Source organism: Crinia signifera, chromosome 12, assembly GCF_055691185.1.
Source record: "Crinia signifera chromosome 12, ASM5569118v1, whole genome shotgun sequence".
Lineage (NCBI taxonomy): Eukaryota > Metazoa > Chordata > Amphibia > Anura > Myobatrachidae > Crinia > Crinia signifera.
In genome coordinates this window covers 42,286,629-42,358,717 of record NC_139228.1, presented here as the reverse complement: position 1 = coordinate 42,358,717, position 72,089 = coordinate 42,286,629, and the positions used below count along the sequence as shown (strand labels likewise).

The following is a 72,089-nucleotide window of genomic DNA, read 5'->3' as shown; positions in this document are numbered from 1 at the left end:
GAGAATTTGAGAACCTGCATAGAAGCCATTTACCCCAACTGCAGACAGATGACAATACATACTTTAAAGAAATCTGCTGTTGATCTGGACAAACGACTTATGACAGAAATACAGACAAACGGCATGCAGAAACTGATAACAGCCGTTCCAGTAACAGCCGATAGTCACACTTTTAGTAAGGATCCAACCAAAAACATACCACACCCAAGGCAAGACACGGTAAGACAAAAACAAGCCGTATGTTTCAACTGTGGAAACAAAGGACACATAGCCAGACATTGCAGGGTAAGTAACCGTAGGAAACATAACACATATGTAAGTAACTGGGAGACACAATGGGAGGAGACAGGTAGGTCTCAACAAATAACCATAGCCCCACCTAGTAGCCAACGCCGCCCTAAGCATGACACATATATGCAAACAGGGAGTAGGACACACATACATCTCACAACCAGGTAACGTGAGACAATATCTGAGGGATGAGCCTCAGAAATGGGTAAGTGTAATGGTTTAAATGTAAAAGTTTTTTGTTTTTTTTATCAAACCCGTTAACAACATTCCCTCCTGATCTAGGTTGTGCTAAGCAAATAGCAGTTACAATTGGGGTAACAGGAAAAGTGCAGCATTACCCGTTGGTAAAACAAAATAGAGATCATAATTGGGCCCTTGCATATCAAATGCTCTGTCTTATTGACTGCAGCGGCTACGATTGACCTTCAAATTACAGAACTACCTTGAAAAATAAGTTATGTCTGCTGCTGGACTCCAGAGAATTCATAACTTAGGGCCTTATTTTGGTTCATTCTTTCTGACGGGGTCCTTCTTGGATGGGCAGGGCCATGTGCACTGCAGGTGGGGCAGATGTGGCATGTGCAGAGAGAATTAGATTTGGGTGGGGTTTTACTTCAAAGTGAGATCTATATTGCAGTGTAAAAATAAAGCAGCCAGTATTTTCCCTGCACAGAAACAAAATTACTCACCCAAATCTAATTCTCTCTGCACATGTTGCATCTGCCCCCCTGCAGTGCACATGGTTTTGCCCATCTGGGAAGGATTTTGTCGGAAAGAATGAACCAAAATAAGGCCTTTAGAGACAACAGGACCAGTATGCATGAACTAGATGCAAAATCGTTAAATATACCCCCATGACTAATGCTGCACTGTACTGTTATAGATTTTTTTTTTTTTAACCCATCTAAGGTAGCTAAAAAACTACAGCACAAATACCGAGTTCCCTTTGAACTAAAGATGGGCAGGACACAGGATTAATGGCAACGATAGCTTCAATAGAAACCCATTTAAAAACAAAGAGCATAGCGCCCCAAAGTACAGCTTCACCATTTGAAACCTGAGGTTGAGCTGGAAAAAGACCCAGTGAAATAACAAGGTTCCCAAAAGAGAACTTTTAGTTATATACCCCTAGACACAGCCCATAGTCACAACCCCACTGGGAAAGAGAAAGGAGGGAGGGCTTACAGATCAGAACAGGAGTTGAAAAGGGTAAGAACCAAATAGTTGAGAGCCAATTCCCCCATAGTGCCAAATCCTGGTGTCATCCAAATAAAAGAGAAATTTTCTGTTGGAATAAATGTACACATAACTGTCATTTATTTTTTTCTACCTTTTTGAGTTTTTTTCTCTTTTTTTTTCCATTTTTTTTCTTCCCCTACTCTTCTGTTCCAGAAACTTTAGAGAGCCACAAAGCCCCTCCCCCGGGTCTTGCAGGATCGCACACTGTCCTTACAGCCCACAAATGGTTTGATACCAATACAATGGGTCAATGATCTATTGTTATGTCCTTTTTCTCATCCACAACACCAGCAGATGGCGATAGACAACTTCTGGTGTATCCTCCTGAGGCAGGACATAAGGTATCTCAGGACAGATTGCGGTTGTGCCTGAACGGGGGGGGGGGGGGAGGGGGAAATCTGGGACACATTAGTAACCATAAACCCACAAATGATAGAAAAATAGTTCGAAAAATCTGTCGCACTCCCAGCAGAGAAATACCTATTGTGAATATGCGGTACCCCATAAAGCGAGTAGTCACAAAATATATTTTTCAGTAAATTTTGGACAAAGTCCCAGTAACCTTAAGCATTGCTCCTTATGTTACCCAGGGCAACCACAGCCACCATCTTGTGAAAAAGCAGTCCAAGTAGTGCACAAAGCATTCCCCTTCAACAGAGAATGAAAAGGGTCGTAAAATGCATTTACATATAAATAGGTGCAATCACAAAACCCATGTCTTCACAGACAAATGTGGATAGTAAAGAAGGAGAAACAGGCCTGATTACAGCCTTTGCCCTGGGTATGACTGACACAAGAGACCATGTGATTTGGAATACTAGACCTGCTGAGGGGGCGACAGATATAGTGACGTAAGAAACCTGGTGATGCCAGCCTGACCAATGTCGTACTGCAGTGTACAATTAAAACCCAGTTACTCGAGCACTTCCTACTTGTCTACACAGTGTAGTTGCCATAGCACTACCGGTAAACAAAACTGAGAATGTGGTGTTGGGGTGTGTTTTAACTGGTTATGCTCCTCATATAGTCTGGACACTCCTAAAATTCTACCTAAACATGAGAAAAATATTCATCAGCCAAGTTCACTAAACGGGAACTTGCATTGATGAATTCTATAAAGGTTACCAGTAAAATGGGTAATATTGTAAACCCAGCAACACTCTTACCAGATGTGCCCTCCAAGGCACAAAGGGTGGGATTGGTGCTGAGGTTGCTGGAATGGTGGAGTTTAGTGGGAGCCGAGACGAATATGATTGCATGACATGTTTGAATCAGACCTTTGCAGCATGCCCCCAAAGGGTGGTAACAACCCATTGGAAGAGGTAATTCATTTTTTTTTCTCTCCCTCGTTCTTTCCACAACACTGAGAAGGGAAAATTGTACACTGGCTATACCGTAATAGATGGAGAAGGCATAGTAGAGGCTGGACCCATTGGACGTCTCACTCAGCAACAGCAGCCTCATTAGTAGTGCTGCGGGCTGAGAGAAAAACAGCCAATATTCATGCCGACTCCAAGTACGTTTGTTGGGGTAATGCAGAAGATCTTGGGCCCTATGGCGCCTCAGAGATGTTTGTTTCAGTAGCTGGCACTCCAGTGGCGCAAGCGTTGTAAGTTTAAAAGATTCCTGACAGTCACACAGCTGCCGGACAGAATGGCTGTTATCAAGTGTAAAGCCCACACCTTCGATAAGGATTCAGTGTCACTTGATAATGAACATGCTGGCAAGGCAGCTGGGTGAGCCATGCGCTCTGCGGATAATGTTTGTGTTCCCCCTGTAAATATCAGTGTATTCACATAGAAATACAAGATTTGTGTCCCCTGCAGGTGAAGCAATCTGGAAGCCGAAGGGATGTGGACAGGAATAGAAAGATGGACAAGGAAAACCAGTGACTCTGAGAACATGCCAAACTGTCAGGGCAGAGATAGCCCATGGCCTGACTTGTCTTGACAGGGAAGGTATGTGGAAAATTAGTCCGAAATTACTGGTGTGCCCACAGACAGGTAAGACGACAGGGTCATGCCTTACTTGTCTGGGGAAAGAAACTGGAACGGCTGTTCCCACAGAGCCATCTCCACATCCCTCCTCCAGCAGGATCCTCTGCAGGTAATACAAATTGACTTTGTACAGTCCACTCTAGAGGCGTTTTAGTTATTTATTTACTTAAATTTTTTTATATATATGTGTTGATGTTTGTGCGTATAGATATGGCAGCCCAGAAGCACCCCTGAGTATGCAAGTATATAGGAAAGATTTTAAGTCATGTGTAAACCTCTAGGGACTGATGGTACACCCCACAATCTATTTTGTAGTAGTAGAATCACTCTCAGAACTCCACCTCATTTGTCCCCATCGAAACATTGCTTGGCGGGCAGCCACACGTTATGGTAATCCCACAAGGAGATCCTAGACCACACCACGAAAAAGTAATGCAAATGATGTATCCACACCTGGAAAACTGCAGCAAAAGGACTTTGTTGACACCTGTTGTGAACTGTCATAACCATGAACCAGGAGATGTTGTTGTTTCCCCTGCTTTGCCATATACAGGTTGCTTGATAGACCTTTGGAAAGAACCACCCCAAGTCTTGTTGACCAGCACTACCTCAATAACAAAATCGCAGAGAGAGAGATTCGGGTACGTTCGTCCTACTGCCAAAAGACCAGAAACCCAGAAGGTCCTTACATTCGAGGGCGAAAGAAAGAAATCGCTAGAGGCACCATTTCGGGAGGACTGGAGAGCAGCTAAGGTCAAGCAACCTGTACAAGCTACAAAAGGGACTGTGACACACCCCACTGGTAACAGGTTGGAAGGATCACTAACAAGTTTTTTTTCCTTTCTCAGTTTTCTCCATTATTTTGGGTCCTATTCTTGTCTTCCCCCCCACTATCCGTTCTTATCTTCAAAGTCAAGGATACTGCTTTCGCACTGCTGCCAGGTATTGGACAGACGATACAGAGTTCTGAGAGTGTGTTACCCGTCCCAGTTTAGGTCAAGGTAGAATCTATAAGCTTGACACGTTACCCAGGATCGGATGTTTGATAGTGATAATACCAACATACTTAAAAGCATACCAAAAAGAGAGACAACAAAGAGTTCAAGGGTCTGTTGTCACAAACAATGCCTACCAAAGGATGCCATATCTGAAAAACAATTGTATATAGTGTAACCTCCCCTGTTTTTATTTTTATCCCAAAATTGTACATTATCCTTCGTCACCCTGAGTAGATTGTTCGATAAATGTGGCCCCTCATTTATCCATGATCCTGGATTGGCCAAAGAGCAGATGGTTTACTCCCCTTATATGTTTAATTCACTGATCCCAATTTCTCTGTTAGGATTATGAATTTCTGTGTTATTAGGAAAAATGTTTGTACTGTGACAGTTTTATATTTACTGTCAAAGGGTGGACTGTCAATGTCGAGTTTTACACACGCCATTTTAGGATAGTATGGCCGCCATTTTGGTTCGCAGAGTTGCGCAAATAAAGTATACATACCCGAGTCTGTGTGACAAAGTGGACCAGAAGCGCAGCCATACTATTACACATAAATTCATAATACCATACTTACACTAAATAAAATATAGTTAATTAAAGGTTTAGAGCACTACACATAGTTTAATCAGCATTACATACTTCTGTCTGTATAATGTTTGGTACCGTTACGTTCCGTTTCCCATGCGCAGTATTCCGGTCATTGCGAATAATTCGCAATTCATACGGTCCGATAATTACGGACAAAATCCATATTCCAAGGACTATTTCTGTTAAAATGTGTGTGACAAAAGAATCCAGTTATAACCGGTTCTTGCTGCTATTTACGACCCCTGACGACGATGCCAACACACAAAGGACTCCAAAGTTCACTCACCCCTACACCTATGCAAACCAGTTGTATTACTTTGCCCCAATCACTGAGGACTGGACATTCGAACCCTGACCAATAGGAACGGCCCTTGACCTCCCCCTTCTGATAAGTTAGGTGACCCTGGGCGGCCTCGGTCACTTCGGCACTGCTTCTATCCCTTACCATTGACCGGGCTATAGTTCAATCTGAATATAGCGAGCTCCGACCGGACTGCGCTGCGCTATTTCCCTGACGGTAACATTTGTATTCCCGTTTTATGTAATGTGGCTGATTATGATTGTATCTGTTTCTGCATCTTTGTAAGTGTTTTAAAGTACTTATTATTGTTAGATAAGTGTATCACGTGTTACCCTGTATATTCTTATTTCTGTAATCCCCTTTTGTCCATTAGGGACTAAATACACTGTTTACGGAGAATCTATCTCCTCACCTTTATACCGTGGTCTCGTCTATTATTCGCATCTAGCGATAAGGTGTATTACGGACATTGTCCTTAAAAGTGTATTTGCAGATTAGAGACAAAGTACTGCGAAGGGATCTCCTATTAATGCATATGTTCTTCCGTGTATAATACACGATAAAGGTACGCTACGCTGCGCTACGTTTTGTTCGCATGTAGCTAGGAATAAAGGGTACGCAGGTTACGGACATAGTACGTAACCTACGCTTTTCACTTATTGTTCTTTGATCATATAAATATCGGCTTTGATAGACTATAAACATTGAACCACAGTTGAAAATTATCACATAAGACTATTCCAATAGATTTTTTTGTTTAATCCTTTGGTGTTTAGACGAAAGATCCACTCGGATTCTTTTATTAATAATTTCTTTGCTCTATTGCCACCTCTGAGTGACTCGGGAACCCCATCGATGATAAAATGTTTAAAATCAACGATGGAATGCCCCATGGTCTTAAAATGACGCGCCACCGGCTGGTCAATCTCCCTACCTCATAGAGAGAGGTTGATTGCCGACCGATGGAGCGCCATCCTTTCGCGAAAGGAACAAATTGTTTGACCTATATAGTATAGGCCACAAGGACAAACTATTGCATAAACTGGTTTTGCTGGACTGGCTTGGGGGTGCCCTGTGCCCCAGGCATGAACCCCATAGTGCTAGGGACCTGCTCTAATGAGGAGCCCTTAAAGTGGTGAGCAGGTAGATATATTTGGCCAAATGTATGCTAACATCCTCATAAATGACTTATAAAAGGAATACATGTTAGCAGTAATGATTGCATAGTGCACCTGCAACCCCCCTCTGTTTTGCATATAGCTAAAAATCTCAGCAAGGTAGCAACTCTCATTACAGGGTGTGCAGTCTAGGGCCCCCCTTTGTCCATAGTATATATATATATATATATATATATATATATATATATATATATATATATATATATATATATATATATATACAATTCCAATACTGCCGGCACTCGAAGGGTTAATAGTTCAACATGCTCCCGGTGCCAGAAAGATAATCATGTAACTGTCCAAAGGTCCCATAGGAATGGGAATAAATGGCACTCAGAAGACTGGGTAAAGCAAAAAAAGGGTGTGTTGAGGTTTTACAAAGGGGAGTCAGGTAAGTATAAATTGTAACTGTGTGGGTCATTCCTTCGCTGTAGGTTGGGGCTGAAGACGGGGTTGAACCCCCGAAACATTCCCCTTTGTAAAACCTCAATACACCCTTTTTTTGCTTTACCCAGGCTTCTGAGTGCCGTGTATTCCCATTCCTATGGGACCGTTGGACAGTTATATGATTATCTTTCTGGCACCGGGAGCATGTTGAACTATTAACCCTTCGAGTGCCGGCAGTATATATATATATATATATATATATACTATGGACAAAGGGGGGGCCCTAGACTGCACACCCTGTAATGAGAGGTGCTACCTTGCTGGCGTGCGTGTCACCCGCCGGTCTGCGTGTCACAGACCGGAAGTGACTGCCTGTGTCACAGACCGAAGTGACTGCCCGCATCACATCCGCCGGGCCATATGCTCCTTACCAACCGTGGAGCACACATTTACCATAATCTGTGTTCCACATAGTCTTACTGCTGCGCAGATATCAGTGGATACGTAGTTAACCATTTAATACCACATAGATAGTATCACATCATTATACATCAATGCTGTGTACAGTATGATTGCATAATCAATGCCAATCGCAGAAATTTAGCTTAATAAGTATAGCATACACCCCTTCTGGGAATATAAGGCTCACATTATAAGACAAACTAACATGTGACACTACAAACATACACAATACCCAAATAAAAACAGTTACATTTTTTTGTTATTTTTTAACTTTTATATCAAAATCTATAACCAGGCGTTTTTATACGCTTCCTACAAATACCTATTTTCAGAGGCAGCTCATCCTCCATGGAAAACAAATCCATAGAGAAGCTGTTCCCATAGATAATAATAATCTTCATAGAAAAACATTCAGTGAATTAAACTCATTCAGCCCCTTTGGGGCAATTGTATCCATCCTCTGGATCTATCTTGCCTCTTTCCTTAATAATATAAGGCCTCGGTCATCCCCTCTTCCCAATGGGGGGACCCAATCAATGATCATATAAGTCATAGAGGATACCTGATGCCTCATTTTCAAGGGAATGTGCTGCTACCGGCTTATCAGTAGCGGATTTAGCGTAAGGGAGCCTTATAGAGGACCGATGCTGATTCATCCTCTCGCGGAACGTGCGAATTGTCTTGCCCACATAGGCTAGTCCGCATGGGCATTTCAAAATATACACCACATGGTCCATGGTGCATACCAAATGATGCTGTATCTGGATTTTACGTCCCGAGTGTGGGTGGCAGAAGGATCCTCCCATCAGCATTGCCCTGCATGTTGTGCATTATGGACATTTAAAGCAGCCCATTTTCTTCTGCAGCCAACTGCCTTTCCCTGCAGAGGGCCTCATGTCTGGACGAAATAGTACATCCTTCAAATGTTTCCCTCTTTTTACCTCTATCAGGGGGGATTGCTTGCTATAGTTTTGAAGGCAGAGTTCATTTTTAATATTGGCCAATGTTTTTTAATGGCCTTCTTGACCTTTTTAAACCCACTGTCACATTGCATTACAAGTGTCATACGCTCAGGGGCCTCATTCTCTTCCCTTGCAGTTTTTAATTCTGAAAAGAGCTTTCTTGCTTTCTGCATACTCTGCTCTATATCAATGTTTTTATATCCCCAGGCCTTGAATCTCTCAGCATAGACTTTTAGTTGTAACTCCGCCTGCTGCATCCCAGAGTTATTTCGGAGTACCCTCAGGAATTGTGAGACCGGTAAGTTGGATTTTAAATTGTACGGATGGTGACTTGATGCCCACAGGAGGGCATTCCTATCCCTGGGTTTCCTGTATAAGGTATACTCTAAGTGTGAATACCTATTAGTCACAGACATGTCCAGAAAATCAATGGTAGTGCTGTTCACATTTGCTGTAAATTTAATGGGACTATCCAACTCATTTAATTCATACACCATCGACAGAAATGAATCCTTGGTCCCCCTCCATATTATAAACAAATCGTCTATAAATCTTTTATAGTGTATGATGTTGGCAGCATACCTACGCAAGATGTGAACCTCCTCGTATTCAGCCATAAACAAGTTAGCAAACCCCGGTGCCAGGTTTGAGCCCATGGCGGTCCCGGATATTTGCATGTAATGTTCGCCCCGATATTGGAAATGGTTTAATTACAATACCTTATTTATCAATTCACAGATGAACTCAATCGGAGGCATATTATACGGTCCCCGTACCAAGGTTTGCGTACTGCCTGTATACCACTAGCATGTGGGATCACCGTATACAAAGATGACACGTCCAGTGTCGCCAAAATGCACTCTTCAGATAAGGCCTCCACATTGTGTAAACCCCCCCACAAAGTCACCCGTATCTCTGATGTAACTAGACACAACCTGTACGCACAGCTGTAAAAATAAATCCCACATACTGTATAGTGCCAGAGGCTGCAATATGGATCCACACGCAGACATAATGGGCTTTCCTGGGGGGTCCACGAGGGTCTTGTGGACCTTTGGCAAAGTGTATAATAGGGGGCACTTGGAGCACTTTACTGACAAAAAAACATAGATCTGCTCATCAATCCACCCATTATTCAATTCTATTTTTAAAAACTGGTCCACCTCTCTTTTAATGCTGGGCATTGGACTAAAGTAAATTTTCTGTTATGTATCAGCATCACTTAATTGTCTCCTCACCTCCCTATCATAGTCTACAAAATCCTGAAGGACTATTGCTCCCCCCTTATCCGCGCGTCTTATCACGACAGATGTGTCGCTTTTCATATCCTGTAAAGCCTGTCTTTCTGCCACTGATAGATTATCGAACGAACAAGCCGGTCGTTCCATAATCTATCAGTGGCAGAAAGACAGGCTTTACAGGATCTGAAAAGCGACACATCTGTCGTGATAAGAAGCATGTATGTGTATGTGTATTGTATTGCAAGCAAGAAAAGAAGACCGGTGAGTGCGTCTATTTTTCAAATACTTATCAAATTGGTATTTCAGAAGTCAGAACAAAAGGCAGCACTCAAGCGGGATTTTGCAAACTCACGCCTGAGTGTCGCCTTTTGTTCTGACTCCAACTACCTGTACCTGGAGGGCACCAGGGTAATACCAAGTCGAGGTAGTGCCGGACGGCGCCCATCGCGGCCATTGAATGCACTAAAAAATCGGGTGCAACGCGTCCGACACGATGCCCGCGATTTCCCATAGGGAACAATGTTAAATTTCTCAATTGACCCGATTTTTCTGTTCAATGCCTCAATTGACCCGATTTTTCCATAGGAAACAATGTTAAATGGCCCACAGAGGCCAAATAGGCACCCTAAAGTGTGAAATGGCCCCCACAATTGTTAACGCCACCCCACGATCAATGTGAACCCGAAGCGTGGCGAGCGCAGCGAGCCCGCGAGGGGGTGCGGTACGCGTCCTACGACCTTTTCATACCCCCACTATCCACGTCGGCGTGGAGTTGAGAATAGAATAGTGTGGCGAGCGCAGCGAGCCACCGAGCCCGAAGCGTGGCAAGCGCAGCGAGCCCCGCGAGGGGACGCGGATACCTTCACAGGTAATTGCATCCCTTCGCGGGCTTCACAGGTATCCGCGTCCCCTCCCGGGGCTCGCTGCGCTCGCCACGCTTCGGGCTCGGTGGCTCGCTGCGCTCGCCACACTATTCTATTCTCAACTCCACGCCGACGTGGATAGTGGGGGTATGAAAAGGTCGTAGGACGCGTACCGACGCCCCTCGCGGGCTCGCTGCGCTCGCCACGCTTCGGGTTGACGTTGATCGTGGGGTGGCGTTAACAATTGTGGGGGCCATTTCACACTTCAGAGTGGCTATTTGGCCTCTGTGGGCCATTTAACATTGTTTCCTATGGAAAAATCGGGTCAATTGAGGCATTGAACAGTAAAATCGGGTCAATTGAGAAATTTAACATTGATCCCTATGGGAAATCGCGGGCATCGCGTCGGTCGCGTCGCACCCGATTTTTAGTGCATTCAATGGCCGCGATGCCCGCGATTTTTTTACCTGCAATGCCCACGATCAAAATCGTGGGCGCCGTGCTAAGTAAAGAGTACCATATATATATATATATATATATATATATAAGCGTCGTGTGGGCTCCGGCACTCCCGCTGCCCGCCCCCCCGTGGGGGTATCGTGCTCCCGTGCCCTCCTGTGGACCGCAGTCCTAACATACAACCCAGAACAAATGAGGCGGCACTTGGAGACTTCTTAGCGAGTGAAAGCAGTGTATTCAATTACAGCGTGCATCTACGTTTCGGGGAACACACTCCCCGTCATCAGGATAAATACATAACAATAAAGTGCAATTTATATAGTGTGTCTTACCACACGTGCAAGTCATCAGGTCCATAGCGTCGCCGCCCGCAGCCCCGTCGCGTCTGTGACCGGGGTTGGCCTTCCACTTCCGGTTCAGCTGACGTCGGCGCGCCCGGCGGCGTTGCCTAGGGAACCCTGTAATAACAATAACAACAACGTGAAAACAGAGGAAATAAAGTGCATCATGCATATGAACTTATCATTGCTATAGCAAGATAAACTAGGTACAGTGCTATTTTGGACATACAAAATACGTAAAAACATTGCGGATAAAAACTGGTAGACTAAAAACCAGGGCTGAATCCCCAGCAACAGACGGATATTTATCTAGGAAGGTCCCCCCTCACTATAATAAAGGGAAAGAAACAGCATATTTAATGGGACTAAACCCCTGCTGTGTTCTCAGTCACAACATGACAACTAAAGCATGGCTAGAACTTCATGCTATGTGTGAAATAAATTTACAAAAAAGATTTTTTACAAAAAAATTTTTACAAAAAATTGATAAGGCCCAGAGACTCGTTTAACCCTCTGGGTCGTAGAGTGTCCAGGCGAAATATCCACCTGGACTCGGCTTGCAGCAGTTTTTTTGCCCTATCCCCCCCTCGGATTGACTTGGGGATATGGTCAATTATTTTGTGCTTCAGGGTGGCCATGGAATGTTTGGCCTCGGCAAAATGCCTGGCCACGGGTTGATCACCTGTACCTGCATTTAAGGCTGTGCGGATCGCTAGGCGGTGTTGAGCCATCCTGATTTTAAAGGTGCACTCCGTTTTGCCTATGTAATACAATCCGCAGGGACAAATGATAACATAGATGATGAACTTCGAACTACATGTTAAGGGCCAATTGATGGTGTATTTTCTGCCAGAGTGGGGATGACTGATGTAATTTCCCACTGACATGTAATTACATGTGGTGCAACCCAGACAGGTTTAGTCCCATTAAATATGCTGTTTCTTTCCCTTTATTATAGTGAGGGGGGACCTTCCTAGATAAATATCCGTCTGTTGCTGGGGATTCAGCCCTGGTTTTTAGTCTACCAGTTTTTATCCGCAATGTTTTTACGTATTTTGTATGTCCAAAATAGCACTGTACCTAGTTTATCTTGCTATAGCAATGATAAGTTCATATGCATGATGCACTTTATTTCCTCTGTCTCTTTTTTTCACAGGGGATCGTCCGTTGTATTTTTTGCACTGTTTTCACGTTGTTGTTATTGTTATTACAGGGTTCCCTAGGCAACGCCGCCGGGCGCGCCGACGTCAGTTGAACCGGAAGTGGAAGGCCAACGCCGGTCACAGACGCGACGGGGCTGCGGGCGGCGACGCTATGGACCTGATGACTTGCACGTGTGGTAAGACACACTATATAAATTGCACTTTATTGTTATGTATTTATCCTGATGACGGGGAGTGTGTTCCCCGAAACGTAGATGCACGCTGTAATTGAATACACTGCTTTCACTCGCTAAGAAGTCTCCAAGTGCCGCCTCATTTGTTCTGGGTTGTATATATATATATATATATATATATATATATATATATATGTCACACCAGGGGTCTGAGTCGACGAGACTGAGACCTCTGGTGAAGACCTGGACCGGTACCTGAACCGGGGAGGTTAGAGAGAACCCTTACGCATATAATGCATGACAGTGCACCCAAAGCCAATGAACAGTCAATGGTAAAATACAACCGAGTTTTATTTAGCAGATGGTTGTAAACAGAAGCAGTAAAGTATGCAGATGAATTGTACAGTCAATGTAGATCGCAATACTTTACAGCTGGAAGATGAGATGGTATCGATGGTGGAACATCGGATCCGGAATATCGGATATGAGGTTGGAGACTGTGGGTCCGGAATGACGAACGGAAACTGGAGACTGTGAATCCGGAATATCGGACTTTAGTGATGGCGGAACATCGATGGTAGACGATGGCGGAACATCGAATGGACCAGAGTCCTGGAGCTAGGCTTGAGTGCTGGGCCGTGGAAGCAGGATCGCAGGAGATGGAGTGCCTGGAACTTCACAGGAGATGGAATGCCTGGAGTACACTGCAGAAACGGAGATAACAAGCACCAGCAGGAAAACACTTGTGGAGACAAGGACAGCTGAACACACACTGGAGACAACTGAAGCACTAGCAATGAATCTGTGAGCTCCCAGCATACTTATACCCACTGAGTGGCCAGGATTGGCCGGGCAGGTATGACTGGGAGATCAGATCATTCAGGATAGGCTAATGCAAACATGTGACTGGGAAAACATGGCAGCCCCCATGTCTGGCTATGGCGTGAAAGAGTGTTTGTATCCACCATGCTTGTGGCTGGGAGCAATGGCGGCGGACAGACGGATTGCCGTGCACTGGATACTGTCTCTGTGGGTGAGGAGAGCGGTGCGCCGCGCAGCCGCAGACTCAGCAGCGCTGAGAGGACTGGAGGATGACAGCGATGATGGCGCACGGCAGACAGGACGCCGGCTGGGATGACATCTGAACCGCAAGCTGAGCCTGCGGAGGCACTTAGCCGGTAAGATAGCCTGTCTTAATACCCGGATCGTGACAGCACCCCCCCCCCTTTAAGGGTGGCCCCAGGACACCTTTTTTGGCTTGCGGGGAAACTTGGAGTGGAACGCCCGGATGAGTCTGGGAGCATGGACATTGATGGCATTGGTCCATGATCGTTCTTCGGGGCCGTAGCCCTTCCAATCGATCAAATATTGCAGATGACCATAGCAGCGCTGAGAGGACTGGAGGATTACAGCGATGATGGCGCACGGCAGACAGGACGCCGGCTGGGATGACATCTGAACCGCAAGCTGAGCCTTGGGAGGCACTTAGCCGGTAAGATAGCCTGTCTTAATACCCGGATCGTGACAATATATATGCAATGAATATTGTGGTGATGGGATGTACCGTCACTGCTTGGTACATTCCACCACAAGTGTTGGGGAAAGAATGAGAAAAAGAGAGAGGAGTGAGAAGGGGTGGTCAAGGAGATATAAAAGGCAACATGTAAAAAGAGGGAAAGAGAGGACCGAGAGATAGGGTGTCAGAGAGAGAGAGAGAGAGCGAGAGGAGCAAGAAAGAGAGAGGGAGAAAGAGGTGCGAGCAGGAGTGAGAGAGAATGTCAAAGAGAGAGAGAGAAAGAAAGGAAGGGAGAGAAAGGGGGAGGGAACAGGGAGTCAGGGAAAGAGAGGGGTGTCAGGGAGAGAAAGGGGGAGTGACAGGAAGAGATGGGTGTCAGGGAAAGAGATATAGAGGTGCCAGGGTGAGAGAATGAAAGAAGGTGTCGGAGAGGGAGAAAAGAGACAGAGGGGAAGCATGTGGAAAAGAGAGATCGCCTGTGCCATGGTGCTGGTAGTGGCCGAGTCAGGGCCAGCGCCACCACTAGGCAGCTAAGGCACCGGCCACTGGAGGGCGGAAATTAGGAGCAGGAGTCCCCCCCTGAATGAAGATGAGCTGCTCTCCTCAATGTGGCCACATCACCCCCCCCCCCCCGGTGGAGTGGGTAAGCGCCGGGCCACCGCATCACCCCCCTGGAGCGACGTGGCGACCTGTGCCGCATCACCCTTGCACTGGCCCTGGGCCGAGTCCCCTGTGCACTCCCGCGCCGGCAGCAGCTAGGTCCCCTGTGCACTGCGGGCAGCAATATATATATATATATATATATATATATATATATATACTTTTTAAAAAGCTTGAACAAAAATCAAAAGGGTGCAGCCTCTGTAGTTACATCACTCTCTCTTGCTGTGCAGTTTGCCCGAGGTAATCAACAGGCAAATCAATTTGCTTCATCCACAAAAAATCTGCTTATGCATATGATATCATAAACTGCCATGTACACTTAAGGGCATGTGTTCTCTATTGACACATACTGTAGGAGTAATCTCTGCTGTGAGCAACTTGCTGCTGCATGTAAAACTGTCCTTCTAACCTTCTGTTCCTCGCCCTATCTACCCCTCCGGTGTCAGCCCTGTATGTCTGCCCCCCTCTTTAGAATGTAAGCTCTCATGTGCTTATCCTTTCTTACTTCAGTTTCAGTGTCAATCACCCCGCGAGCAGCTAGCGAAGGCTAGCCAGAATCTGGTTGTCTTGGTACGGACAGCACGCGCATGCCCACAGCATACTATGCGGGGTTGTCTGATAATCTGTGATACAAATTGAATTGGGCCCAATATCCTTAATGATATGTGCTCCTGTGCATCGTTAATGACCATTGATATAACTATATAGCCAAATGATCCACATGCTCAGCAGGTCCCGGTGAAGTCATGAATGATAGCGTATAATATTATTAACTATATTGTCCAGGGCCGCCTATTGTGTATGCAGCTTAAGCAATTTTATTTTGAAATCAAAAATTTCTGCCACACCACAAAGAATTTTACATGTGTCTGCCCACAATGAGGATGACATAGTCACGGGGAAAAATGTGGTCTGATTACTGAGAATGCTCACACACTGCAGGATATTTTATTACCCGCTGTTTATATACTGTAGCGAACACATGGGGGGGGGGGGTATTCAAATGTTTGCTTATGGGTGTCATTCAAATGTTTTGGTACTTATATGTTAGTTGGGCACCTACTATAGTTAGTACGCTCATACCCCCATTATCCATGTCAGCATGGAGTTGATTTCATATAGTGTGGCGAGCGCAGCGAGCCACCAAGCCCAAAGAATGGTGAGCATAGCGAGGTGTCAGGGGGAGTTGGTGGAGCACTGCAACAGCCTGGTGGAACGCACACCACTGGTTTTGCTGGGCGCTTCCGCTATGACACTGGTGGAAGGCTACCACTATGGTGGTATGCGTGCTCCCCGGAACTTCCAAGCATGGTGCATGATTTTGGGATTAAAAGGGGTATAAATATAGTGGTAAATTAGTGCTGGATTTTATGTGGATGTTTGGCAATTTGACTGTTGCACGTTATTGCCGTAGCCCTGATGACGGGGGATTCTCCCCGAAGAAGTTAGATTCCTTGATAGCTTTATAAATACATGTGTGTATATATATATATATATATATATATATATATAATATATATATATTATATATATATATATATATATATATATATTTTTTTTTTTTCATAATATGTTAATTGGATTTTCAAATTCAATAACACAATATCTGAGATGAAAATTTTCCAACATTTGTATGTGAGATACAGATACATAAATTTTGGTAATAAATAATGACAATAGAATAATTCTTCTTGATTAAGAGTAGAATATGAACAGTGAAAAGTGAAAAATCCAGTGTATAACTTGAGGTAGCACTGTAAATTCCGGGGTATGTTCAATGCGACACTAGTAAATACGTAACTGTTATCAAAAATCCTAACACCGTTCAACACTTATTTCGATTGTCTTAACATAACTATATAATTGTGCATCAACTTCGTTTCTATCTTCTACTTAACCTTCTTAATTTCACCAATATTGAATCAAATTTAGAAAAACCGAATTAAATTGGTTAGGAGGGAAGGGGAATAGCTGAGAGGGTTTTGTGGGGAAGGACGGGTGGTGGTGGGGGGGGGGGGGGGGGGGGGGTGTAACTTACAGAAAAAAGGGGGGGAGGGGAGGATGGGAATCATCTATGTATTGTTTTGGATCATTTTACAAATAAAGTTAATAGTAAATAATAAATAGTAATTGGTCATCGAATACCTTCTAATAAGGGTTGACATAATAAAATTTCGGTACTCTTTACCTAGCACGGCGCCCATCGCGGGCATTGAATGCACTTAAAAATCGGGTGCGACGCGACCGACGCGATGCCCGCGATTTCCCATAGGGAACAATGTTAAATTTCTCAATTGACCCGATTTTTCTGTTCAATGCCTCAATTGACCCGATTTTTCCATAGGAAACAATGTTAAATGGCCCACAGAGGCCAAATAGGCACCCTAAAGTGTGAAATGGCCCCACAATTGTTAACGCCACCCCACGATCAACGTGAACCCGAAGCGTGGCGAGCGGCGGCGGTACACGTCCTACGACCTTTTCATACCCCCACTATCCACGTCGGCGTGGAGTTGATAATAGAATAGTGTGGAGAGTGCAGCGAGCCACCGAGCCCGAAGCGTGGCGAGCGCAGCGGATACCTGTGAAGCCCGCGAAGGGACGCGTTTACCTGTGAAGGTATCCGTGTCCCCTCGCGGGGCTCGCTGCGCTCGCCACGCTTCAGGCTCGGTGGCTCGCCACACTATTCTATTCTCAACTCCACGCCGACGTGGATAGTGGGGGTATGAAAAAGTCGTAGGACGCGTACCGCCGCCCCTCGCGGGCTCGCTGCGCTCGCCACGCTTCGGGTTCACGTTGATCGTGGGGTGGCGTTAACAATTGTGGGGGCCATTTCACACTTTAGGGTGCCTATTTGGCCTCTGTGGGCCATTTAACATTGTTTCCTATGGAAAAATCGGGTCCATTGAGGCATTGAACAGTAAAATCGGGTCAATTGAGAAATTTAACATTGATCCCTATGGGAAATCGCGGGCATCGCGTCGGTCGCGTCGCACCCGATTTTTAGTGCATTCAATGGCCGCGATGCCCGCGATTTTTTTACCTGCGATGCCCACGATCAAAATCGTGGGCGCCGTGCTAGGTAAAGAGTACCAAAATTTCTTTCCATATGGCAGTGCCCTCTTATTCCGTACATCCCTACATAATAATAGTATGCTTAAATTATATCTATAATGGTGATAAAGAGGAGGGGGTGGGGTGTGTGGATGATTGCTTGTGGCATCATGTCATATTATTCTGTGTTAAATCTGGACATCCAAATTCTTGAGAATATTGGTTTGTGATTCTGCCGATTTAGGCCCTTATTCTGATCGGTGCGGCCGGATCCGAATATGCGGCCAGCACCCCCGCCTTCCATACGGATCGCCAACTCCGTCCGTACGCGGTAAGAAGCTGTCCGAATGGACCGCACGTGTATTTCTCATGAATACACCTCCTCCATCTCAGGGAACCTCCCCCATCATTCGATAGTCGCAGACCATCGAATGCAGGACCGAGTGGCCAGGCAGCTCCAGCAACCTCAGACCACACGGGCATTTCTCCGTGCAAAAGCATGGATCTGGGCAGGCAGCTGACATCCGGCAATGTCATATGTCCGCCCCCCACACGTGCGTCACGGCCGCATTACCATACGTACGCCCAGCGTTTTCATGGGAACGCCCATGAAACGCGGGGCGTATGCATATGTTAATGCGGCCAAACAACCCTTCACGCCCCTCTCCACCCCGTTTGTAGTGTACACATTTCATGCGGAATTTGGACGTGCGTTCCGTTCGCACATGCGCAGATATGCCTCTGCACATGCGCAGACACAAAACATCGGCGGCACGAACGTAAGCGGCCATTACCGCACCAACCAGAATAAGGGCCTTAGTCTGGATATATAATGCCTATTTCTTTAAGAAGCCTGAAGATAGTGACTGTGAAGAGTATATTGAATTATATCTATCATACAATATAAAGTTATTTAGCAGACCGTCCATGTCTACCATTGTGGGTACGTGTTTGTCAATCCAAGAATTTAGAATGACCTTCTTTGCTGTCGTAACCAAAATTGTTAGAAAGGGTATCAAATGCTTCTGACTGGGTTCGAGTTGCCATTCTTGAAAGTTTAGAAATAACATTGGGATTGGGTGAAGGGATACTTTTAAAGAAAATTAGGTATTGATACTGTATAGTTTATAATTTTATGCCAATTTTTTTTTATTTTTCCGCAGGTCCAGAGATTATGAACATGGTTGCTGAGTGAAAGCCGCATTTTATACATCTGCCTATTTCGTCTGGGTCAAAATAGCTTCTGTGTTTTTGTGAAATGTACGCTCTATGAAAAATATGCCCTGCTACTGTGCACTGTAGGCTGACTGTGGAGAAAACTAAAGAGATAGCAGATAGCAGAAAAGACCAGAATACCAGCCTAGCAAACAGGTAAATGCCGCCAGCCCCCCACCCCCTATACAAATCCCCTTGCTAGCATGCGACTATGTATGGTAACACATTCCCTCACATGTGGCAGCATGGCCAGAAAACCATTCAATGGTCACTCACCATCGAATGATTTTTCTGTCGATCACTAATAAAAAGTCAGTCTAGGGGATCGATTGGGTGTGGTATGCCGTTTCGACAGTCGGGATCCCGACAGTCATTAGCCCGATGTCGGGATCCCGACTCAGACAGCTTGGCCAACGCAACAAAGCCCCTTGCGGGCTCGCTGCGCTTGGCATGCTGCGGGCATGGTGTCTCGCCACCTATTCTATTCTCCTTCTATGGGGGTCGTGGACCCCCACGAGGGAGAATAGCGGACGGCTGTCGGGAACCCGGCCATCGGTGTTTTAACAGTCAGGATCCCGACGTCGGGTTAATGACTGTCGGGATCCCGACTGTCGGGACCCTGTCCGGCACCCGATCGATCCTATTACACCCGAAGGATTTAATTCGCTGAAAAATGCTTGCACCCCTATGGAAGTGCGAGCACTTTTCACCGAATTCAGCCCGCCGTAAAGTGCGCCTGGTGTTTGTATGATTGTGTAATAGGATTGACCCCTAGGTGTTCCCCTGCCGTGCCTGCGTGTGCAGAGGAACGCCCAGCGTTTTTATGCTTGTTCCACTGCTGCCACCCCCTTCACTGCGCAGACCAGAAAGTGGCCGAATTCAGACTCAAATGAATGGCCTTATATTCTGCAATGCTTTACAGAGAATATATAAACATTCACATCAGTCCCTGCCCCAGTGGCGCTTATAATCTATATTCCCTACCACATGTATACGCACACATAGATATTCTAGGGTTAATTTTGTTGGGAGCCAATTAACCTACTAGTATATTTTTGGTATGTGGGAGGAGACCGGAGTACCCAAAGTAAACCCACGCAAGTACGGGGAGAATATACAAACTCCGCACAGTTAGGGCCATGGTGGGAATCGGACCAATGACCTCAGTGCTGAGGCAGAAATGTTAACCATTAAGGTGCATACATACGAAACAATTTGAAGGCCAATGGGGGTTACTCTGGTTCATTCGCTCGGATGCGAATTTGCATCCTTGTAAGTGAACCAGATCCCGCCTTGCGAATGGTGGTACGCCGGCCCACCATTGGCAAGGCGCATACGTTCACACTGGCTGCGAATGGATGTTTTACTTGAACATCTATTTGCATGCCACTGGGATACTCCCATATCTTTGGATGGGTGTGCTGACCATTGAAAGATGTGGAAGGTGCAGGCATATGTAAGGTTCCTCTGAGCATATTACATATGCGTGTATGCTCGGGGGGGAAGTGGGCGGGCAGCTGACATCCGGTGATGTCACCTGGCCGCACCCCATCATAGAATGAGAACGCCCAGCATTCTCATGGAAACGCCCATGAAAGCTGGGCATTCAAATATGCTAATGTGCCAGTCCGCCACCCCAGGTCCGCAAGGATGGGTGCGTACACCCAGTGAACAGTTTGTTCACATGTGCAGAAATGCGCATGCACAAAGCGCAAACATCGGCCCTGTGCAAATGCACATGGGCCAATGAACGGACCAGAATAAGATCCAATGTGTGCGTACCCGCCGATCATTAATGATGGTCTATGATCGTCCCTGCATGTAGGAAGATGATAGAATCTGTTGTGAAGTTTATCAAATCATTCTGTATGTATGCACGATGAACAATTTGATACATTCATGAACGATGTCAGAACGCTTCCGGCATCATTCCGTGTGTATACACCTTTACACCGTCCGTGCTGTCCAGATTGTAGCCCAGGGTTGCCGACTCTCCCGGAATGTCCGTGAGACTCCCGGAATCCTGGGACATCTCAAGGATTCCCGGAAAAGGACCTTTTTTTCCCGCAGCTGCCGCAAGATCATCCGCGCCGCATACTGCGTATGCGCTAGGTCACGGTGATAACACCGCCAGCGTGATGATGCCGCTGCCAATGCGAAGATGCTGCCAGACAGCAGAGAGAACTGTATGGCGCACTCACTCTTCTCTTTACAGTTACTTTACTAAAGGATTGCCTGATCAGATATTTATCAAAGCTGGCAGAGACGTTCCCGTGTCTATATATCGGTGGCTGAGCAGGGAGGCAGGACATCAGGCATTTGTCAGATGGGCCACCACTTCTAGGCTTCCTGTAACACAATACAAGTGTACCCAGAGCCTTTATTTCTGCCTGCTGTCCTGAAGAAATTTTGTTGTTGCCCATAGCAACCAAAACAGAGGCTGTTGCCCATTGTTACAATCAGATTCCAGCTGTCATTTCTAAATTTGGGTCCTGTGCATTGTAACATTCAGATCCTGTCATTCACAATGTTTTATTTCAGTATTTGTACAATTAAGCTAGACAAATGCCATAACTTTCAAAAAAAGTAAACATATATGGTGATGCATGCCCCGCCCCCTGGTGATGCATGCCTGCTCCCTGGCAATGCAAGGCCCGTCCCTGGCAACGCAAGGCCCGCTTCATACATTTTACTTTTCTCCCTGAAATGTTTTGTCAAAAGTAGGCAACCCTGTTGTTGTAGCCTAGATTGTCACTTTTGACGGATCCAGCTTATTATTGAATGGTTGCACTGCAAGGAAATTGTACAATCGCACAGTGAATATGCTCCTATAGATGTATGAAACAAAACTTTACAATCTGTGTTAGCTAGCTGGTGAGAATCCACCACATTGCATCATCACAACTACTGTCAGCATTTTACTATCGAAACCTTTTCTATTAAGTATTACTACAGTACGTGATTAGGTGACTGATACATTACTCTGATCATGAGGACCGTCAGCACCTGCTAGCATAGGCCAGCACACTGACTATCCATGATAATAACAATCCGCCCGGCCTCCATTTGCAGGATGACGTAACTCGCTTCAGCCTCCAAACATCCGGGACCTCTGTTGCTGCTAAGCCGTGCATGCGGGAGCACTGGGCGGGAAGAAACAGGAGGCCGGTGACGCAGCAACGGGTGCGCGCCCCTCACTCCAGAGCAAGAGATGCTCGCGCACACGCACGGAGCGCGCACAGGAGTCAGTCATCAGCGGCAGCGCGCGTGAGAGCGAGCGAGTGAGCGAGAGAGAGTGAGTGTGAGGGGGTGTCGCGAGCTCAGTCCCAGGCTGACTGTCCCCCGCCCGCTGCCGCCGCCGGCCGCCCGGCCCCGCTCCTCCTCCTCTGCCCACTGACAGATCTCATTCATACATCCCCCTCCGTCACCGCCGCCGGACAGCTCTGCTCCCTCCGCAATCCCCCGTGGGGGTGGGGAAGGGGAATGACGAGTCCGTCTGTCCGGGGCCGAGAGATGTTACCCGTCACCGCCTGGATGGTCCGAGTCTGAGGCGGCGGCTTCCTCCGCAGTAACCTGCAGCGCTTCTTCTCCGACAGGTGAGTGCTATTTCCGACTGCGCAACGGCATCACGCCGGGGGGAGGGAGGGATGAGGGCGGCGGAGGCCTGTCGGCGTTGTGCTGGGCCCGAGCCTGGCAGCGGCTGGGCGGAGAGTGATCTGTGACCGACACTAATCCCACTGCGCAACCAGCGGCGTCGAGGCCTGGAGCACTGCGGGAGCGGCCGCTAATCCAGCCTGACCTCTATACGATGCGTGCCCGGCATACCAGCTCGCACCTCCGTGTCCTCCCATCCCCTCCTGCCTGTCCACCGACTGCCTCACTGCTGTATGATGCAGTCTCCAATTGTCTGATTGACATCACCTCACTGTCCCCTTATACTCCTATACCCCTCCCTGCATCACCCCATTGCTGGTCTCCGGCGTCACCCCTCATACATGTCACACCACGTCTGATGCCCCCTCCCACAGGCCCATTGTAGTAGCAGTGAGATGGTGGAGGTACATCATGAACAGTAAAGGTTATTTCTGACTAAATATGCCCCTTACAAGTGTGCCACATTCTGTATACCAGCATTATTGTTTTTCTAATCCACACTTCCTTTGTCTGCAGGGATACTGTTGTGGTAAGAGCCTGGACCTGCCTTTTCTTGTAGCCTGCCTGTCATGGGCTAAACAGGGCTAGGTACATGCCAGCAATTATATAATATATACACAGCATATAAAGGCCCTCAAACACTAGTGTGACTTCTCCGAGGGGGGAAGTCATATGCTGTCCCCCTAAACAGCTTGCCACTTTCCCAGGCATCAACATTGCATACAGTACATCGGTTGCAGGCCTTTTGCATACGATGTATCATATGCTATTCCAGCAAGTGCTACTGGATCCAACAAATCCTTAGTTCAGCACTTGCGATCTCCAACGCAGATCCGAGATAAAACGCATACAATTTGACACTTTTCACGCGATTTCTCGGCCCAATTTGTCTGACCAAAATCAGGTGCAGGGGGTCTGCATGGTAATTTAGACCTTAAGCTCATGTCATTGTTACCATGTAGGCCTGAGGTGAGTGCAGGGTCTGTACATGACGACCAGAATCCTGAGGAAAAGCAGATGTTCCACAATGAGTTTTATTATCTTTAATGTAATTGAATAATCTTCTGTACTATATTATGTAACCTTGCCCATTACTAAATACCCCTCTTTCATCCTTTTTATATCTTCATCCCCTTATGTGTATCTTGGGTATATGCTCCCCATATATTGTTTGTCTAACCTGTTGTTACCCATTCCTGCCCCCTCCCATTATATCCACTGCTTTCTTTTTACTGTTTGTCTCCTTCCATATGCTTTTAAGACAACCAGGCATTCCTTCTCTTTTCATTTATATGGAACCTGAGCATAGAAAGTTTCTTATCCATTCCACCTTTTATTTTCCTTCTCATACTGTTTTTTTTTTTTTAGTGTGTGTGTAAAATATAAACATATATTTTTTTAGCCCTTTGTGTAAATCTAGTCCATGCAATGCTCTCAGGCATATCAAGTCATTCAGTGTGGCAAATTCAACTAAACAAAGTACCACTGTGCCCTGATTGTGCCCTTAATTCAGCACTTCTGGTAGTATTTGCAAGGGACACTTGTGATGTCCTTTTTCTTGGAACGTCTGATCGCGATGATGTAGGCAATTTAACCCCGCAATGCCTGCACTTCCCACTACCACACATTTATTATTTGCTGCCAATTTTCCCAAACATGTAATTATTGGAGGCCTGATAAACTTTATGCATTGTAGATATCTTCTGGGGTCCTGTCATTTGCAAAAGCAGTCCCAATAGCTTTCCATAGGGTCTGCGATAGTAGCAAATTTACTAAAGCTAGAAACACACAATGCGCTATGCAAATTACACTGGTCATCTCGATTTTCCCTTTAACTCTCTGGTAAACAATATGACATACATGCCAAACAATTTTACAAACAAGTGACATATTCAGTGTGGAAAATAGGACTGACCCACAGGGGGCAGAACCTGGGGTCGCTCACCAGGGGTAGAATTTCCTGCAGCTGCTCAATAAACGGGATAGTCCAGTGAAAAAACAATATAAAAAAGGAGACTAGAGCAGCGCACAAGTAATGAAAAGCCAATGTAATAAAAATGAGTTGTAGATTGGATGATCTTGAACATATATTTAATAAAGCATATAAAATAGTAAAACAATGTAAGTAAATAAAATATAAAATTAAAAAAAATATAGGGCACCCCAATTGGATTCAAATCATGCCAGAGAGTCCTTTCCTATAGTACCCCTAATGGATCTGTGCAATATAAGCAGGAATAGTTACCACCCTTAGTAGGGTATGAGTGTCCTCCACAGGTCTCCATGTGGTCGATCCAAAATTGGCACAAATCACTGACAGTCTACCGGATAGGATGGTACTCTGGTCCACAGATGTAATTGTAGATGGTCTTCCTCCAGAATGGGTGTTTACTGGTGGATGGTGGTAAATGTGAAGTCCTCTGTTGGGATGGGTTTGTAAATTCCAAGGGTTGGCAAACAAGTGGAAAGGTGGGGTGGGGGGTCTAAGCAGTGTCCTGACTTGTTTTGCCACTCTGGGTGGCTTTATCAAAGGTGGGTCTTTGATAAAGCCACCCAGAGTGGCAAAACACGTCAGTGAGTTGCTTGGACATCCCACTTGTTTGCCAACTCCAGATTGCAGTCTGAACCATCCCCTGGAATTTACAAACCCATCCCAACAGAGGACTTCACATTTACCACCAGCAAACACCCATTCTGGATAAAGTCCACCTGCAATTACATCTGTAGACCGTCATTGATTTGTGCCAATTTTGGATCGACCACGAGGAGACCTGTGGAGGACACACATACCCTACTAAGGGTGGTAACTATTCCTGCTTATATTGCCATAGATCCATTAGGGGTATTATAGGAATGGACTCTCCGGCATGATTTGAATCCAATTGGGGTGCCCTATATTATTTTTAATCTTATATATTAGTTACTTAGTTTTTACCATTTTGTATGCATTATTAATTATATGTTCAAGATCATCCAGTCTACAACTCATTTTTATTACATTGGTTTTCGTTACTTGAGCGCTGCTCTAGTCTCCTTTTTTATATATTGTGTGTGTGTGTGTGTGTGTGTGTGTGTGTGTGTGTGTGTGTGTGTGTGTGTATGTTAGTTAGTAAGTAGCTGGGGCGGAACTCAAATAGGCAATAGGTCCCAGCAGGGATGATGTTCAGAAGTAGCAGCTGAAGCAATGCGGTGCCTTCCAAACCTGTGCTCACGGCAGTGAGCCAGGTGAATGTAGTAATGTAGAGGGACGGCGGCACTCGCAAAATAAAGACCCAAGGCAGGTTTAGTTAAACCGACGTTTCGTGGCTAGTGTCGCCACTTTATCAAGGTGCCAAAGAACCAAGTGGCACCTTGATAAAGTGGCGACACCAGCCACGAAACGTCGGTTTAACTAAACCTGCCTTGGGTCTTTATTTTGCGAGTGCCGCCGTCCCTCTACATTAATAAATATATATATATATATATATTAATAAATAATATATTAATACATTAATAAATATATCTATCTATCTCTTAAGCTGTGTACACACAGGGGAGATATATATTGCTCACCGTCTCCTTTTCATCGGTGACCAGAGAGGGTCACTGATGAAAGGGAGCCGCAGAGGGAATCAGCTTGCCTTAAGCTCCTGCGATCATAAGAAGGCTAAAATCTGGAACGCGCACCCAGCAATTTATCGCCAGTGCATACCCCGATCGCTGGCAATATGGTCGCTCTGTGACCATATTGCCTGCGATAAATGCCCGTGTGTACGCACTATTACACACAGTGATGTGCTGAAAATCAGTGACAAAATTGGTTGCACATGCTGCTCAATCTTATCTGAAGTTGCGATGAACAATTCACAGGAGCGTGCAATAGTGCATACTCACTGGACAATGAACAATTTGCCATTATGAACTGTTGAAAAAAACATCCAGATTAAATAGTGTACCCTGCAGAACCCAAAATCTAAGCCTCTGGGAAGTTAGCCCCCCATAAGCAAATTTTCAGGTAACCTGTTCTACTGTTGCAATGTGTTTATTTTTTTGAAAGAGAGTGTGTCGCTTTGGACCCCTTTGTGTCATCCCATGCAATTGCAGCCCAATGGCCACGCGTGTGCATTATCCCCTCCACATTCAAACCTGGACAGAAAGTTATTACTCTTCTCCAGGATGGACCCTTATCAGAACCTGTGTCCCAACCAGAGACATTAGATAAATATAAATACAATATTCTCATAAGGAAGGAATGTTATTGAACAGGAGACCATTTAGAATGTTGCTACATATGCCCCATACTGTATAACCATTGTAGATGTCTAATTGAGAACAGAAGACACTTAAGGCTCAATCCAGTTACTTCTGTATGCTGCCCTTACGGTACCGACAAAACCGAAATAATTATTTTTTCTTTTGTAACCAAAAGGGACTGCGTCCAGAATTGTACGGGGGAAATTTACTAGGATGGGAGTTCTAATTCACATGGGATGTGGTCATGGGCAACCAATTGCATACTATCTATTTTCTAGAAGGTGCTTAATAAGATTCTGTTTAGTTGCCTATAGCAACATCTCATGTGAAATAGAACTTTTCAATTTCCCCCTACAAGTCTGGGGTGTGAAGGGGGAAAATCGTCCCATTCTCGTTTAATTGGAATGAACCATTAAGGTTCAGTTTTCATGATCCTCCCACTTTGTTTATTTACAGACCTTTTATGCCAGACATGTCCAAACTGTGGCCCTCCAGCTGTTGTGAATCTACACATCCCAGCATGCCTTGCCATAGTTTTAGCGTTCTCTAATTATAAAACTGTAGCAAAGCATGATGGGACTTGTAGTTTCACAACAGCTGGAGGGCCATAGTTTGGAAATGCCTGTTTTTATGCAGTTTATTTTATTAGTTTAAGGTGCATACACACTGGATGATTTTGCCCAACGTGTATGTACAGCAATGATGGTGAAAATCGCTGGGCTGAAAATCGTTTCATTTTCATCTCATGCCATCGTTTTACTATGTTAAATGCACCCCCATTGTTAACGACACCCCCACTATCAATGCCAACCCAAAGCGTGGCCAGCGCAGCGGTATGCGTCCTCCGACCTTTTCACTATCCACGTCGGCGTGGAGTTGATTTGAAATAGTGTGGTGAGGGCAGCGAGCCACTGAGCCCTTAGCGTGGTGAGCGCACGCGGATTACTTCACATGTATTCCACGTCCCCTCGCTGCGCTCGCCACACTTTATAAAATCAACTCCACACCAATGTGGATAGTGGGGGTATGAAAAGGTCAGAGGACGTGTACCGCCGGCGCTCGCCACGCTTCGGGTTGGCGTTGATAGTGAGGGTGGCGTTAACAATAGGGGTGCATTTAACATAGTAATCACCCATCAGGGTGCTTGTACAATAAAAAATCGCATTGCATGCCATTGTAATGGCATGCGATGCGACGCGATATTAAAATTGTACAGATCGGGTCCCATCGCATACCTTAATTAGTGGTATACGATGGGCACCGTGCTAGGAAACAAGTACCGTTAAGTGCATACACACTGAGCGATTTTTGCCCATTCAACCGGTTTTCAAAGGGGTGGATGCTTTCAATAGCAGGAAGCTATGCAAAGCCGTCCACATTGTCGCTCATCTGCTGGAAATACCAGCAGATGATCTGTGGCGGCTGACGCTGATGTTTACCCAGCCATACACAATGGGCAGTTTAAAAAAAAAAAGCCAAACAAGTGAGCTGCTTTCAGCTCAAAATCGCCCACTTTTCTTGCACAATTCAATTATATTGTGTAAAGAGACTCAATCCTTTTAATCCTCCTAGATAAGTGTATGTGTGAATGGCAGAAGAGGTTTCTACAGGTGTTTCACTTTGACTATACCTTTTTAGAGTATTATTTATTACATAGTGCAGAAAATGTTGCGCTGTACATTAGAGAACTGTGATGAAACAAACTGGATAGGAACAAACCGACATAAAGGTAGGAGGGCCCTGCTCGCATGCTTACAATCTATAGGATGTCTGTTTTCACAGGAAGAATAAACAAACTTTCCTGTGAACTGTTCTTCTTTCCTGAACAAAGTTTGGCTTGGTGACCTTACATGATAAACTTGAATAACATACAGTAAATATAAGAAATGCAAATTAGTGTAGGAGAGCAGCGTTAGTTATTTGCTTAACATATGTGATTGGTTGCCTCTAGTGTTTTTGATTAAAAATTAGGGAAGAACCTTTTCTTTTAATATATAGTTTTATAGTGCCAGCACCTTCAGAGGCTGTGAGGAAAAAAATGTGTGCCGCGCATAATGGTTGACTGCAATAGTTTTATGGTTTTGTTATAATAGACATCCAGCAAGTGATGTGCGCAAAGTTTTATAGCAGTTGCCACGAATTAGTATGCACCTTTGTAATTGGCTGGCCAAACCGATCCTCAAGATCTACCAACAGTTCATGTTTTGCAGACAAAAAAGGATAGGAAAGACCGCTAATATTCTGGCACCATGTAAGAATACACTTTCACACAAATTGTTTTTTAGAATGATGGTTTTGTATATCACCAATTTTTATTACAATAGATTTATTCAGGTGGCCACCTATAAACAAAACAATAATATACACAGTAAAAGGTATTTTTTACAATATATCCTAAAATTACTTCACTTTGAATTAATTGAATATGCACCTTGGATATTTGCTTATTAGTCAGACAATTTGTAAGTCTTTGACTGTAATATATATTTTCTGCAATAAATGTAACGGCTGTATTGCTGATTGACTGACTTATAGACAGTCTATTTTTTTGTAGTAACGCCAAAGGCGGCGTCGCTCACCTGTGCCTCCCGCATCATCACCGGGAAATCCGCTCATCTGATGGTATTATCGGCAGATGCACGGCTTTTGAGGATGGCTTTGCATAGTGTTGTGATATACAAAGCTGTCCTTCCCCCGCTGACGGTGCCGGGCAGGGGGAAAGCTGCTCGGTGTGTATTTACTGAGTGGCTTTCCCCCAGCGATGATAGCGATCATCGCTGGGCATAATCGCTCAGTGTGTATGGACCTTAACTGTGGGGTATGTGAGGCATCAGTGGGTCTTTGCCGGTGCACAAAGTATTGCCATGGTGAGCATTTTGGGAACAATAGATTTAGAAAAAAATGGTCTCTGTTCAATTGGGAATTAAAAATGTTGATCCTAGCAACAAAGTACAGTCCCCTGACCCAGCAATACCTTGTACACTGCCAGTGAGGATCCACTGATGTCTTGCTTAACTCCGCAGCTGACCAAGCGTTAATTATGCTCCATACGGCTGCCATTTGATTGTCGTCGGCTCTGGCTGGCGCCTTTCAGTTTCAGGACGGTCTCATATGGGGAACTGGGAGTCGCCCATCGCTGCAGAGAGCAACGAGATCTTGAGCTGCCTGTCCGTGATCCTGCCTGCGCCTAAAACAGTCGCTTATGGATTCAATTACCTGGGATGAGCTTGATTGATAATACAGTTAGTGATGTAAGTTACAACATGCTGGGATTAGATCAATAGAAATGATAACTATGATGATTTATACTCCCTATTCTTCATGGTAAGAAATATATAATCACAAACTTTTCTCGCAATGCCGATAACTAGTTTTTCAACGCAAAGGAATTTATTTTGTTTTTCTTTGTGGATTTTATTTTATTATTGGTGATCCTGAAAGCATTCATATAAGGTTTGTAGGTACTTGTGTACTTTCACGGCTCCCATCGCCTTCCATATGTAGTGGCATGCGATGCGATTTTCCCGTGTTCTTAAGCATTTTTGATCTGATGCGATGCGATGTCATTTTTCTCAAATTATGAGTTGACATCATGTAAAATGCACCCCAAATGTCATTTTTCACACTACCACCCCCACTATCAACGCCAACCCTAAGCGTGGCGAGCGCAGCTAGCCCGCGAGGGACGGCGGTTCGCATCCTACGACCTTTTCATACCCCCACTATCCACGTCGGCGTGGAGTTGAGAATAGAAAATGTGGCGAGCGCAGCGAGCCACTGAGCCCGAAGCGTGGCGAGCGCAGCGGATACCTTCACAGGTATCCATGTCCCCTCGCAGACTTCACAGGTATCCGTGTCCCCTCGCGGGGCTCGCTGCGCTTGCCACGCTTCGGGCTCGGTGGCTCGCTGCTCTCGCCACACTTTCTATCTCAACTCCATGCCGACGTGGATAGTGGGGGTATGAAAAGGTCGTAGGACGCGTACCGCCGCCCCTCGAGGGCTCGCCATGCTTCGGGTGGTTGGCGTTGATAGTGGGGGTGGTACAGTGTGAAAAATGACATTTGGGGTGCATTTTACATTGTCAACTCATGTCCATAATTTCTGAGAAAAATGACATTGCATCAGATCACATGCGATTTTTTTTTTTTTTTTTTTTTTCCTGTACGATGCACATCGTGGGAGCCATGAAAGTACACAAGTACCGGTTTGTATGTATTAATTGTGGACACCCTTCTATGGACAATTGCACAGTAAGCTTAAGTGGTTATTTTATAAAACTAGATACAAGTTTTAATAAGGCTGTTATTGATGTATATACAGGTTGACACTTTTTAGGTATGAAGATTTTCTTTTTTTTTTGTCCTCCAAACCTTTTCATACCCCCACGATCCACGTCGGCGTGGAGTTGATTTTATATAGTGTGGCGAGCGGACGCGTAATACCTGTGAAGTAATGCGCGTCCCCTCGCAGGGTTCGCCACGCTTCGGGCTCGCTGCGCTCGCCACACTATATAACATCAACTCCACGCCGACGTGGGTAGAGGGGGTATGAAAATGTCAGCGGACGAGTGCCGCCAACCCTCGCGGGCTCGCTGCTCTCGCCATGCTTCGGGTTGGCGTTGATCGTGGTGTGGTATTAACAATGGGGGGGCATTTGACCCATCAGGGTTGGAAAACAATAAAAATTGGGGTCTGGGGGCCATTTAACATTGGGGCCAATGTAAAATCGGGTCTCAGGGAGCATTTTACATTGATTCCAATGTAAAAACCGCGTCCATCGCATGCGATTTGGTTGCATGCGATACGATCAACGCGATTTTGGGGGGTCCTGATGGATACAATCTTTATCGTTGGCGCCGTGCTAGGAAACAAGTACCGGATAAACTTTTAAAATAATAAAATCCAATAGAGCAGGGGTTCTCAAACTCTGTCCTCAGGACCCCACACAGCTCACATTTTCTAGGTCACCTTGCAGGTGCACTAATTATCTTGTGATTCTGTGAGGAGACCTGCAAAACATGCACTGTGTGGGGTCCTGAGGACCGAGTTTGAGAACCTGTGTAATAGCGTATAGGCACACCTCCCAAATGTGTATGGGTCATTTGGTCGACCACTGAAGTTCAAAAGGGCTTAGGTCGACAGTTGGAAAAGGTCAACATGGTTAAGGTTGTCAAGGTTAAAAGGTCGACATGCATTAGGTCAACAATGCCAAGGTTGACCATTTTAACTTTTTTTTTTTGTCCCTAATGTTTACATACACTAGTCGACATGGACACTGAAAAAGTGCCCTGCGTGTGCTCGCCATGCTTCGGGCACGGTGCCTCACTGCACTCAGCACACTATTATATTCTCCCTTCATGCCCTAGTGGATGGTAGGGCATGAAATACCGACTGTCAGCACAAGTCGGCTCAGAAAAACTGTGAAAAACCCATGTCGACACTTTAACTATTGACCTTCCCAATGTTGACCTAATGCTTGTGTCAACCTTTTCAATGTTGACCTAAGTTCTGTTGACCCAATGCATGTCAAACTTAAGTGTCGACCTAATGACTGTATACAGGCAAAACCCCCCCCCCCCCCCCCCCAACTCCTTCACACACAAGTCTCCCAAGTGTCTGTGAGACAGACGGATCACCCTGGTCAGCAGCTGCCAGCTCCCTGCACAGCGCAGAAGCTCGTATTCTTTCATGTGGACAGCACGCTCCATGCACAGCGCAGCGGCTTTTCTTTCTCCGGCTCCCTGCACAGCGCAGAAGCTCGTATTCTTTCATGTGGACAGCACGCTCCATGCACAGCGCAGAAGCTCGTCTCTCCTCTGGGTGTCAGGCTCCGGCTCAATGCATAGCGCAGCGGTTCCTCTTCTCTCGACTGGGCGGCAGGCTGCAGCACACATCCTCTGCTCTTAGTCTTCCCCAGCAACTCCCTGAATGTGGCATCCGCCTGCTCGCACATCTGCTTTTCAGAATCGGGTGTGGTATATTGTTCCGTCGGGATCCCGTCTGGCATCCTTCAGAATCACAGTACAGGACACATCAGAGTGTAGTTGGGCGAGGGCAGTGGGAATTAAATGGCGTCTGCTTAACGGGGTGAGGGGCGCTCTTATAATGGAGACAAACTTGTATGACTGGGCAGAGGGCAGGGTAAAAACAGGCAGAACAAAATAGGGAATAAAAAAAGAATAAAATGGCACGCAAATAAAATATATGCAATCTGATATAAAAATAAAGGGATACAATGGGCAAAAGATTAAAAGAGGGGAATAAATGGGCGTGATAAATAAGACCACTATAGCAGATTAGGTGTCTAAAGAAAAAACATTTGAATAGCAAACCCGACCATTACTTCAAAAGATGTCAGATGCGTGAATTTGAAAGGCGTGAAAAAATATAACGCCCAAAAGTAAACATTTGAATACCCCCTTAATGTTGCAACATCTGGGTTTCGGCAACTAACTTATGAGGGGGTATTCAAATGTTTACTTTTGGGCGTCTTATTTTTCACATCTTTCAACAGTCTGGTTGTGGAAATGCCGCCAAGGTTGGCGTCGCTCACCTGCACCTCCGTGCGCTGAAACTCCGGGTGATGTTATTGCAATTGAGTGTCTCTCGGGGGGGGAGCAGACCTGTATAGATGGTACGTCGGTCTTTGCTCTTACCCTCCCGGGCTCTCACTGTAGGATGTTGTGCAGCGGCGCTTCTCTGCAGACCCGTACCGGAGGGACACTCAATTGCAATAACATCACCCGGAGTTTCAGCGCACGGAGGCGCAGGTTAGCGATGCCAACCTTGGCGGCATTTCCACAACCAGACTGTTTATAGTTAATCAGCCGCCACAATTGTTGCAGAAAATATGTTAGTCACAAAGACTTATAAATCGTTTGACCAAAAAGTAAATATCCAAGGTGCACACTTACTATTTCAAAGTGAATTAATTTTATGCTATATTGTAAAAAATATTTTTTATTGTGTATATTATTGTTTTGTTTATAGGTGGCCACCTAAATAAATTTTAGAATCTACTTTAATAAAATTTGATGATATACAAAACCATCATTTAAAAACCAACTTGTGTGAAAGTGTATTCCTACATTGCCAGAATATTAGCGCAGTCCTTCCTATCCTCTTTTGTTTTGCATTTTTTCTTTTTTACAAGCGCCCTAATTGTTACACTGTTTTATAGTGTCACTCCCCTCTTTCTTTTGAAAAAAGCCTACATGCAGCTTGACTACCTGATCTCAGCTGGGTTGGGAGGGGGCGGGGTTGAATCGGCCCTGTGTGCGACTTATATCTTTTACATCTTCAGCCACACACTAGTAGACAGAAGAAGCCGCACTGCTTGTACTATTGAGAGTGCAGCGTTTTTCTCTACACAGTTTGCAGGGCCATCCCTTCCAAGCAGCAGTGCCTCCCAGATCCCTGTATTGTGATCGAGTACCGCTATTCTGGGGGCATGGCTTGCGGTGCTAGAGCCTGGATATCTACAAAACCTGCACTGTTGGTGTGCCTTGAGGACCGTGGTTGGAAATGCTTGTTAAAGAGCTATCCTGGTCCTGCAACACCCCCTCTGCTCTAGTCTCTGACTCTCTGCTGCCCAACTCCCCAGATACTAGCCATCGCTATCTCCTGTGCCTAGACTGCAGCTGTCCTGGGTGTCAGGGGCACCTCCATGGGACTCTGTATCCCTAGTGATTCTCTGCATTGCATTGTGGCTGCCACTGTGAATACTTTTAGACACAGTCCTCAGCCATAAATATCTCTATACACTACCATCACTGATCCTATATCTTATATACTGGGCCCTCAGCCCTAATTATCACACCCTGTCACCCCACACCCACTATCCATGCCACAGCCCATCAACCCACACCCATTGTCCCCACTCACATCTTGTCCCCCCACACCAACTACGCCCACCTTCCAACTAAGAGCCGGTCACCCCACAACTTTTACACACCAGTCCCAGCCTAACTTTATTCAAAATGTTATGTTGGACTGTGCTTAGCTTCTCGATCAATGGGATGCCGGCAATCAGAATACCGACGCCTGCATCCCAACTAAAAGCCAGAAAAGCTGCTCTGAAATCCTGACATCATTGATGATACCGATGCCAGAATTTTGATTACTGGCATCCTGATCATATGTATAAGATGTGTAGTATAATCTGTAATATGCATTGCGGTGTATGGTATGTGTTATAGGCATTACAGCATATGGTATAATGTGTATTATGGCATGTGGTATATTAATTGGACGTTATGGCGTGATTACGTAAGGGATTACTTTGTGCGGTATGTGTATTGGGCATTACGGTGTGTGGCATAAAGTGTAATTGGCATTCCAGTGTTAACTTTTGCTGCATGCCCTTTTGCGGGAGGCGATGGGACTATGCGCTTCCATGTTGGTGAGGTCCAGCTGAGTGGGCTGGGTCAGCTCTTTACCCCTGATGCCTGCGCTCTTGCCTCCCCTCACAGGCCACACCCCCTTGCTGGAGCATGCTCATACTTTTTTTATTTTTTTTTTAAGTAGTGATGATGCACGTCTAGTGAAGGGATCATGCCACACAATCCTACCCCCTTTAGTTTTAATAAAAAAAACCCCCCACTACTATCACCACCCGACACCAAGGTGAATAAAAAGACTGGATAATGACCAAATTTAGACGACTGTTAGAAGCCGTGAAAATTATAACCAAACATTTGAATAGGAGGCCCTTTGAAAATTATTGTGAAATAAATGTTCAAAAAACTGTAAACTTTTAAAAGATGGGGAAGAAGTGAATATCACACTAATATCACGACATATAAATGTTGAAGGAAAAAAAGGGAGATTAGGCTTGAAAAAAAGAACAGACCAACATTTGAATACCCCCCCCCCCCCCCCATGAAGTTTAAAAACCGTTTTCTTGCACCCCCGGAGGCTACGATTAAAAAATGTTGTGACTAATGGTAATCTATTGGAGAAAAAAAATTAAATAGCTCTAAAGACCATTCGTTTGCACAGCCAGTTGGATGCATGCACCACAATTGAATCCCCCCCCCCCCCCCCCCCAAAAAAAAAATTTGAGGATACATATGTAAGCACAATTTTTTCTTATATTTTTTTTTTTTTTTTTTTATAAGAACCTTTTGGCCTAAGGGAGCTATGAAATAAATGCTGAAACCATAGATTTGCAAGAGTTTTGTCAACCTCTGGACATAGCAATGTTAGTTTGTAAGTGCTGAATGAACGGTGTTGAGATGAATATCATGCTATGGGCCTAACCCAGCATGGGTTGTTAATTAGGGGAAACGCAGGGGACTGCAAACAGAAAGCCACATCCAGACTTTAAAACCAATTGAATAGTTCAGGGAGCTCATCCCCCCCCCCCCCCCCCCCGAAGCTCAGCAAAGACACACTGAATAGGATTGTAACCTCTACTCTAACATCAAATGCCACTAATATATTTGCAATTTTCCCTCTCCACTCAGTCTAAACTCAAATGCCTCTAATACATTATGGAATGCACAAAGTACATTTGTGGATGAAAATATAGGCATGCAACTGCTTTCCTGTTGACTGCAAATTTCAACTTTTACACAAATGTCCTAAAACACTTCCTACATTGAATGATTCTGATTTTCCGATAATGTTTTGGGATCCTAAAGTGGTTTGGGTGTAGTCACTCCCTTATGAAGCTACAGTACATTCCAAACACTTTCATAGCACAAACTGGCCATCTTCACTCCATGTTGTAGGTACCAATGCCCCCATGTGACAGATCATGTGTTTTTGCTCAATACTTGCATTCCATACATCATGGCTTCTCAGTCAGCAGATATGAAACCAGTCAAACATGTATGGGATGTTCTTTAATGATGCCCAACAGTGGCTTCCAACAGCACAAAGAACAGATGAGTGACTTCTGGGACAACGTCTCCTGTGCCATTCCACACATTGGTCCAACACCTTATTAAATTACTATATATGGGGCAGATTATTTTTTTAAAATTTGACAGCTATTCAGTCATTGCTTCATTCAGGCGTGTCACTGTATGCTGGGTACGCACTGACGTGAATCCTGTGGCCGCTGATCTAGTTAACTATATCAGTGGTGCCTCGGGAGAATGCTATAGTGCATACGCATTGACAGATACCGGCCGGTGACTTCACCCGCCCTCCCTCCCTCCGTACATGCAGTTGCTGGCGATATTGTCAGACTTGGCTGCACGTACAGACCACAGAGGGGTTTGTTTACTACCTGCTGCCGCACACACTTACGATATTGACCATACACTCTAGACAGATATGTGCATGCGATGTTAACAATATCATCCATATTGGTAACCATTCATCGCTTAGTGTGTACCCAGCTTTAGCTTGCAAACTGCTGGAAAGATTTACTAGGCTATTACAGAAAAACTTTTCTTTTCCTCTTTAAATTATACAAAAGCTTTCTAAAAAAATAAGAGGTGAAGTTGCCCATAGCAACCAATCAGATTATGTCTATAATTTTCTAGGATGCAATCGAGATCTCCTCTCTTCTCATATTAGACTCTTTAGTAAATTTACCCCATGGAGTCTAAGCATGTGTAGGTGAAACACACGTAGGCTCTGCTGAACAGGCAGAACAGCAACTCTACCCCAGTGCATTAATGTATTAGTATATTTCCCCTTAAATATGTGCAAATATGAGACTGCTGAGTTAAATGCATCATAATTACAATCAGAGACGGCACGTTGTGTGAAGGGACATTCTGACAAGATCAAATTAGAGCAGTGGTTCCCAACCTTTTTTCTCTCCCGTACCCCTTGATTAGGCTTTTTATTGAAGAGTACCCCCTCTCAATTTGAAATATAGACAGAACTTACAAGTGTAGAGGAAGTGAGCGGTATGCCTATCCTTATATTAAGGAGTAACGGACAGGAATCGTGCCCTTCCATGTCTGGCCGCTGTTTGTGTATTGTCTCCAGGGTTCCCACTAACACCTGTAGGATTAATGCCACTGCTTCTCCACCTGTGTCAGCACAGGGCAGGTGATTGCTGATGTCTGAGGGCAGCATGGGAAGCTCCCCATGGATTGCTGGTCAGGCAAAAGCACCAGGAGACACTGATGACGCTGAAGACAGAACCGTAAGTGACAAAACATGGTTCTTCTCCAGGGCAATGGGTCGTCTTCTGCAATCGAAATACTTTTTTTCATCTTCCGCCATTACCAATATTATTTTCAAGTACCCCCAACTGGTATGCAGAGTACCCCCAGGGGTACTAGTACCCCAGGTTGGGAACCACTGAATTAGAGCAATGGGGTGTTCATGCAAATGTAGACAAACAAGTAAGTGCATATATTAAGATGAGTATCTTTTGAACCCGGTATATGATGGGTGATTTTAACTATGGATTACAAATAGTTATGTATATTAATGAGTGATATTAACACTTGTTAATGTTAAATGATGTGCCAGCCAATCTACTTCAAATGGTCCTTTTTGCAAATACATGACAGATAGGAGCTGATTGGCTGGAGCACCCAATTTCACATTCCTAATGAGTGTTAACAAGAATGTTAAGGTACCCATACACGGAGCAAAGGGGTTCTAGGGAGATAGTCTAAAAGAGATATAATTGTCTGGTTAATATATAAATTTATATAAATTTTTATGATATTCATACGTAGTGTTCCATCTAGGAACTAGGGCGGGGGGATCGGACCGGGCCTGCCGACGTCACTATTATGGGCGTGCCCGGGCCTCCGACGTGACAAAAAGGGGCGTGCCCGGCCGGTGGAGTCACGCAAAGGGGTGGGCTCGGCCGGCAGTGTCATGCAAAGGGGGCGGACCCGGCCACCCGGAAGGCTGTACACTGCCGGGGAAGTGCCGGGCATCGCTATGTACAGCGACGCCGGTCTTCCCCAGTCACAACAGCGGTGACAAAGGCAGGCTGTTTTAGCGGGGCGCTGCCAGAGGGGCAGGGCGCATTTTGCACTTTAAAAATCAGGCAGGGCGCAGCGCCCCGCTAAAACAGCCTAGCGGGAACACTACATATGGCCCAGCCGGTAAAATTCCTGTTTGAGCCATTGTCACTTCTCTGTGTAGCGTTTGTAACAAGGGAATATGGTTAAGATTCACTGTGGTTGGTAGGGAGGAAGGGATAAGAATGCCCAAGTATTTAATATGGGTTGGATGCCATGTAAAGGGGAACATGGGGCTCGGAGATGAAACTAGTGAAATAGAGCGAGAAATATTTAGAGCCGTAGATGTAGTGTAGTTGATGTTAAAGTTGGACTGTGATCCAAAACGGGACAATTCTTTCATGAGGTTGGGCAGGCACACCGCAGGATTTGTTATAGCTGCCAGGAGGTTGTCAACGAACAGAGCTATGCGGTACTCTGTATTACCGAAAAAAAAAATAAAAAAAAATAATATATTATATTTTTAGCTCTAGCCAGAGCCTTCATACACAGATCAAATATTAATGATGACAGTGGGCATCCTTGCCTGGTTCCATTTAAGATGTTTATTGGGTTGGAGAGTAGACCGTTAACCCTGACATGAGCTTTGAGGGATCGATATAGAGCAAGGATTTTTGCAAAAATATCTCCCCTATTCCCAGGCGTCACAATGTCGCCTCCATGAACACCAAGTCTATACCATCGAAGGCCCTTTCAGCATCCATGGAAAGGAGCATCACAGGGGTCTTGGTTGACTGGGCATGTGCTTTCAAATCAATAACCCTTATGGTGTTAGCTCTAGCTTCCATCCACGGACAAAACCAACTTGATCAGGGTGAATCACCCTTGGTATCAGTGGAGTTAGGTGGTTTGCTAGTCATTTGGCATATAACTTAACATCTATGTTTAGTAGAGAAATATTGAATAAATTTGCCTCAAACCACACACTTATGTGCCACTGGGGATATCTCATCAGTCAAGTTAAAACAAGAATTTGGTACTTACCGATAATTCCTTTTCTCCGAGTTCCCAGGGGACACTGAATGCTGCTTACACTGGGGATAGAGTGGGTGTTAGAAGAGTCGGCACTTTAGATTCTTTTGGAGTGTGACAGGCTCCTCCCCTCTATCCCCCCTCCCAGACTCCAGTCTTAGAAACTGTGCCGGAGAGGAGAGAGAGAGAGACCAGAAAGCCTCCCAGAGAGAGGAGGTAATACCAGGTAGAACAGAAAGTATCCACACAACTGCCAATCACACTGTAACTTACCCAATGTGTCTGCGCTGGGTGGGCGCTCAGTGTCCCCTGGGAACTCGGAGAAAAGGAATTATCGGTAGGTACCAAATTCTTGTTTTCTCCTTCATTCCCAGGGGACACTGAATGCTGCTTACACTGGGGACGTCCCAAAGCTACCCCCATGGGAGGGAGAGCGCTATGAACATTGCAAAACCGCTCTGCCAAAATTGGACGCTGCGGATGCGAATGTATCAAACCTGTAAAACTGAATGAAGGTTTGAGAGCTGGACCAGGTGGCCGCTCTACACAACTGAGTCAGAGACCCCTCTAGCTGCTGCCCAGGATGGGCCAACAGAACGTGTAGAATGGGCAGAAATTGATGAAGGAGGCCTACTGTCCGAAGACAGATATGCTTGCTTGATGGTGAGGCAAATCCAGCGTGTTAGCGTCTGCTTTGAAGCCGGCCATCCTTTTTTCTTGGCGTCATATAAGACGAACAGAGCATCTGATTTACGAATTTCTGCAGTCCTGTTCACATAAATGCGTAATGCTCGGACCACATCCAACGAGCTGGAATCCCCTGACAATGCGGGGACCACTATGGGTTGATTCATGTGGTACGCCGAGACTACCTTGGGCAAGAAATCCAACCGCGTCCGGAGTTCCGCCCTATCTTTGTGAAAGACCAAATAAGGAGATCTACAGGAGAGCGCACTGAGCTCTGATACCCGCCTGGCTGACGCTAATGCCAGAAGCAGTCGCAAAACTAACCGACTCCAAAGGTTCAAAAGTAGATGATTTTAAGAAAGCCAGAACCAAAGGAAGATCCCAAGGCTCTGTCGGGGCTACCCTCGGAGGTTGAATACGGAGGACCCCTTTTAGAAAGGTCTGAACCTCCGGGAGTAAAGCCAATCTTCTATGAAAAAAGACGGACAGAGCCGAGATCTGGACCTTCAGGGAGCCGAGCCGCAAACCAGCAGTCAAACCTGATTGAAGAAAACCAAGCAGTCTTGCTAGGCCAAAAGCAGAAGTGGGCAAATTTCTTCTTTCGCACCAACGGACGTAAGCCTTCCAAATTCTATGGTAGTGCACGGACGTCACCTCCTTTCTTGCTCTCAACATAGTTGGTATTACCTCCTGCGGAATGCCCCTCTTCTTCAAAAGGATGGTTTCAGCAGCCACGCCGTTAAACGCAGCCGCTGTAAATCGGGGTAAGTGAATGGTCCTTGCGTCAGTAGATCTTCCTGTAGAGGAAGCCGCCAGGGTTCGTCTGCCAACAGGCGCTGGAGGTCCGAGTACCAGGCTCGACGGGGCCAGTCCGGAGCTACTAGAATGACCGTGGTCGATTCCCTCCGGATCCGTTTGAGTAGCCGTGGTATGAGAGGAAACGGCGGGAAGAGGTAAGCAAGCCTGTAAGGCCACGGAGCTGACAGGGCGTCTACTGCCGCCGCCGCTGGATACCTGGTGCGAGAGCAGTAAGTCTGCAGCTTGCAATTCAGTCTGGAGGCCATGAGGTCGATCTGGGGAAGACCCCATCTCTGTACCAACTGGAGAAAAACCGACGGGTTTAGAGCCCATTCCCCTGGGTGGAGATCCTGGCGACTGAGGTAGTCCGCCTCCCAGTTCTCCACTCCGGGGATGAAAATTGCCGAAAAGGCTATGGAGTGGCGCTCCGCCCACTGTAGAATCGGCTTCACCTCCTGCATTGCTCTCCTGCTCCGTGTGCCCCCTTGGTTCCTGATATAAGCCACCGCCGTGGCGTTGTCCGATTGGATTTGTATGGCTCGCCCCTTCAGCAGAGGGGTGGCCTGCACCAATGCTAACCGAATAGCCCTCAACTCTAGTACATTGATACTGAGTTTGGATTCCTGTGCTGACCATCTGCCTTGGAACTGATGTCCCAGCACCACCGCCCCCCAGCCCCTGAGGCTGGCGTCTGTGGTGAGAATGGTCCAATCTTGTTCCACAAAACTGCGACCCTCCAACAAATTTTCCTTGTTGAGCCACCATTGCAGAGACAGACGGGTATGAGGAGCAAGCCTCACCAACTGGCGCAGATGTAAATGGGATCCCGACCATTGGCTGAGCAGATCTAGTTGGAACCGTCGTGAGTGAAAACGACCGAAAGGTATGGCTTCGAAAGATGCCACCATCTTTCCAAGGAGCCGAATACACAGGTGGACCGAGACCTGGTGATCTTGAAGCACCTTCTTGACCAGATCCTGTAACGAGAGTATTTTGTCCAAAGGGAGAAAAACCCTGTTTTGGACTGCGTCTAGGATGAGACCCAAGAAGACCAGTCTCTGAGAAGGGATCAACTGCGACTTCTTGAAATTTAAAATCCAGCCGTGCTGGACTAGGAACTGACAGGTGTGGGACGCATCCCTCTGGAGCTGTGTTACCGAAGAGGCCTTCAGTAACAGGTCGTCCAGATAAGGGATCACTGTGACGCCTTGTCGTCTGAGAGCCTCCACCATGCAGGCCATTATCTTCGTGAACACCCGGGGTGCCGAAGACAGGCCAAAAGGAAGGCCCTGAAATTGAAAATGCAGGTTCTGGACTGCGAACCTCAGGTATTGCTGATCCTGCTCCCAAATAGGGACGTGGAGGTATGCGTCCTTTATGTCGAGAGAAATCAGGAATTCCAATGGCTCCAGACCTGCAATTACAGACCGCATTGACTCCATTTTGAATTTTTTTATATACAGAATGTAATTGTTGAGTTTTAGATTTAGGATTGGGCGTAGGGATCCGTCTGGTTTTGGGACCGCGAACAAGTTTGAATAAAAACCCAGGCCTCGTTGTTCCCGGGGAACTGGGATTATTACTCTGGATTGAAGGAGGGTATGGATTGCCTTCTGAATCCCTTCTCTTTTTAAGGGATCCACCGGTAGTCCTGTAGTGAAGAACCGCCTGGGTGGTGGAAAGGCAAACTCCAAAGCGTACCCCCGCCTTACGATGCTCCTTACCAAATTGTCCTTGCAAGTCTGAAGCCATTGAACCTGAAAAGCTTGTAAGCGGCCGCCCACCCTGGGGTCCCCCAGGTGGGCTGGAAGCCTGTCATGCCAAGGGCTTGTCAGCTGGCTTAGCCTCGGGACGCCGCGAGGCTGCGGTGGAGGACAAGGTAAAAGAGGACATGGCTCTGCCTCTGGCAGACGCCAAGGCGCCTCTGGTCTTTCCCCTAAACCTAGAGGAGCCTCGAAAGGACCGAAAGGATGGCCCCGCGAAAGCTCTCTTCTGTGGAGGAGGTGCTGAGGGCAAAAAGGTTGACTTCCCCCCCGGTAGCCTGGGCAATTAGTTTGTCCAACTCCTGGCCGAACAAAAAATCACCTGTAAATGGCAAGGCCTCCACTGCCTTTTTGATTTCGGCCTCAGCCTGCCAAGACCTGAGCCACAGGGTACGTCTGGCCGAAATGGAGGAGGCGGAGACTTTTGCAGCCAACTCTGCCGAGTCCCTAGCTGCTTCTCCGAGGTAAATCGCAGATTCCTTGATATGTTCCGCCAAAGGGAGTAACTCCTCTCTTGGGCGGTTAGATAAAAGGCCCTGAGCCAACTCCTGAGCCCATACCTCCACTGCCCTGTTAACCCAAGCACTTACCAGGGCCGGGCGAATAAGTACCCCTGCATTGGTGTAGATTGATTTCAGTGTTGTTTCCAACCTACGGTCAGACGGTTCCTTCAGCGCCACAGCTGTTGGTACCGGTAAAGTTGCTTTCTTGGACAGGCGTGATACAGACGTATCCGCTGGTGGGGGGGTTTCCCACCGCATTCTTGATTCCTGAGGAAATGGGTAATAGATGTTAAAACGTTTTGACATCTGAAATTTTCTATCAGGTGTCTTCCAGGCCTTCAATAAAGGGGCCTCCAATTCCTCTGAAAAGGGTAAGGTAATGGAAGATTTTTTCTTCCTACTAAACAAGGAAACCTGTGAGGGAGGCTCCTCCTCCACATTAAGGGTAATCCTAACTGCTGAAATGAGGGCTTCAATGCCCTGTAACTCATCTGGATTATCAATAGCCTGATCATCCACAAACTGTAAGTCAGGATCCTGTACAAACTCATCCCCTGCAGGGTCTGCGTCCTCATCGTCCAGTGAGCCCGGCAGTTCCTGTAACAGTGCCGGCATTGGGCGTTTGTTTGAGACCCTTGGCAAAGTGGGTATCTGCTCCCTTGGTACCTGTACCGTCTTAACTAGGGAGTCAACTGAGTGGACCAGAGCCCTGGCCCATGAGGGTTCAGCTGCAGAGACCGAAGCCAGGTGATTATAGAACACCTCTCTGTCTCTGCGAGCCTCCGCAATCTCAGCTGTAAGAGCTGACATGATAGACACCATGTCACCCTGTGGTGGGACTGAGTCTGAACGCTCAGCCCTGGGTGACCTAGCATAGCAGGGTTCACACAAGTTAACCCCTTTCTTATGCTGTGTGAACTGGGCCTCACAACGCTTACACACAAAAAGCTTGTGTGAGCCCTTAGAGGAGGAACTCTTGGTAGACATTCTGCACACACTATCAGTTATAGAATAGTGAGAATAGAGAAAAACACTATCAGTTATAGAATAGGGAAAACAGGACAGATAGGGGAGAGGAGCCACCGATCCCACAATGAGCCCTGACCCCACCATCTTCCGACACACCTCCACCCGCAGAAACAGCAGCACTCACGGTTTTGCGGTGTGGAGATAAGCGCAGGACCTGGAATCTCTGAGAGCCGTCCAGCCTCCGTACTGCCTCGTGGGGTTAAGATGGCGCCGGGTCAGACGCTGTAGCCGCTTCCGGGTTAGAACTCCGGGCTGGCTTCCCGCGCGCCTGTCAGCGCGCGACTTTTGAGTACAGCAGTAGTTTTCCTCCGGTCAGCGCGCTGAACTGACCGGTGCCACCGCACACTGTAGCGCTGTTCAGCCTGGCTCTCCCTGAGAGTTGTGGCTGTCAGTCGCGGGACCCGAGGCAAGCTGCGTGCAGCTGCGACGGGGACCCTCTGGTGCGTGTCACCGGTGACTGTGGTCACAGAGGAACACCGCAAGCGGTGGCGACTGGACCGCTCAGGGGATCCCACGTTGCAGGCAGGCAGTGGCCATCTGCCTGCCTGAATGTAAAAAGTCAAAAAACTATAAAGAATCCAGCCTCCTAAGGAGACCTCTTTCCGGGGAACCGACTCCTCCAGCACTTTTCTAAGACTGGAGTCTGGGAGGGGGGATAGAGGGGAGGAGCCTGTCACACTCCAAAAGAATCTAAAGTGCCGACTCTATCCCCAGTGTAAGCAGCATTCAGTGTCCCCTGGGAATGAAGGAGAAAAGTAGTGTAATCTTCTATGTGTTTTTTTGTTTTGTTTTTTCTATATGGGCCCGGCAGTCGTCGTCTCTTAGAAATTGTTCATTGAAGTGCCAGTGCCGTTGTCGTGGCGTAGGGACAGGTCTAGAGTAATAGGGGCATGGTTGGAACCAACTATTTGCCCTATCAAGGCATCTACAAGGAGGTCTAAAGATTTGTGATCCAAGCAGAGATAGTCTATATGGGTCTGCCTGTGCTTTTTGAACTAGATTGCATCGCATCGAGTTCAAAATGCATGGTCCTTTTAATCCGTTGCATGCGTTTTGAAGTAGATGGCGTGCGATCCAGTTCAAAACAAACAGAGTTATTGCCTACAGGTGCCCATACACTGTGTTTTCACAGTGTGATATATTTGCGTGCTCCCACTGGTATCAAAAGTATATGCTGCACATACCTTTTGTACTTCCACTGCGTTGCACGCAAAACTCATGCAATGCGATCCAGCCCATAACTGGTGCGATAATCGCACAGTGTATGGGCACTTTTACACTTAAATATGTTTACCTAAAACTCTTCAGGGCACAACACAAACAATTTTTTTTTTCTTTTTTTTTTTTTTTGTATTTTTATTTTTGAAGTGATTATTTTTGTATTTCCCCTGGCTATTCAATTATCCCCCATTTTTTTGCACCATAATACATTTTTTTTTTTTGGCAATTCAATTAGTGCATCCCCCCCCCCCCCCCAACCATAGATGTCACCCAATAAAACTATTCAATGGTTGCTCTGTGAGAGCATGATCAGCTTGCCAGCACCAACATTTCAGCCCAGGAATGGCGAGCTGAAATAAGCAATAAGTAACCAGTTTGAGTGCCCAAACAGGACTTTTCGTTTGGTGTCCATATTTTAGTCGAATTTAGGTATTTTGATTGAACATATTCAGAGCATTCCACAGAATATTGACCCGCTATCTTCCTTTACTTTAGATGGGAGATTGTTGGGTGTTTAAACTATTAAATTCCCCACATACTATCTGTATTTTTTTTGCGGCCACATTTAAGGATTTAGGACCTTATTGTGGTCCACACGGAACGCAAGCACCTGGTCTGTTGAAAAAAAAACTCTGTTGGGTGCCGGACAGTTTCCCGACACTTGGAATCCCGACGGGCACCGGCTATTCTCCCTCGTGGGGGTCCACAACCCACCGTGCCCGCAAGGGGCTTAGTTGCGCTTGTCCCGCTGTCTGAGTCCGGCCAGTCGGGATTTCGGCGTTGGGCTAATGACTGTCGGGACCACACCCCCCCTCTCTGTTGGCTGCCAGTGAAAACAAGGGATTTCAAAACGACCCAATGTACTGGGTTCACTACAAGATTATTAAATCACTCAATCTTTCTGTTTTTTGGACAGTCCAAAATGTATTTTTGGTATGTATCCATTGTATGATTTGACTACTAGAAGTGGATGGTGTATTGTGGGACGGTCATGTGCACCTAATAATCAACGTGCCAGTCAACCTATATTCTGAGCAAAATAATTTCAGCGTCAATGCAACTCTAAAAAATTGTTGGCTTTCTTCTACATTGCTGCAAACTAAGTGATTTTATACAGAAATCCATGGCGTAAAAGTCACTTTCTTGAAAGCATATCTTCTTTTACAGCCATAATCTAAAGCTGGGTACACCCTATACAATATGCGGTACCGCCAGTATCGTTAAAATGATCTAGTGCTTAAATTTTGAATGATTTTGTAAACTATATCGTTCAGTGATGTCACCTGGAACCCTCGCAGAATGTGCATTCGCTGCTGATATTGTCAGATTCCTCTAATCATGTTCTATGTAGTGTTATTGCTTGTCCTGTTTAAGGGAATTTTAGGTCAAGTTACTGGTGCAAAATTATGTGTTTATAAAGTAGCATAGTAAAGATATAATAAACCTTCACAGACTGTAGGATGTTGGTTGTTTTTCTTCAGTTCCATGACTGATCCACTTAAAATTCTTGCTGTTATCCATAAGTACCATTTTAGTATTTTGTTTTTCTGCTTTACAATGGTCAGCTCAGGTTTATTATTAGTATCTTTTTGTGCTATTAAGTTTGTTTTTTAAATGTATTCAATTTTTTATCTTGCAGAACTAAAACTCGAAACAATGGGAGCGTTTTTAGATAAGCCAAAGATGGAAAAGCATAATGCCCAAGGGCATGGTAATTCACTGCGTTATGGGCTTAGTAGCATGCAAGGTTGGCGGGTTGAGATGGAAGATGCACATACAGCTGTGATTGGTCTGCCAAATGGACTAGATGGATGGTCATTCTTTGCTGTCTATGATGGTCATGCTGGCTCCCAGGTTGCCAAATACTGCTGTGAGCATTTGTTGGATCACATCACAAGCAACCAGGATTTCAAAGGGACTGATGGACAGCTGTCTGTGGAGAGTGTAAAAAGTGGAATCAGAACAGGTTTTCTTCAAATTGACGAACATATGAGAGTCATCTCTGAGAAGAAACATGGTGCCGATAGAAGTGGCTCAACCGCTGTGGGTGTTATGATCTCTCCTCATCACATTTATTTTATCAACTGTGGAGACTCGAGAGGCTTACTATGTAGAAGCAAGAAGGTTCACTTCTTTACCCAGGATCACAAACCAAGTAATCCACTTGAAAAGGAGCGTATACAAAATGCTGGTGGCTCTGTAATGATTCAGCGTGTAAATGGGTCACTTGCCGTTTCAAGGGCTCTTGGTGACTTTGACTACAAATGTGTGCACGGAAAAGGCCCTACAGAGCAGCTAGTCTCCCCAGAGCCTGAAGTCTATGAAATTGAGCGGTCAGAAGAAGATGACCAGTTTATTATTCTAGCGTGTGATGGTATCTGGGATGTCATGGGAAATGAAGAGCTGTGTGATTTTGTAAGATCCAGACTTGAAGTGACTGAAGACCTTGAAAAAGTGTGCAATGAAATAGTTGACACCTGCCTGTACAAGGTACAGTACATTTTTATTCATATTACCATACTACATATAGTGGGTGCTTTAACAGTTTCCCCCACACCCGCAACTAAGGAGAGGAAAACTGAGCAATTGCTCCTCTGTTTAGGTGCCTGTTAGCCGCTGGGGTGACAGAGGTGATATTGCCCATAGCAGCCAATTGCATTTTGTCTATCCTTTCTCCATTGCATCCTAGAAAAATGATAGATTCTGATTGGATGCTGTTAGCAACATCACCTCCCTTTTTTTAAATTTGTAAATATTTAGTACATTTATCCCATCATATTGTAGCTTCTTGAGGGATGAGAAAAAAACGTGCGTCTGTGGTTAAACTAGGACTTTAGACAAGATTAGCTGCTGTTCACCGCTAAATCCAGTCTACTTAGTCACGTATAAAGCAACTGCCACCTGCTCAGAGCAACCATTGAATTGCATTGATGGGCTCACAAACAAAAATGTAAAATGCCCCATAGTATATCAGTGTTAATATTTATTTTGTATACAGATTGTCACCCTAAACTAGCGTGCTTTCTCATGTTTGAAGGTGTCTGGTATTTCTTCTTGCTTATCCATTGTCACTATGCTGCACTAACCTCATCTAGTGGTTCCCAAACTCCTTCCGCGAGGACTCCTGATTCTGTGAGATCTGGAAACTGATCTTTTAGAAGTGGAAACATTAACTCCACCTGTAGATATTTTGCAAAGTGGATTTCAATTGTCTCCTGTGCCCTCTCCTTGGCGTCTATCGGAGCTATTCAGTTGTTTCTCTGATAGTTGCCCATTACCCTTGGCACATGTTTTTTTTTCTCGCAGCCTGCAGAGCGCCCAAACTCAACGTTTAGATGCCTACGCAGCAACATTAGACTGGCATAGCCATTTTGCACGGCTAAACCCAGAGCTGTGCTGCATAACATGCTAATGGATGACTCCTAGGAGCAACAATCGACTAGCTCTGATAGAGGCCTAGCGGGAGGTGGGGAGGTTGCAACAACTAAATTGGCATAACTTCGTAAGTCAGCCTCCCAGAATTATTACACACTTATTGGTACTTGTCTCATTTCGATTTATTCTGACCTCCTATATGAATAGGATCAAATACACACCTCAGACCAACTTTCATCCAACCATCCAACTAGTTGCTTGGATGGAATAAAAACCTGGTACTGGATGGGAGCAAAGGATAATCAGAAATGTGCTCACAAACCTAGGAAAATCGACAAAAACATTCAGTCAAATTGTTTAAATCAAACCGGTTCAACTACAGTACCGTGTCTGAGCGACAGTTTTTGTCCTTTTCCAGATTTTGGGAGCAAATTTCTGAAGTAAATATTACATTTGCTCCCATCCAGTACCATATTTTTATTCCATCAAAGCAACAAGTTGGATGGTTGCAGGAAATTTGGGCTGATGTGTGGCCAACGATAGACCAGTGGTTCCCAAACCTCAGTCCTCAAGTACCCCCAACAGTCCAAGTTTTCCAGAATCACAAGTGAAATATATATAGCTCTACCTGTGGATCTTTTAAATGTCATTGACACCTGTGCAACTGCCGGGTGATCTGGAAAATGTGCACTGTTGGGGATACTTGAGGACCAAGGTTGGGAACTACTGCCTTAGACCACCAAATATAGAGGCCTCATCCGTGCATTTTTGCTGCAGTCGCACCTCTTGGCACGGCATGCCCCATGAGACTCTGCTAGTGGTTTTTAGCTTTAACAATACTTGTATTTATGTGTGACTTAGGGGTAGATGAATAAAGCCGTGATAAGGGAGAAGTCAGCCATAGAAGTGGCCCATGGCAATCAATCAGCACTAAAGTAACATCTGTAATTTGGATAAAAATAATTATACAGAGCAGCTGATTGGTTGGCATGGGACACTTCTCTGGCTCACTTTTTCCTTATCACTGCTTCATACATCTACCCCTTAATCTGCATATAAAGTGCTTCACTGTAAATATATATATATATATATATATATATATATATATATATATATATATATATATATATATATATATATATATATATATATTCCAAGCCACTTTTCCAGGTCACCCAAACGGTGCACTGCGTATGACCAACTGTCGCAATTTAAAATTTTACAGGTGACCTGCAAAACATAAAACTAGTTGGCGGTCCTAAAAAACAAGTTTTGGAACCTCTTATTTGCACACAGACATGCAAGTGCCACATATCAAATTAATGACCGCTTACCTGGTGCATCCTAGTTGTGATGTGACAATGACGCAATTTTTGCAAAAAAAGCCACCTAAAGCTTACTCATGTCGGCGCCTCCCACTGCTTGAAGTGTTTGATGCTAGATATAAGAGGACACCCCTGTATGACCTAATTGTAAGTGCTCTTTAATGAGTGACTGTACCAAAGCTCCAAAATTACAGTTGTACTGATAACAGGTACACTTAAGGCCCCCATACACTAGGGCGACTTGTCCTTAGGACAAGTCGCCCCCGACTTCCCCCTGAGCTTCCCCTGCTGCTCCCCGGGGGAGCTTGATTAGATTGGCACTTGATGTGCCATTTTTTACATGTGATAAATCGTCTCGATTTATCACATGTAAAAGAGCGGGGGAGGGGGGCTACCGAGCAGGGCTGCTGGTGGGAGCAGGGGGGGCTCGGGACGCTGCGGGGGACACAGGCGGCATAGAGCCGGGCAGGGGGAGCCGGCCGGGAGCTGTCAGTAATGAATAAAAAAAAAAAGCCCATACAATGAATGGGCAGCCTGTGATTGGCTGCTGAGCGCTCTCTCAGCCAATTGCTGACTGGCTGAGAGAGCGCTCAGCCAATCACAGGCCGCCCATTCATTGTATGGGCTTTTTTTTTTTTATTCATTACTGACAGCTCCCGGCCGGCTCTATGCCGCCTGTGTCCCCAGCCCCCCCCTGCTCCCTCCACCGCCGCGCCGCCCCACTAGGTCCCAAGTCGGGTGGTCGGACGTGCAGCAGGTCCGACCACCCGACGCAGATCCGATGCGCACGGGACCGCGCATCGGATCTGAGGGGACATCAAAACTAGCCGATTTTGGTCTGATTTCGGCCAGATCCGACTGATCTGGCCGAAATCGGACCAAAATCGGCTATTGTATGGGGGCCTTTAGCCTTTCTGTCTTGTCTCTAAATTATAGTAGTAATTGGCATCTTATTTACATAGCTAGCATACTGTTAAAATAGACTCCCGGATGTCTGTAGAAAGTGACATGCATGATCAAATTTATAATCTTTCATTATAATATTTATGGTCTAGTGACATAAATTATCATCTATTCTACATATAGAGGTCAGGGTAGGGCATGAGTGCAGAGCTATTTATTAACAGTTTCTTATTTAGCGCATACATATTCCGCAGCGGTTTACAGAGAATATTTGAACTTTCACATGAGTCCCTGCCCCAGTGGAGCTTACAATGTTTATTCCCTACCACATGTACACGCACACACAGACATTCTAGGGTTAATTGGTTGGGAGCCAATTAGCCTACCAGTATATATTTAGATTGTGGGAGGAAACCCACGCAAGTAACGGGGAGAATATACAAACTCTGCAGAGTAGGAGCCATGGTGGGTATTGAACCCATGACCTCAGTGCTGTGAGGCAGTAATGCTAACCATTACACCATCCGTACTGCCCATACAGCCTCAATGGGGGCTTGCCCAGCCGCTGCTGTCACTGAGATGCTAGGCTTACCCTGGGCTCTCTGGTTAATGTAAGTAGATGCTGTGCAGATGCGCACGGAAGTGATTGCACAAATCGCTTACCTTTTTAACCCTTTGAATGCGAAGAGAATTTGTCAAAATAATTGTGACCATTACATATATATACACACACACACACACACACACACACACACACACACACACACACACACACACACACACACAGTTTAGAGTGCACTAAGGAAAACACAACAATTTAAAATTGAACATTTAATAAGTAGTCTTCAAAAAGACTTCAATCTTTAAAACATAACAGGTCTGTTATTGATACAGATGTTGCAGGCCCAACGCGTTTCATCAACGAATTGACTTCATCAGGGGCTTAGCGGACCTTTAGTCGGCAAGATGTATTAACACTTTAGCAGGATACGGGATTTCATACAGTATCCAACAACTAGGGGTGTATATCTCAACACTGGACCATATGTAACAATAAAAGCATAAAGTCGCCAAATGAGGGCAGATAACACAGCAGTATGGTGTGAGACCAATATCATCAGTTCACACAGTAATCTGGTAGGGTTTCTATGTCACACCAGACCCATTTAGAGCAGAACCGGATGTGTGTAGCTAGGGATCCAAAAGCAGTTTCCTCATTTGGCAACTTTATGCTTTTATTGTTACATATGGTCCAGTGTTGAGATATACACCCCTTGTTGTTGGGGAATTGAATGCCCCCCTAAGGGTTAAACTGTATGTAGACTGGTACTGTAGACTGGCACTTTAGGGATATTTTATTGCACAGGAAAAACAGGCACTGACACAACTGAATAATACAACTTTGTGTATGTGCTGATGCAGACTGTATAAATTGGTATGGTGTAATGGTTTTTCATTCTAATAAAATGTTTGCCCTTACAAATACTTTTGTGATGCTCCAAATAACGTGGGTTTTTTTTTTTTTTTTCTCCTCCTCCAGGGAAGCCGAGACAACATGAGCGTCATATTGATCTGTTTTCCGAGTGCTCCAAAAGTATCACCAGAGGCAGTGAAAAGGGAAGCGGAATTGGACAAGTACCTGGAAAGCAGAGTAGAAGGTGGATCATTTAACCAAAATAAGTACCCAAATGAATAGTGTTTTGTTATTAAATATGCCTTTTTAAGTGCCATTTAAATGTCGACCTCACAAATGTGTAGGTGGTCTACTGACAATGTTAAATCTACAGATCACCATAATACTTCCATTGGGGGTGGGGGGGGGGGGGGTTGGTGGTGGTGGTGGGATGAGAGGTAGACACATTTAGAAATGCTTGAGCAAACTGAATAAATTCCATTTATTGCAGGGTCGTTCCAAAGATGCTTCAAAGGGGTCAGTTTAGTAAAAACCTATTCTTTGGTTTTGTGGTTTAAAATTTAAGAATTTTAATTCCCTTTAAAATGTTGTGACAAACCTAGTAGACTGATTTTACATTATTGAAATGTATTTTACTTTTTTATCTGGAACACATAGGGGCATTCACTGGAGCTATTCAATGGTCCTTCCTGTTTGGCCAATAGGACCTGGATCAGCTTTGCAAAATGGCTAAAGCGGTCTAAAGTCCCAGTTTGAGCGCCCAGAACACTGTTTTCGTACGTTTCAGTTCACACATGAGGACGCTGTGAGCTGAAATGTGTACCCCTGGCTGCATGTGTGCCCGAACAGAGCAACAAATCAATTACTCTGTTGCCACTAGGTGGCACCTGACTAACAATTAAATAGGCCACATAGAAGTAAGGGTCAGTCTGTGTGTCTGTATGTATAGATCATTTTACACATTCATTAAACTTTCTACTTAAATTATATTTATATATTCCACACATTTTATGCACTGCAATTCTTTGCATGCTACAAAATGATTTCATTGGTTTGAAATGTTAATGAGAATTTGAAATGTTTTGTGCCAAGATCTCGTCTGTGAAGCCACATTCAATGTTAAATCACTAGAGCATGGCCCAAGCAGAAGTTACTCTTATATATTTTTTTCTTCTAAAGTACAGTTTGACTTGCAGTATGTATATTTTACTATAAAGTAGATCTAAGGGAAAAACATTGCCTGTCAAGAGTCTGGTATGTGTACCTGGTTTGGAATTTAAATGTGCGTTTCCAGCTATCACTGCATCTTTGATCCAAAGTTCTGTTCAAGCTAGATGGTTTGATGGGTGGATGTGCATATGAAAAGTTGGTGCTATGTTGCATGCTGAATGCTGTGCCCTCTAATCCACAACCTGATCGAAAGGTCTCTGCCATTTGGGGGAGGTGCTGCGCAGCATTTGCGAAAATGGAGGCTTGTCCCATCTTTCTGAGTGTTGAGGCCAGTGTCTGCGTCTGTTCATGCAGATTATCTGGCCTCTGCAGCACAGATGAGAGAGCCAATCTGTGTAGCCTTAAGGCCCATATGCACTAGACAGGGCCGCGCAAACTATTTTTATTTTGCTATGGGACCCTGTCAGGCAATAAAAATTATCATAAGAACCCAGCAAGTCACTACGCAATGGCCGCCACATGTGTGGTCAGTGAAGTGACCGCTTTTGTGACAGGGAGGCAGTGGGTAATTGGTTGGGGGGGGGGGGGTTGTTTAAAAAGGTGACAGGGAGATGGAAGAGGGAAGCAGTGGGTGTTTACGTAATGAGTTATACCCTGTCCCACCTCCACTGACCATTAGGTCAGGACCCATAGTTGGAGAACTGCTGCACTAGATATTAGTCACAATATAGCTCAGAAAGGGCTTTCTGAGCGATATTGCGAACCATATCGCCTAGTGTGTACATTGTTAATGACATGCTCCATCATCCAAACGTGTTTGGATGAGGGAGACCTTGTTAAGGGCTATCATGATGCAGCCGCAGCATGACCATTGGGGGGGGGGGTCTAGTGTGTATGGGCCTTCAGGCTTACTCAAATGGACGCTGACACAAATCTCTTGATCGGTTTGTTGAATTGTGATATAATTCTGCTTGGATCTGCAATGCCTGCAGTAGGTGTCTTTAGCTTTCAGACATCATCTGTGGTATTGGCTGGTATGCAGCAATGATGCTATGTTCATCCATCTTGGAGTCACTCCTATTTTAATTAGATCTACAGTGCTCTCATGTGACGAGAGGAACGTCTTTCCTTCCATTTAATGGGGCTGAGAGTGTATTTTAGCACTTATGAGTGTTACATATTTGTAGCTGGAACAGTGTGCAGTGCCCAACCTACTGGGAGTGCCAATCCTAATTTCTCTTTTACTCTTCAGTGTAACAAACAACATGAGATTAGTTTTTGAGACCAAAGGAGTCCACGTCAGGAACATTTTGTAATAAAAAAAAAACAAAAACTGTTTTTCACTCTTAAGGCTCCCTTACACTTGTTCAACTTATTGTTCAACAAATTGGACCTGATTGACTCGAGATTTATCCTATGTGCAGGACGATCAATCTCTTGGTTATACCCAATGGCACAGGATTGTACATCAGGTACATAAGAGTTTGTCAGACAGGCACATCAGATTTTTTTGTCAGATAAATTGACTAAATCCACCTAAATTGGATCAAATCTCACAAGTGTAAGGGGCCTTTACTGAAATATGTTTAATATTTTACAGATGCCAAACAATTTTGAACTTACTATTAAAATGTATTATTTTTAAGCTACCTTATAACCCTGTTTCACACTGGTATTGGGGAGGGGGGTTATATAAGAAATAACTGTCCTTCTCCATCTAATGGAAAAGTTAATCTTACTATTTTATATTTAAATACAAACTAGTTTATGTAAAATTCCCCATTATATATTGGGTCACATGTCCTTTCTGTACTAGTATTTATTGCTAGAAGATTTGCATTCCTATTAAGCCCCATACACACTGGGCAAACAAGCTTTTCCTGCTGAGCGACGTGCTGCAGCGCGAATGCTCAGCACATAGTGGGACACCCGCTCAGCACACTGCGGTGCTGTGTGTTGAGCATTCAGGCTGAGCGGGGCTTTGCCTATTTTTATTAAAGACAAATTCCCGCAATCTGGGGAAAGTCAGTGCAAATCCTGGCTTTCCCAGCTGCCGATACTGACGCGTGGGACCACACAGCACCATCGCTGCAGGGCATACACACGTAGGGTTCCATGCTCCTTTGCGAAGTGATCTAGTCAGATTGCTTAGAAAAAGGGCTGAAATCACCCTGTGTGCATGCCCCCTAGGATGTTTATTAATTAACACAAGTTATCAGATGGTCTGCCCTATATTTGAAAGGTAATATATCTGCATTTAGCAGCCGATAACTGGATTTTGTTTCTCGTGACACTTCTTTTTTTTTTTTAGATTTTAAAAATTGATGGAGAAAATAGTGGTAAACACTATTAAAATTCTGTCTCTTGGTTTTTTTTTTTTCTCGTATTTAAATGACATGTTACCTGTTTTCTGGTCTTTGCCAAGGTTGCTAGTGCCGCCTAGTGGCCACTAATATTCCCAAGCCATGAACTGGCACAAAGGTTCCTGGTTGATCAATAAGCTACATTCCATGTCCCTGTATAAATCAAAATTTGCTCTTAAAAGTAGTTATACATGACTATAGTACATAGTACACATGACCAAATGTATTCGCCAAAAGCCAGTCCACAATACAGAAGCCTGACAACTGCTTGCAGTGTTTTGTATAAAACATGTTCAAACAATAGCCGCCTTAATTGAAAAACAAACACTAATGTAAATTTTCTATCCTGTAACTGACAAGCTATTTTTACTGCGCCACTTTAATATAAACAGTTTTTCAATCTTCCTATTTTTAAACTGTTAATGTATATAATGTTCTAGTAAAACAATTACATTCCATGTCTCGAGCACAGATAGTTTACTCCTATTTTTGTAGTACAGCTATTCTGCCCTGGCTTCCTCATGTCTGCTGTGAGTAACCCAAGCATTGCTTACAGAACAATTATGTCTGAACAGAAAGGAGTACATCACAAATACAATTAAGAAATGGGTACTTTCCATTGACTACTATAATGAAGACATTTTTAACATTCCAGGGACTCAATTAGATGCAGTCATTTTACTGTGCCAGTAAAGGGTTGTTGCCTAAGTCTTTAATGTCTAGGGTTATTCAATTACAGCGCTGTTCCTTTCTTGGTAAATTACACCCTAATTAACCATGGCTAATTGAATAAGGCCCTGTTTGTTCTTCGGGTGACATGATTTCTATTTTGCTTGGCTCCCATATCCCTGGTAATTCGTTACTTATATCGTCAAAATAACCTGTTGGGAACATTAATTCAGGTAGCAGTTGCACGGTGATTTTAAATAAAGTTGAATATGCTAATGATTCTAGGTTGGAGGTTTAAATCCTCCTATAAATTTATATTTACATTTAGTTTTTTATTACATGGTTTGGGGTTTTTTTGTTCCTCTTCTTACACTACATTTTTAAGTCTGTTGTTTATTTTCTAGATACAGCAATTGACAAGGCACTTTATTTTGGTAGTTTCCACAAACATGTATTTCACCATTATAATTGAAAATGAGAGTTGTTTGTTTGTATCCGAAGCATAGATAATTACATTTTTCTATACCACATAGCGTTGGAATTAATTTTCCGTGATAAGCTTAAAGGCTGCAGTTAACACGAGTTTCCGTTCAAGCTTGAAAGAAGCATGAACAAAAATCTGCTTCAAGTGCCCTGGTGTCGTGAATGCGTTACCCCATAGCTCCGTTACGTTTCATGGAATCCATGGGCTAATGCATGTAAGTGGCAGATTTTATCAGACAACAAAAAGGGCGGTATTCAATTGTTCTAATGAGCATTAGATCAGGCATGATATAACAATTGAATACAACCCAAAAGGTCTTTAATTGAACATCTTAAGAGCCTGGGGCTACCACCCTTTTTCTGCTCTGTAAATTTGTATAAAGACCATAATCTTTCTATATGGGCGGTACAGGCTGTGTATCTTACTCATTAACGTTTACGTAGGGCTTGGGACAATATGTTAAAATGGTATTTCATGGTGTATGAACATGTTTCCTGAAACAATTACTAGGGATATCCAGAGATTTTGCCTTGCTAGTGCAGTTTTCGATTAAAGTATTAACCCAAGATGTTTTACAGAAGGGCGGGTTAATCTGTATATATTCGTATCAAGTTATCAGTACAGAGTGCATATCGGCAGCACAAAGCTGAATCAAAACATTTGGCGTCCTGGATATATATAAGGTAGAATACATCTGGTCATATCACTAAGAATTCATGAAGATTTAGGGGGGTATTCAATGTTTGTCGTGCTCACGCAGCCATCTCCCGAAGGGGGAGATGGCTGCAGGGCTCTATTCAATGCTGTCTTCCCCGACAGCATTGAACAGGGGGGGTTCTCGGCAGAACAAGCCCGACATCACAAGCTGTCGGGCTCGTTCTGCTGAGAAAAGCTGGAAATAGGCGAGCTCGTCTATTTCCGCCCTCAACTCGCGGACACGCCCCTTACTCGCCGCTCGACGGCCGGGACATTGAATCCCTACTGCCGAGCTCAAGTCGAGCAAAGCGAGAACGGGACAGGGGCACGGCTGTCGAGCTTGCTCAACAGCTGTGCCCAGGCACATATTGGTTTGTGTTCTCACAGGTTCCTAGTGAATTGACTTTGCATATATTTGTTCAGCCAAATGTTTGTTTTTGCTGCGTGTGGGCAAGTGGTGCTCCTAATATCCTCCAGGTTTTACTTGGCCTTTCTGGCCAGCATTGCAGGGAATGAAGGGCTTAATCTAGCATGAAAGTAAGTGAACAACAATCCCCTAATATCTGCACTTCCAAAAATATTTTTTGTTTAGGGTTATTGGTTTATTCTGCAGAAAGTGATCAGCTTGCTCCCTCTTTCTGAATGTATACATGGTTAATTGTTTGAAGATGTATAATAATCTTGTCAATGTGGGTTACTTTTTGGGAGGGGAGTGACTTGTAATCTGTATTTCATGCAGAATGTACCTATAGCACATTATACTTATTAATGTATTTGTTTAGTGGAGACTGTTAAATGTAATCCACTTCAAGGATGTAAAATGTCTCGTTGAGATTGACTCCTTATTTTTGTATAGCTTCATTTCAGCAATAGAACCTTGTAGATTCGATTTTAGATGTTAAACTTATACAATAAAATAATTTGGCAAACCAATTCTGAGATCTTTGCATTTTATTCAGAAAAAAATGTTATTGTCTAAAATATAGACATTTTTTTTTTTTTTGCTGTGTTAATTTGATTTTAATATTGAAGTGTCAGTTGGGGGTGAGGGTTTTTAATTTTTATTTATTATTGAATGCTAAAATAATTAGATGTTATGTTTTTTGTAAGTTTAGACTGGGTTCTGCAAAACCATTGCATTTCAGCCAAATGCCTATTTCAGGTAAAATTGTTACTTGTACCCTCTGCTCGCTTCCACCATGTCCAGCTTTGATATGACATCTAGCGCTTTCTGCAGCATTTTAAAACTTTTTAATTATAGGGTTCTGCTTTAAAATGAATGGTGCTGTACTGTACACTGGTTGACTTGAATAGCACTTACAAAATAAGTACTTCTAATTCCTAGAGATCATAAAGAAGCAGGGTGAAGAAGGTGTACCAGACTTAGTCCACGTGATGCGTACATTAGCCACTGAGACCATCCCTAACCTCCCACCTGGGGGTGAATTGGCAAGCAAGTGAGTTAACCTGAGATTTTTGTAACTTGTTTTAATTTCATGGGACTATATATATGCCACACTTTAAAAATAAATGTAAATTCCAGGATTTTTGCAATACCCTTTTAAGATATGAGCTTAGCAGATAGTGATGTAATGGGCAGAGATTTCTTTTTCACTACTGTACAACATTTGTAACTACTATATAAACTATTTGGGGGAAGGTTTTTACATTGCTTATGTGCCAAACTGATGCTTTTGTCTTGTTGTTGGACTTCAACTTTTATGTGAGATATTAATGCTTTCTTTTAATGTAAGCATGATGACCGAAACCTAGAGTTAGGCTCACAAGTGATAATTTAATTTACATTTTTTTTTTTAAATTGTGGCATATGTTTGTGTAGCATGATCATTTTTGTCATGTAAAGTGGCTTGCCCTTTTTTGTTCGCCTGTTTGTGAGTAGAGCTTGTTTTTGTCTTTTCCCTACGATGACTTGATATATCCCAAACACTAGCCCCTCCTCTCCCCCCCCCCCCCCCCCCAAACATTGTTTGCGCACTTATGAATGCATAGAGTTTCAAATAAATTTCTCACACTGCACTGCATCATGTTCAGTAGTGTCTCACACAAAATATTATGGATCCTGGATGACAACCCTTGGATAAGTATGACGGCCCCACGTGCACTTTTTGATGATGATTTTGCTACTTTTAGCATCTCTGTGTAAACTGCATGTAGGAAGCCTAACATAGGCAATGGGGTCGATTCTGTTCTAATAAGAGCACTGCTAAGTTGGAGATTTGTCTGCACTTGTGGGTGTTTAGTCACAAGTACCAGCATTTTCCGACTTATGTGCCCTAGCGATGTTGCCCTTAACAGCATCACCGTTCTAATTTGTTGGATTTCTGCTCCCTCCCCAGGATGGTTGTGAGCAGAAATCCACTAGTCAGTGGTGGCAGCGCTTTGGTTAGATTAGCACCGGGAGCTTTTTTACTGTTAAATAGAATTGACCTCATTGTAAACCATACTTATTTGTAGTGTGACAATAGAATGCTTTCATTTGTCTCAGTGTACATTGCGCATAAAAGGTCCTTTCTATAAACAAACTGCTTCTGGTAGGCTGAAAATTAAACCTATACATTTCTTCTTACGTATAAAATCCAGTCATGTAAATGAATAGTAGTATATTCCTCCACAGTTTATGTGCACTTTTGTATGTGTATATATAACCTTGTTGCATAAATGTAATTTGATTGTAAGGGGTGATTCAATTATGGTTTTATAAAAAAAAAAAAAAATTTTTTATTGCCACTGTTCAGAGCAATTCAGTTGTTGCTCTGAATGGGTCTCCATTACTTTCTAAGTGCTCAAATAAACATTGTTTAGCCATTAATAGCGTGTAATATCTTATGCCGTTTAGGCAAGTGGGACATCTCACATTGCGGTGACTACTTTATATTTCTTGACACCTCAGGAAGCTTCGAGCATAAATGCTGGCACAATTTATCTGCTGCTATCCATCACCACCTAGTGGCCAACGCCTCAAAAACAATTGAATTGCCCCTTAAGATTGAACCAAATGTCCATGTATAGTATTTCTGTACTAATAGGTCATGCAAGACATCACTTTTTAAGAAGGATCAGTATATATGTTTCTGCCCTTTCACATTCTGTATTTATACCTATGCATGCAACTTCTTTTCCCCTGCACCTACCATCTTTATCTCTAATGCGAAGAAAGCAAGTCCAGGTGTTTGAAGAACAATGCTATGGTGTCACACAATCCAATAAAGACGTTAACCCTTTGAGTGCCAAGTGAATTTGACAAAAAAGTGTGAATTTCCTTATATTGGAAATATAATTTTTTTTTTACACAACATTTTTTTATTTGAATCTATATAACAAATGGGTACTTATGTAATGGCAAGGTGCCCGGCTACGCTATGTTTTCAGCGTAGCCTAAGCTACGCTGTCAGCGTAGCCCAACGGCTGCCTAGCGTAGTTAGCATAGTGACTACGCGGCAGCCCTGCATAGTAGTGTCCCCATCAGGCAGCTAGCCACCATATTGTCCCCAGGAGTTGCACCTCTGTCACTGGTATCCCTGGCAAGCCTAGTGAGCGCCTCTCGCACAGCGCCGGTAACCGCAAGATCTCCTGCGCTGGTGGACACCGGCGGAGAAGGGATCATGCAGGCGCTACATCTGTCTGAGATGCAGGAGCGTCTCAGTAATTATTGCGTCAGGGTATGGCAACCCTGCCAGTGTCCACTTCAGGTAGACGGGGTTAGGGGGTTTGATAGCACGTGCGTCTCGTGCACAAAGGGGGCATGTGGACGCAAGTGCGTCTCATGCACAATAAAGGAGGCATTTGCCAGTGCTCCATGTTTCATACTGGCAAATGGCTCCTTTTCAAACCCTCCACTATCCAAGACAGCCCGAAGCGTGGAGAGCGCACTCGATGCGCTCGCCACACTTTATAACAGGCATGTCCAACTTTGGCCCTCCAGATGTTGTGAAACTACACATCCCAGCATGCTTTGCTATAGTTTTACCATTCTCTAATAGCAAAACTGTGGCAAAGCATGCTGGGATGTGTAGTTTCAACGTTGGGAGGGCCAACGTTGGACATGCCTGCTTTATAAGGACAACTCCACGCTGGCGTGGATAGTGGGGGTAGGAACAGGTCCCGGGGCTCGCCATGCTCCGGGCTGGTGTGGATAATGGGGGTGTTTCAGGAGCAAATTCACATATGCCATATCATACATCTGAGACAGTAATGATGACATGTGGTAACTGGATTTTAGTGAATACTAAAGAAGAGAAAAACCACTTTCAGTACAATAATATCAAATAAGACAAAAAAATAATGAAACCGTTATTCTTCAGTTTCTGCATTCGCGGCAAATGCAGCTGAAGTAGATGCAGCGGTGTCTGCCTTTGGGAGCAGAGTTAGGGCATATTTAATTAGCTGGAAAGCCGTTTCTGCACCGACAGTTTTGCGCCAAATTCCTGAAGATAGGAGTCCAGATTTTGGCGCGCAGTGCCACTTATCCTTTTGTTACGCCACTTGCAAGATCCCCAAAGGCATTCAATGTGTTGGGTATGAACCCCAGTCTCCGGATCCACAAAATTATACTGGTGGTTTATCTGTGCATGGTGGTACTTTGCCTACTCAAACTGTTCAGTGTTCTATGCACGCCAGCAATCAGAATATATAGTCGTACCCGGTTCTATATATTTGGTGCTGGCGTCACATCTGTCAGGCGTTACAAAACACTCACTGGTGTCTTGGGATATGCCTCCAATTAACCACTGTTGAGGCAGCACGCGTCCGACATGACTTTTTCTCTGGATAGACAGACATTATCATCCATCTCCACTATTTTTCCCGGACCGCCAATCTGTCATTGGGGCTGTGACATTAAATACACGGTGCAGGCCTCCCGCATAAGGTTACTATACAGCACGGTGGTTTTGTTCGACAACTTTAGTTGTTGCTCACAAAATATGCTTGTAAGCAACTCTGCCCATGAAAATATAAAGCGAAGTAGAGTAAGAAATGGGTGACGACAGCCCGAAAACCATTGTGCCACACAAAGACTGACCTTCTTTCGGCATGTTTTAATGTGGCAGCGCCACATACACTCCTTTTTTTATACTCCAGCGCATTGGGTGGCCATTAAGACTTTGACAAGGTTTGTGTCAGTGGCAGCGAATGGTGCTGTTGAAAAAATGCCACAGACTCCTCCTCTGTCTGCAGCAGGTTAAACATCGTCAGAGGTTCAGCAGCCATTCCAAATTAACAAGGAGCCTATCCAAACTTAAGAAATAATACAGCCGCAGTCACTTTACCTTCACCTCTAACTGACTACTGTAACTGCCTAATGCTGACTGACTACACTGGCCGTGAGAACACTACACTGAATCTGACAGGGACGCTGACTACGCTGGCCGTGGGATCACTACACTACTTCTGTCAGACGCTGACTACGCTAAGTGGCTGCGGGAACACTACGCTACTTCTGACTGACTACACTGGTCACAGGAACACTACGCTGATTCTGGCAGGGACGCTACGCTAACTACTTAACGGGCGCTGTGCTATTACACAAGTACCAACAAATGTGAGTAGTGCTGGCATTTTAGCAGATTTTGTTGCCTTTCTCTCACAAAGATGTTGACACTCAAAGGGTTAAATTGTCCTACATTGTATTATTTATCTGTCTCATTACTATAATATCAGTATATTGGGTATTGACTGTATAGGAAATGTATATCTGATATAATTAATATAATTGGGCAGTACGGATGGAGTAATGGTTAGCATTACTGCCTCACAGCACTGAGGTCATGGGTTCGATTCCCACCATGGATCTAACTGCGGAGTTTGTATATTCTCCCCGTGCTTGCATGGGTTTCGTCCGGGTACTCCTGTTCCCCCCCCCCCACAATCCAAAAATATACTGGTAGGCTAATTGGCTCCCAACCAATTAACCCTAGAATGTCTGTGTGCGCGTACATGTGGTAGGGAATATAGATTGTAAGCTCCTCTGGGGCAGGGACTGATGTGAATGTTCAAATATTCCCTGTAAAGCGCTATGTAATATGTGTGCGCTATATAATAAACTGTAAATAAATATCATCTTCCATATGGACTCCATATATATGCGCTAGATAAGAAACTATAAATAAATATCATAGTGCCATATGTAGTGGACTCTTATACATCCATCGGAGAAACAATTAGAAGGCTCTGAAAGACGCCCATTCCTTTAGAAAGACAGACAGGGGGCATGCACCACAATCTAATTCCCCCAGATTATTACATTTCTAATCTAAATGGATATTTTACAATATGGACTTTGAATGGATATTACCAGAATGTAGCCTGGTTTATTGTGGTTGCAAGCTACCAGCCACTGAAGTTCCCCTTGTATGCATTCTTCATTGTTAATTAAATGTAACATAATATACTGATGGTTTTGAGTTACAAGATATCCCTTAATTGGAAGCTTTAAAGGCAAGTGATGCACGTTAGTATGCCTGCAAACGTCCCTATCGCACGTCTCAGGAATTCATATAAGGTGTGTGCACCATCACTTCCTGCCTTGTATATCATGAAGCAGCTATTAACTGAACACTGGGTAATGCAGCCTACCAAATCTAGCTCTTGGGTCAAATTTGCTGTTGAGATAAGGCTGTATTGGCAGGGCGATGAGTTGATGTATGTATATTCTGTTTTGTTTTTCTGCTTAATATAAGTTTGTAATGTGTTCAGGCCTACGTTCACCACCAAAGATGTGTGTGTGTGTGTGTGTGTGTGTGTGTGATAGATAGATGTATCTATATATCTAATTCAAATATGACAAATATACGCTGTTAGGACGCTGAGGCGCCGGTGTCCTGGAGCAGCTGTGCCTGCTGGATATCTCCAAGTGGTACCGTGAGTGACACAAACCTTTTGGGCCTACAGTCTTGAACCAGTGGATAAACTATATATCTTGTGGTATTCAGCCCACACCGGATGATCATTTCGGTACAAGTATTACCTTCTCTTTGGGAGAAATTTTAAAAGTGATTTCCACGTTTTTTTAATAAACGATAATACACCATGTAGCGCCCCCTCTATTTGTTTTAGGTGGATTTAATATCTATATATCTATCTATAGATGTATAGATAGATTTGACAAGGGTGGCACTCCAGAAATAAATACAGAAGTCAGGGGTGGTGAGGCAACATTTCAAATGTTGTTCCAACATTTTTCATCAGGGTGTGATCCTGATGAAAAATGTTGGAATAACATTTGAAACGTTGGCTCACCACCCTTGACTTCTGTATTTATTTCTGGAGTGCCACCCTCGTCGTATCTTTGAGATTTATTTCATAGATGCAGTCGACGTTTCTGTCCACAACAGGGACCTTTGTCAAGACAGGAACATGTCAATCCAAGGACAGGAAACACCAGGCAGTGTCACACAAATAGCTCATTGTGTAAGCACTACTTTTGTGAAAGATCTATCGATCACAGATTTTGGCAGAGTCTTTTGAAATGAAAAACTTCTTCTAGTGTGTATGGACCTTTAGTCTGTTGCTTTTAAAGATTGTTTTCAGTGTTAAAACCATGCTAGGTATGACAGCTCAACAGTGGCAGGATATTTTGTATAACTTAGAAATGGCATGGTTGCACTTCTTTAATTCTGATTCTTTAAAATGTTCTGTTATGATTAATTCTTACAATTTGGTTTAGGCGCTGTGTGATTGAAGCGGTGTACAACAGACTGAATCCATATAGAAATGATGACACTGTAAGTATGTCTATTCTGTCTGTTTTCAACTAACAATCCACAAATGTGGACAGGCATCTCATTTTGTTTAAATCCACCACATCATGTTAAGGTCCATACACACTGGGCGACTGTGCCCAGCGTGTATGGACAGCGATGATAGCCGCTCAGTGCATACACACTGAGCAGCTTTCCCTCTGCCCGGCGCCGACGGAGGGGGTAGGACGGCGTTACATAGCACAGAGCTATGCAAAGCCGTCCTCAACGCCGCTCATCTGCTGGTATAACCAGCAGATGAGTGGCTTTCCTGGCGATGATGCAGGAGCGCGCAGCAGCACTCACCGCCGGGCCATACACACTGGGCGGCTTTGAGCTGAAAGCCACTCACAGGCTGTTTTGAGCGGCTTTCAGCTCAGTCGCCCAGTGTGTATGGGCCTTTAGAGTAATAAAAATATAAAATATATGGTACTTATGTATTATCTGGACTCCCATGTTAAATGCACCCCATTTTTTCATACCCCTACTATCCAACTACGCATGGAGTTGATTTTATATAGTGTGGCGAGCGCAGCGAGCCACCGTGCCCGAAGCGTGGTGAGCGCAGCGAGCCCCGCGAGGGGACGCAGTCTCATAAGAAAAATGGGAGTCCAGATATTACATAAGTACCAAATATATTTATACCTTGTGAAATGCAAGCAAGAACTTAACGGATGTTCCCTTAACAAGTTACACATGAACTTTTTCAGTAACTTTTAATAGTGTTCCTTTTTAGTGTTCCTGTCACAAACTGTATATCAGGGTATTTAATATGCGGCCCCCCAGCTGCTGTGGAATTGCTCATTTAAGCCGGCCCTGCCACAATTTTGTGGCATGATAATGCTGTCAGGGCATGCGAGTATATGTAGTTCCACAGCAGCTGGAGGGCCGCATGTTAAATACCCCTGTATACAGTTTGTGATAGTTAGAATTGGGTACCTGTAACAGTTGTGTCATGATCACTAAAACCTCCAGTAGAAAATCGGTGTAAAATTATGTTACTGGCTTCATTTGCATTGACCTTCCTATAGTAATTATGACCTGTCATCTTTAATAAATTTGAATTGAACCTTAAACTAATTTATTTATTTTCCCCCATTCTCTTCTCCCTTAAAGGATTCTGCATCAACTGATGACATGTGGTAAATTTATCCATTTAGTAATGGAGTTTACATCCATCTTCAGTGAACATACAGCCCAACCTCGGTGATCCTCCTTAGCGTCCATCCTCAACCTTTTTCATTTAAAAAAGGGAAATTGATGTGGGTGAGCTTGGTGAAAAATAAAACTCCCAGCAGTACAAATGGCCCCGCGTGTATCGTACTGTTTTCCTAATACTCTTTACACATTTTTATTTTTTTTTGTAAAATTTTAATTTCTGTTTAAAGTACTTTGAAACAATACATGTTGTAAATCAGACTCCAGCAAATTCTGTTGTATGATTATTATTTTCTTCTTTTTTTGTAAAGTGCAATTGTCCTTGTACAAAATTGTCATATTTAATTATGGACTGGAAATTTCTCTAAAGGTTACAGGAAGTCTAGCTTGTTATGTGGTGCAGCCAGTAATCTTAACCCTATTCGTTCATGTGGTGGTTTTAGATTGGACAGAAAGCAGCAACATAGCCAGCTCTGGGCCCCTAAGAAATTGTAAGGATTGTATCTTTAGTGTACAGTATTTTTCAGGATAAAATTCTGTCTACTATGATTTTCAAAATTACCGTTCTTAATTAAAGAATATTCCTCCTTTTTGATATGAATTTTTTGACTGAAAGTGCAGTCTTTTATGAACAAATATGTACTGATCATTTAGACGCTCGGATCCTTTCACAAGTAAATCATTTGCGTGTGTGTGTTGATTTTTTTTTTTTTTGTTTAAATAAATGACTACACTGGCTGGGTCTGTTGCTGCTACAGAGAGTTCTGAATTCCATTTTATCAATAAAGCTTGATTTGACAAACAAACACCATTATTATTAAGGACTACTTTCTCCTCTACATTTTGAAAGACTGCCAATAGACCCTTTGGTAAGTTATTGCATAATTAAAGTTAAGTAGACCTCAATGTGCAGAAAGCATGCCCCTCTGCCTTTCTTTAACAAAAAAATTTGTAAACCACTTTTTAACTTTAATAGTTTTTTTTTTTTTAAACAAAAGGCGTTTCAAGCAAGTGTCTGCAGGCTTGAATTGTGCCTATCCTTGGGGGGGGGGGGAATATCTTTTCCAGTTCACTTTAAAGGGCAAGCTAGTGATTACATAGTATTTGTTATCCAGATATACAGCATGTTAATGATTACAGGTTATTTAAACCCAATTTACTTTTGTGAGCGTATCCTCTTCACTAGGCAATCCCATTTTTTGATCCAAACTCCATTGGTAAAATTACTGGTTTTTATTTTATTTTTGTCATGTGTAATGTACTTTATGGATTTGTTTAGTTTTTATCCCCCTATGGTTGGTCAGTTTTGAAATTTTCTTTACAGTAAATGAAAAAATATAACACTTTGGGGGGAATTCAATTGTTTGTGTTTGCAACTGAATTAAAGCACTCTTCAGGTGCAAATAGCTGTGGGGGTGACAAAAAAATAGTTGAATTGAAGATCGTGATAAGTTGGCACTTAAGGGGCCCAAATTAAAGTTTGTACGCTCAAAGCAGTATTTTAGTTGTGTTTTGCTGCTTAGTGCACTCACAAAACGTATTGAATTCCCCCCCTTTGAGGATTATTTGGAAGACCAACACAATTTTTATATTTTGGAAATATACTTTGGAATTGTATTAGTCAGAAGTGGAAACTCCTTGCTGATTTAAGATTCCAAATATGGCCAAATTTCTATACCTTTGGGTCTTGGACTTTGGGTCGACAGTCAATAGGTCGACCACTATTGGTTAACATGCATTAGGGTGACATGGGCAATAGGTCGCAAAAGGTTTTCTTGGCAATGCCTGACACATGAAAGGTCGTGAGCTTTTTTTCCCACTATAATACTTTACCAGCAATGTGGGCTACAATTGGGAACGGTAAAGAGTGCAATGGGTCATCTGGTCCGAAGCATGTTGAACCACATATCTACATGTTGACACCAAAAACAGAAAAATCGGAAAAACGTATGTTTATCTTTTCATGTGTCAGCTATTTCCAGGTCGACATTGCTTCTGTTGACCTTTTACTGATGACCACTTTTTGGGGTTGACCTAGACACTGTGGGTCTAATTACCGTTGACCCTATAATCCATACCCACCTTAGATTCTGGTCTTGTGTGTTCTTAATTCATCACGGAGGTGCTTAAATTCTTCTTGTTTTCTGTTTCCTTTTCAAGCATGAATGAAGAACAAAAAGGCACATGTATTGTATCACGTTTTTGATTCACAAAAAGTTTTTATTTAACAAATAAAGACTGAAAAATGTTTCATTGTTGTACAGTGAAAAATGTAATTTATTTAGTTTTTTGTTTTTTATTTGTGTGCCCCTGATTACATGGATTCAGTTTCCCAGAGAGCAAGGTTTGCGAGCACTAGTAAATTATTTAATTTAGTCCCTGTACCTTACCCTTAATTCCCTGCGTCCCCCAGAGATGTAAATTGAGAGAAATTGATTTCCTGGTAATGTTCAAAATTTTGTTTGGCAAAATTCTTGAATTAAAATCATACACACTTCCATATAAATGACATGTACAGTTCATTAAACAATCTTCCTATTAAAATGTTTTAGATTTTAACAATTTGAGTTCATATAGTTGGATTGATTGAGAACCGTAAATATTTGACAACTTTGGTTAGTTACACAAACTGTTACTGCCTACAAATATTTGGAACTTGCTCCTGTGAGATGGTTTCTAATGACCTCACACACATTTTAGAATTTGCCATACATAATCAGTATTCTCCAATTTCTAGCTTTGAAAATGCTTTTAGACCTAGATCAACATCCTCTGTCTGGGCTCTGCTGCTGTATAGGTTTGTGGAAGGTACCTTTGTCATTGTCAAGTAAAATAAAACCAGAGAACCTGGTACAGATCTGCTTTAACGAACATGTACACTACTGTAAGAAATCAGTTGTGGGCACCAGTCTTGTATTACTGGAACATCTTTATTTAGTAAACATCCATTGAATGAAATTGTTTCTGTACTGTAAAATTACTCAATAAAAGGACTAGATGACTTTGAAACAGGTCTGCATTGACCTATACAAGGGAACATGGTCAGTGTTTTGGTCCACATATCTTGGTCATTACCTTCAACCTACCAATCCAGATTGGGGACATTTTATTTATGTATGTTTGCGGGTGAGGTATAGGATCTCAGCACTTAGGATGCTGGTGGTCAGCGATCGATAGCAACATTTTGATGCTGAGGATCCTGATCCTTCATAGGTAAGTATATTAACCCTCTCCCCCCAACCCTCCCTACCTGCAGCCTACCCCCTTTATATGCAACATAACCTTCCCAGCATACTTATATTCAATGCAGAGACAGTTGGGTGGGGAGATAGGCATTGTGAGTGGCGTCTGGATTCTGGTGCTGGTCTTCAGACTGTTTTCCTTTTAACAGGCCAGTCATGGGAGGTGGGTTTGATTGACCTGCTTTGTTAGAAATCTAGTTGATATTTTTTGTACCATCCATAATTAGAACTATGTATTTTAATACAGGATCCATTTGAATAATAATGTTACAAAACTTGCCTCCAGCATGTAAACCTAGATTGTACCAGGTCAATGACATTACATAGCATCCCTATTTTGTAAATTAGAAACTTATGCTTTTAATGTCTAGATGGAATTCAAAGGTTTTGTGTGTGGAATGGTCTATCTATAACTTATACACATTTAAGTTATAGACCAGGCATGTCCAACGTTGTCCCTCCAGATGTTGTGAAACTACACATCCCAGCATGCTTTGCAATAGTTTTAGCATTCTTGAATAGCAAAACTGTGGCAAAGCGTGCTGGGATATGTAGTTTTACAACATCTGGAGGGCCAACATTGGACATGCTTGGTCTATAACTTAAATGTGTATAAGGATATAATGCCTCCATGACTTGGATTCTCCTGTAGGTCTCTTAAATATGGTTTCTTATCTTTAATACAGTGAGTCTTCTTAAGTTTTAGTACCATATAGGTTTTCCTTCTAAGCTCTGAGTTTCACACATATACGATTGATGGCTGTGTGTCTGCTTACCATGTTAATTTATACTCGTTGAAATACTCCATGTACAGGAAGTCATCGCAAGTTGCTTAACATTTTAGTACACTGAGTAGAGACCAGAAAAATAATCACTCCATTAAGATAGCGTAGTATATTCTCCTTTGCTTTCAGTGAACTTGAAAAACTGCCTAAGTTGTCCTACAAAACAAAAATAGAATATTAGTAAGAATATTTGGCTACCTTCCAAAGTAAGTCTTCAGAGAAGATCTCCTACAGATGATAATGGCTAGTAAGTGAAGCGGTCATCTGCTAATGGTGGGGTTCTTATATTTCATCTTATCCTTCTTTCCCCGTCTGTACAGTGGTAACTTTAATTACTTTTGCAAGAGTTTGTTTGGATGGAGAATGTCCTTGGTGAGGTTCTAATTTATTTACAGTTTCTGTGCATTGCATGGCACAGTACAAAAAGTATGTGCTGCACATACTTTTTGTACTGCCCACAAATTGCATGCATCAACTGTATGGGCACCTTCATATAGCGCAGCATATTCCGTTGCGCTTTACAATTGGATACTGAAACTGGCTACAAACAAACTTAGCTTACAATCTATAGGGATAATAGGAGGGATTATAATTGTAAAGCACAATGGAATATTCTGTAATATATAAGGATAGGATTCCATAGCATTGCAGTCCCACACGATTTACAAGAGCGTCCTGATGGTATGAAATTAGATATGAATGGTACTGTATGTTGTGTGGGGGTTTTGGAATATGATCAGCTTGTCATCTAAAGGAAGGATTAAACTTTGATCTAACTTCTGGAATTCTATTTTGGGCAAACATTAAAATGGTCTTATATAATATAGGGTATGTAATGATGTTTTG

At 44.1% G+C, this 72,089-nt stretch overlaps 1 protein-coding gene across 2 annotated transcripts; it reads left to right on the top strand.

The window, feature by feature from the left end:
- Positions 1–22,250: 22,250 nt before the first annotated feature.
- Positions 22,251–69,467, top strand: PPM1A (protein phosphatase, Mg2+/Mn2+ dependent 1A). Of its 2 annotated transcripts, XM_083166326.1 has the most exons (6): positions 22,256–22,691; positions 47,542–48,392; positions 53,046–53,163; positions 59,647–59,758; positions 65,986–66,043; positions 67,175–69,467. In XM_083166326.1, the coding sequence occupies exons 2-6, from the start codon at positions 47,559–47,561 to the stop codon at positions 67,202–67,204; spliced, it is 1,152 nt and encodes a 383-aa protein (XP_083022452.1). In that variant the 5' UTR covers positions 22,256–22,691; positions 47,542–47,558; the 3' UTR covers positions 67,205–69,467. The 2 variants fall into 2 exon arrangements, with proteins under 2 accessions (XP_083022453.1, XP_083022452.1); XM_083166327.1 differs by lacking the exon at positions 59,647–59,758 and having other exon boundaries at positions 22,251–22,691.
- Positions 69,468–72,089: the final 2,622 nt, after the last annotated feature.

Coding starts and splice junctions, on each gene's coding strand:
- PPM1A (XM_083166326.1), top strand. CDS start 47,559: ATGGGAGCGTTTTTAGATAAGCCAAAGATGGAAAAGCATAATGCCCAA. Junction 59,759..65,985: donor GGGGGTGAATTGGCAAGCAA/GTGAGTTAACCT, acceptor AATTTGGTTTAG/GCGCTGTGTGATTGAAGCGG. Junction 66,044..67,174: donor CATATAGAAATGATGACACT/GTAAGTATGTCT, acceptor TCTCCCTTAAAG/GATTCTGCATCAACTGATGA.